At 45.9% G+C, this 72,089-nt stretch overlaps 1 protein-coding gene across 1 annotated transcript; it reads right to left on the bottom strand.

Moving 5' to 3' along the window:
- Positions 1 to 20,172: 20,172 nt before the first annotated feature.
- On the bottom strand, positions 20,173 to 65,234 carry UBE2QL1 (ubiquitin conjugating enzyme E2 QL1). Its single transcript, XM_081131665.1, has 2 exons — positions 64,062 to 65,234; positions 20,173 to 25,876 (listed from the first exon to the last, which is right to left on the bottom strand). Exons 1-2 carry the CDS (start codon positions 64,821 to 64,823, stop codon positions 25,745 to 25,747), a joined length of 894 nt encoding a protein of 297 aa, XP_080987791.1. The 5' UTR covers positions 64,824 to 65,234; the 3' UTR covers positions 20,173 to 25,744.
- Between the last annotated feature and the right edge of the window lie 6,855 nt (positions 65,235 to 72,089).

Raw genomic sequence — 72,089 nt, 5'->3', positions numbered from 1 at the left:
AGAGAGGTGCCAGGTGAGCCAGGAGCTGGTTCTTTCCTTAGGCATGGGGTTGGGGAAGGGGTGGGGGTGGGGGTGGGTGGATGCCTCACACCGCTTCTTGGGCAATGACTAGGGTGAACTCCTAGTGCCTGGGAAGGTGAGACACCGGGGTGGCGGGGACTGCATCCCCAGTTTAGGAAGCCATACAGAACACCTGCTCCTGTTTGGGGCTAACTCCAGTCACAGGCCACATGGCTCCCTGGTGTATGCTGAGTAACAGAGATCAGACCCCACAGGGGGTTGGTGTGCCCTCTGAACAAACCCTCCCCTTCTCCACATGTTGTCTCCACCCCCCTCCCCTTCCAGCCTGCCTTCCCATTTTCATCTTTGCCTGGTGGGAGCAGGGCCAGGGAGAATCACTAATGATGCCTCTCTCCAAGGTCTGACCTCCCCTGACCTGATTCATAGCAGCAGCTCCCCACGTGTGCAGTGGCTTTGCCCTCCCTTAACTGGAGCTGGGGCTCTGTGCTCACTCTCAGAGTCCTGGGCCCCCAGGGCTTACAGTGTGTGCAGAAGGTGATGTGGATCTACTTGAGATCATGGACCAGATGGTTAGAGAGCATGGCTCTTTGATTTGAAGGCATTAGGAAGTGAATTGTCCCCATTGGATGGGTAATGAATAACTGTTTTATAGATGAGGAAAGAAAAGCGTGTCAGCAAAGCAGCCACTTCCAACCCCAGTCTGGGGGCTTCTCTAAGACCAAAGTTAAGTACCAGGTTGGCTGGATTGCACTGAGCTGCCTGCCAGCAATCAGTATCCAAAAAGCTTCAAAGGCCACTGTCCCTCCATTCTTGCCCCCACATCCTGCACCCACCACTGGTGACTGGTCAGGTGCCCAGGTGTCTTCTGCTGGGTTCTCCTCCAGGGGTGGCACAGTGTGGCCCCTCCTCTCTAAGCTCTTAAGCCTGTATTGTTATCTGTGTCACTCTCCCAGGGTAACCCACAGCCAGAATGAACTTTCTCAAAAACTCGGCTTTTTAAAATTCTCCTGAAAAAGAATTGGCAGAAAAAGCATTTCTCTTCTTTGCTCCCTGGAATTGTATCTGTATCTCAAATTTCCTGCCAACTCCCACAATCTCAGGCATTGCATTATTTTAAAATCAATTGCGTTTCAACTAGAAGCTGTACGTGAAGAATATAAAGTGGAATCCACAGTTCAGCTCTTCTCCTCAGCTCCCCAGAGACTGCACGCATGGGGGTGATGTGGGACTGGGCAGAATTCAGAGGACAGAGGGTGGCTTCCCTGTGACCTGTGCTCACATAGCCACATGGCCAGCTAGCTGTGTGACATCAGGTGATAACAGTCACTTAAGGGGTCTCTGTGCTTTCACTGCTAAAACAAGAGGCTCCATATATTGATCTTTGATCTTCCTTCCAACTCAGAAGATAGGTAGTTCTGTGAGGGGATATTAAGCAATGTAACTGTCGAGTTACATTGAATACAGTGTGTGTGCACGTGTTATGTGTGTGTGTGTGTGGGGGGGGGATTTAAGTCAGCTAATTTTTACGGTCTTGGAGTGGGGAAGGCTTTTTAAAATACAACCCCAAATCCAGAAACATGAACGAAAAGATTCATAAATGCAGCTACATAAAAATCTCCTGTATAGAAAAGAACTCCAGTAAATCAGGACAATAGACAAATTGAAAGGCTTGTCAAATCAAAGGGCTCAGTTCTCTGATAAATACACTGTCTCCAAATCGAAAAGTAAAAGATTGACAGGCAGAGGAATGGGAAAGATATGCAAATGCTCATAGCCAATGAATGCGAAGGGCTCTCGGTCCCACAGGAGAATGCGAGTGTGGGCGCGAGGTGCAGTCCATTCTTTTCCCTGCAGCATGGTGTTGGCAAGGCTCCCTCGCACACTGCCCGTGGGCCCACGTGGATCACACTCTCTGGAGGCCAGCTTGCCAGCCCTGTCAAATTTCAAGTGCTCATATCCTTCACTTGGGAATTATACTTCCAGGAACGTACTCAACAAATATTGTGGCGAGTGGGAAAGGATGTGTGCAGAGTGAATCGCCTTAGTACGGCAAGAGCAAAGGATTGGAAACCACTGGCTAACAGAGGATTGAGGAAATAGATTACCATGGGTCCACAGTGGAACGAGACTATGCAGCTGCCAAAGGAATAAGGCGGCCTCTCTATTTTCTGATGTATCTCTTCAGTGTATACTGGTAAGTGCAAAAAAGCAAGGGAAAAATGGCCCAGATAGCCTGCCAACATCTCCCTTGTGACACGGATACCTCTGGAAGGAGAGATACCCAGAACTTGTCACTGTTCTTGTCTCTGGGAATTGGAGGGGAATGTGTTGTCTTTTGATTCATACATTTAATTTAGTTTTAACTTTTTTAAAAAATATGTTTTTATTGACTTCAGAGAGAGGAAGGGAGAGGGAGTGAGAGACATAGAAACCTCAATAATGAGAGATTTCAGCTGCCTCCTGCACACCCCCGACTGGGGATCGAGCCCACAACCTGGGCATGTGCCCTGACCGGGAATCAAACTGTGATTGCCTGGATCCTAGGTCGATGCTCAACCACTGAGCTATGCCGGCTGGGCTAATATTAACTTCTTATCATAAAATATTTCAAACATACAAAAGTGGGGAGAATGGTGCAATGAACCCTCCTCACACAACCATCACCCAGCTCCAATAACTAACACAGACTCTTCCCTGCCACACACACACTCCAGATGATTTTAAAGAAAACCCAAGCCATTCTATCATTTCATTCATAAATTTCTAGAAGAGATGCACTTCCTCTTAACACACCATGATCTGAGTTTCTCACCTATAAAGTGCAACACACAGAGCTGAATACTGTTGTGCTCCAGTTTAAAAAAAAAAAAAAAAGCCCAGGATCTTAGCAGCTTTAAGGGACACATCATGAGAATATTGCGTGTTCCCAGGGGGTGGGCAGCTCCACCAGGTCCTGTCAATCTTGTGCACAACTGGCTGTGTCTCTACAGCCTGCACTTAGGAAACTTCGTAAATCCTCATGGAATGACTGTGGGAATAACTGTGAATGTGCTAAAACAAGCCATTTCCTCCTCATTTGCAGGGAACCAATTTCTTTCCAGGCTGCACTCCCACCCCCTACAGGGCTTCACTTCTTGCTCTAATAAGCTAAATATCCCTGTAAGGAAATCAGCTAGAATCCTAATTTTTATCTTATTAGAAGTTGTTCCCCAGATGATTATCCAGCCTAGTGGTTCTCCACTCCGGCCACCCATCTGAATCCCCTGAGCAGCTTTGAGAACACCCTGGGGCTGCAGCCTAGAGAATCTGACTGGTCTGGGTGGGTGGGTGGGTCCCAGGCACTGGGGGTTCTCCAGGGTCCCCAGTGGTTCTAACAAGCAGCCTGTGTGAAGACCACTGTCCACCTACCGCCCAAGCACCAACAGCATCCAGAGCACAGACACAATGATCAGCGGAAATACTAACTGCTCCAGATTCTCAAAATCATTTGTTTGATCCATTTTTTTCCTTTCAAGTCTAGGCAACGGCTGCAGCCAGACTGAAGCCAGCAAGCACAGCTCATTGAAAACCCCAAGGGGCTGCCTTTCCCAGGGTGACGGAGTGGCTCGAAGTGGTCCTGCCGGTCACCTGTGTCTTGCCAATGGATGCTTCTGAGGTCTTCAAAGCAGGCTGGCCCCTTTGGGAGAGTAAAGACCAATTTTTATTCCCTTTCTCCCCCACAGAGAAACCTCTTTCCCAGGAGGCTCTACAAGCCAAGCAAGGAACTCAGTGGGCATCCCCAGGTTATTGCAGGTTAAATTCAATTTAGTGGGATTTGCTAACATACACAGGAAGGTGTAGTAGGCAGAATTCTAAAGTGACCAAATTCCCATCTCCTAGTGGGCATGCCCCTTATAATCCCTTCCCAGGATGGCTGGCAGAACCTGTCACTTTGATGGGATATCAAGCCCATGGGGAGGTTACGTCCATCCTGGTTTATGTCAAGGAATCCAACTGCTATGTCTCCTCGGGCTGTAAATCCAAGCTTGTGGTGACAGATCAGTTATGGCAAAGGTGGAGGCTTGGCCACTGACCTTCCCAGCCTCATGCTCAGGAAGGGCCCTGGGTCCTGGACCTTCCACATCCAGCTCCTCCGTCTGACTTCCAAGGAGCTCATCCTTCCAGCTGCCGCTTCCCCACTGAACTCCGCCCTCCCTGCTGGCTTCCCGGGATGGCTGACATAGGTCCCTACTGTTGTGCCCTCCCAGAGTGTCCATGTTCCCCTCCTCCCACTGGGAAATGCTGAGGTTTAACTGCACATCTTCAATGATTAATAATAATAAACATTTTACAGTGAACATTTGCTAAATGTTTTTGATGAAATAGGTACTTTGCTAGAAATTTCATTCTCAAGTATTTGAGGTTTTTCTATTATGTCCCTGTTTACAAATGACAAACTGAGTCTTGGGGCGATTTAGCAACTTGCCTAAAGGGGGAACACTGAATTAAAAGATCATGTGGTTATGACTCATGTCTGAGGCCCTCCATGGGAAACTACAGATTTGGTCCAGCTGGACTTCTGGGGAGACTGAGGCCGGACAGAGCAGGTCCTCAGAGAGACAGAGACAGGAGCCCAGAGAAGGGCTACATCTATTTCCAGGTCCTACCTTGATGCAAGTTTGACTTAATTCAGTTCTTGATATCTGTGCAAGTCCGAAGAAAACTCCCTGAACCTCCACATGTGGGAAGGAGACTTGACTTGGGGTGGTGAACACACAATACAATATACAGATGATGTATTATAAAATTGTACTTCTGAAACCTATATAATTTTATTAACCAATGTCACCTCAATAAATTCAATAAAAAAAGACTGTGTAGACTGTGTGATGCTGGGCTGTCTCTATGGGACAGCATAGAGAACCCAGCAACCGAACCACAGATGAATGACCAGTTGATAAGTGACAGAGGTGAGATGGAACATCATTAGTTGGAGGGGAGATTGTTTAATAAATAGAACTGGAAAAGCTGATCTTCCATTGCCCATAGAGAAGAAAGTAAAATGGAATCCCTATCTCACACAAAAGTCAAGTCTATGTTGGTTAGAAATCAAAACAAAACTTTGAAATTATTGGGAGAGAACATAGTTGATTATTTTTTCTGACCTTGGGATAAGAAAAGCTTTCTTAAACAATACACAAAAAGCCTGCACTGTAAAACAAGCTCGCGCCCGGCGTGGCGTGGCTCAGCGGTTAAGCATCGACCTAGGATCCAGGCGATCAGGGTTCGATTCCCGGTCAGGGAACATGCCCAGGTTGCGGGCTGCAGCTGATCAATGACTCTCTCATCATTGATGTTTCTATCTCTCTCTCTCCCTCTCCTTTCCTCTCTCTGAAATCAATAAAGATATATAAAAAAATAAATAAATAAATAAATAAATAAAACAAGCTCGCAAAAAGAAGGTATTAGCAGCACATGTAGCTAACAGAGACTGTATAAAACAAACTTCTACAAATTAATAAGAAAAAGACAACTGAATTTTTTTAAAGTAGGTAAAAATCATTAACAGACATTTTAAAGAAGAGAAAATACATAAGGCCGATAAGCTATGAGACGGTAAACCTTATTAGAAATCAGGAACACGCCTGCCACACAATGATAAATCATTGCACAGCCATGTGTGATTGGCAGAATAATGAAGTCTGATGGTGCTGGTATCGGAGAGCAAGTAGATCAAAAGTTTATTTTGTGCATTGCAGATGGGAGCATAAATTGTTATAACCACTTTGGAAATCAATCCTGTAAGTGTGAACATTAGCATATCCTACAATCTGGCCATTCCATTCCTCGGTACATAGTTAAGAGAAACACTTGCAAATGCATGTAAGAAATCTTGAACAAGAATGCTTATAGCAGTGCTGTTTCTAATAGCAAAACTGGAAAAACCCTAAATGGCTATAGAAACGAGACTACTCGCACAATAGACTACGGGACAAGGGTGAGAAGGAATGAGCCACATTGAAAATGGGGACACATTGTAGGAATAGACTGTTGTGTGAAAGCAAGACTCAAAAGCCTTCATGTAGCACAAGGTCTTTATAGTTTTAAAAATGCACAGCTAAACAAAATATGCTTAGACCTGCATATGTATGTCATAATGTGTGTGTGTGTGTGTGTGTGTGTGTGTGTGTGTGTGTGTATATATTTAAAAGCAAAGAAATGATGAGCCCCAAATTCAAGATTCTAGTTGCCTCTGGGGGAAGAGACAAAGTCACAATGGGAAAAGAGTGCTAATGAAGATATTAGTTATCTGCAGGGGTCTCATCCTTGGGTTGGCTGGTGAGCTGGAAAATATTCATTGTAAAATGTAGGCAGTTAGATGTATGTACCTAACAAAGAGGACCATGCACGCACCAGTGATGACATTGTAACCTGGATCTAGGATTATGCATAGACTCCAATTCTGTGCATACGGGGCTCATTTTCTTTTTTTTTTTAAATAGAGAAAATTAGAGAAGAAATGCTACCTTAGTTGAACTACCACATGTCGAGAAGTGTGGGAACAAATGCACTGTTTATAAACCTTGTGGGTTGGCCTAAGTTTCCAAATCTCTCTTCTAAGGCTGACAGGCACTCTAGATGAAAGGGGAGTATGGTGAAAGACAAAATGGTCTTGACATATGATGCCACCAGGTCTTTCAGACAATCCGGATTATCCTCACCCTGAGCAAATACACCTTTTTTCTGTGTGCTCTAGAATCTCGGTATAGAGTCTGCACTGGCGGTCATGCAGCTGTCACCACTTCCTTGAAACTTTTTTTGCTTTGTCTTTCTGGTCATAGGAAAGTAGCACTGTGTTCCCAAGAGCTTGTTGGAGATGAGGCCCAGAGTGTGTGCTCTGTGAACACTCTTTGCAGAAGTCCCTGCTAACAGGCAAAGAACTTCCTTCCCAGGCATTAAGCTGCCCCTTGCCTGCTGCTCTGGCTGACATGCTCTGGCCCTCTATATGAGGTGCCTGGCTTTTCTTGTCAAGCAAATACCAACCTGCTTGGCATTAGAAGAAGGTCTTTTTCACAGAGATGCTGTTAACCCAGTTCATTTTCATTTATGCATTTATCCTGTGTTGAGGGTTTCATTCATTGATTCACTAAGTCACTCAGTCGCTCACTGAGACCTCCAGAGCTGGCAGCAAGGGTGACCTTTCCAGGAGATTCTGGGAGCCTTTACCTTGGCTCAGCCTGGAGGGCAGTCAGCTGTGGTCCTGATGCTCCCTTCTGAATCTGGATCCTGGTCAGCTTCTCTTCGGCATCATCACCCATGTTCAGAGGTCAGAGATCCCCAGATTGACATGAAAAACCAGGAGACCATTGAGCAATCAGGCATCATGGTGGACATTTAGAGCAATGAGCCAAGCAGAAGGTAACAACCAATTCCTGATTCATTCAGTGTGACATGAGAGGCAGGACGTGCTGGCCTCCCAATGCTCCACTTGCTCTCTTGAAAAAATGAATGTTCCCAGTGCCCCTTGCAGCTAAGGTGGGAGGGGTACTGATCACTCCTGTACAGCCCCGTGGAGAGGGAGCAAGGCCCACTGGACTCTTCCCCCAAGGGCCATAGTATGTTTTTTGGGGGTGGGGCCAAGATCTCATGTGGCAGGGGCTTCAGCCCAAGGGCTTCCATGGAGACATCCTTGCTCATCCATCACACTAGGCACTTCACAGAGGGAGGGTGACTGGGGTCCCTGTAGGGGTTCTGTGACCTTTCAAGTTTCACCTCTTCAGTTTGTTGCCTGTGGATTGTCTGAGCCAAGGCACTGCTCCCAGAGCCACTGGGCATCCGCAAGGCTTTGCTGGAGGAAAACCCTGCAGGCAAGTTTCAGCATCATTACTCTTTAGAGAGTTATGGGCTGGCTGTGCCATGGGAAGGCCATTCTCTGTCACCTCTGCCAAGAATGCCACAAGCTTTTTTAGAAAAACAGCTTATCTTGGCCAGAGCCCTGGCGTCTAGATGGCCAGCTTGCCAAGATCCAGGGCCTGCATCAGGTGAAACTTGGGATGTGGCAGACAGGTTTGGACCACGGAGCTCTCGGTGCTGACTCACCCGAATCTTCCAGGCTGGGAAGTGAGGCATTCTGGAGGGCTGCCTCCTGTCCCAGAGAAGGGCACCCTCCATCCATGTCTGCTGGACACCAGCTCTCACTGGTGCGGGCTCACACTCCCTGTGTTAGCAGGAAGCCTTTGGACTCATGTCTCATTTGGGGTTCAGTGAGAACAGGTGTTCTCAGGAGCCCCCTCAGCCTGTGCTGGCTCCCCAAGGAAGAGGTGAAAGTGGGAAATGGTCATTCTGCAGCTTTGGGAAACTATATAGCAGAAGAAGCAAGAGTGGGAGCTGGGAGCTGGGACCTTGTCCACTCCCCAGTTCCCCTGGCTGCCCCATCCTGTGCTCAGCTGGGGCCTCACCTGAGCCCTGCACCATCCCCAGGGACAGTTCTGGTCCCTCCTAGCTGGCCCCAGTGGGAGGTTGCAGGCAGCTTCTTTGTAGCCTGCAGGGAAATGGGGAGGGCACCCCACTTTCTCCCTGGGGCTAACCTATTCCTAAGGGTTCCCACAGTGTCCTAGCAAGCCAAGACACAGAGCTACCTGGATGGGGCTGTTTGCAGTTTGGGGATTTGAGGCCTCATCGCTGTCACCCAAAGGCCACCCATTGGGAGAGAGTCAAGTCACAGCTGAGTCACAGCTGGAATAGCATGGGCCTCAGCCACATGGGTTTGTCCCTGTGATAGGGGCTGCTTGGTTTGCTGGGTACCAAAAATTCAGGGGGGACCCAGGAGATCCAGGGTAATACTTTTGTTTCCTTCAGATAAATACCCCAAAGTGGGATTGCTGGGTTACATGGTAGTTCTATTTTCAGTTTTTTGAGGAACCTCCCTACCGTTTTGCATAGTGGCTGCACCAATTTACATTTCCACCAACAGTGCGCAATTGTTCTCTTCTCCACACCTGCCCCTGCGTCCTTTCTTGCATCTTGCTTCTCTTTTGTTTTTATTTGTCAGATTGGAAATAGATGCGGTACAGGCCTGCCAGCGAGGCCTTGAGTACTCCCCATGTGCACGCCCTGGGCTAGCGGGCCGCTTTTCCTAGATATGTGGGGAGAAAACTACAGAGATAGATGAGGGTGTAGCTTCTCTGTTTCCTGTGGAGTCTCTGTCTCTAGCGGTGCTGGTGGCAGGGGGTTTGAAGATGCTCATTACTGCCCGGCCCCTCCACTGCACCAGCGTCAAAGGAAGATCCAGAAGCAGCGAGAGAGCGTCGAAAGCAAGCTGTTTTCCCAGGAAGAAAGGCTCTTCATTTGATAACTAAGCTTTGTTCACAGCTGCATAGAAAAGAGAAATTTGCAATTTGGAAAATGCCGGGGGGGACATTACATGCCTGCTCATGTCCAGTTTTGTAAAAAGTTTTCTCTGCTGCTGTGCTGTAAAATGTATCACTAGGGAGGGGCCGCCATAACCTTGACGTAGCCATTTTATTAGCACTCAGCACTTTTCAAAGACTTGACAGATATAAATGCTCTACAATAACTTTTTTTATTGCATTTTAGCAGAAACAAGTTTCTGAAAACCTATGTCGTGACCTTCAGTGCACAGCTGAGGAGGATGGGGTGGAAGCTGGATGCTTGTTTCAGGTTGGACAGCAAACAGTGACCCGCCTGCACTGGGGCTCCATCCCCCTCAGGCGCATAAATCTACCTGCCACTTTGCCCAAATCTGGAAGACATCTCAGGCTAATGGAGGGACCTGGAGCCATGTACACTAACTACTCATAGGTGAGGACAACTTTCTTTTCTCACTCCAGCTTTCAAAATGCTGCAATTCTGCTCTCAAAGTCTTAGTGCTGCAATTACCTTTCGGCAGGTTCAGTATTATGTGTACCCCCAGCCGTGTTTGTGCTCTGGAGGGGCCTGGGCTGCCCCTCGTCTCTCTTCTCACCCTATGCACAATTATGTGATTTGGAGCTCAGGAGGCTGACAGGGCCCAGGAATGGAGGAGATTTTGACACAGAACAGGGCAAACTCCTACAACCGAGATGCTTCACCTGCATCCCAGTGGGATTTGTCTTCCGCCTTTGTCATTCCTGTAGCCAGTTGTTCACAAGACTGCCAAATGCTTCCAATGAAATGACGTTTTAAAACAGCTTTATTGAGATGTAATTCACGTATCATACAATTTACTATTTAAAGTGTAAAATTCAACGGTTTTAATATGTTCAGTTATGTGCAACCTCAGCAAATTTTAGAACATTTTATCACTTCAAAAAGAAGCCCATCCCCTCTAGCTATCACCTTCCTGCCCCTGGCCCCACCCTGAGCAACAGCAATCCTCTTTTGTCTCTATAGATTTCCCTATTCTGTGTGTCCTGCTCACCAATGTACCCCCAGCACCTGCACACCGCAGAGTCAAATACGCTCTGGGACAAATGAATGATTCTGTGAAGGAAGGAAGCCAGCCAGAGCGCTGCAGGGCCTGAAGGATTTGAATTCTTGGACGGAAGAGGGAGTGGAGCAGAAAAGGGAGGGGCTCCTGGCCACAGCTCACAGTCAAGGACACCTAGGTGCCAAGCACTGCTTTAAATACTTCACATGGATTAGATTATTTAACTTGGAATGTAGCCTTCAGCAGAACTCATCTCAGCCTCCTTTGACAAATAAAGAAACTAAGGCACAGAAAGGTGTAGAAGCTGCAGTAGGTCACACAGCAAGTGGCAGTGGACTCAGACACAAAGCCCAGTGGTCAGCCTTCCCATGCTTCCTCCTCCCCCCTTCACCTCTGCCACCTGCTTTCTTGTTCACACAATCAAAGAATAAAAAGTGGAAGGACTCGCCTTGGCTGGTTTGGCTCAGTGGTTAGAGTGTCGGCCCGTGGACTGTAGGGTCCCGGATTTGATTCCAGCCAAGGGCACGTACGTCGATTGCAGACTCGATCCCCAGCCCTTGTTGGGATGCGCTAGGGAGGCAACCAATTGACGTGCCTCTCTCACATCGATGTTTCTCTCTCTTTCCCTTCCATTCTCTCTGAAAAGCAATGGAAAAAATATCCTTGGGTGAGAATTTAAAAAAAAAAATGTGGAGGGACCCACGAAGCCATCCCTGATCTTCATTTTGGTCCCAGCCGACTCTGTGCAGTTGCATTTTGAGATACCTATGAGAACCTGTGCCCCTCTTCTGACCCAGGGGGCTGGGGTGGAGCCCAGAAAGGCCCAGAAGGCACTGAGGGAAGACAGCCCACATTAGGAAATCCATAGGACAGAGAAGTAATGACTGGTAGCCTGGGGGTGGGGAATTGGAGGCATGGCAGGGTGAGGTGTAAGGCACAGGGTTTCCTTTCGAGTTGATAAAAATGTCCTAAAATTGACTGCAATGATGGTTGCATTTATCTGTGAATATACCATGGAATTATACGTTGTAAATGGGGGTGTTATACAGTATGAGAATTATAGCTCAATAAATGTTATAAGAAAACAAAACAACCACCAATCTTAGGCATGCCAGAGTAGTCTCCATAGCTCGGTTGCATTTCTTAGGTTTCTGTCTACATGGCCAGACCACTGACTTCTTGTCTTCTTCCCCGAAACTCAGCTCCCGAACCTCCTCTGTCTTAAAGAATGCCTCTCAAACCCTGTGATTGGTTCCTGTGGGATAGGTGGGCAGGCCCTGGGAACATATGCTGGTTAATTTTAAATGTCAACTTTACTGGGCCATGGGGTACCAAAATATTTTGTCAAACATTATTTTGGGTGTACCTGTGAGGATGTTGTGGATAAAATTACATTTAAATCACTAGACTGATTAAGCAGATTGCTTTCCTTAATGTGGGTGGGCCTTATCCAGTCACTTGAAGGACTGAATAGAAAGATAGACCCTCACTTGAAGAGCAAGAATTCCTCCTGTTTGAGAGCCTTTGCACTGGAACATCAGCTTTTCCTTGCCTCCAGACTCAAACTGAAACATTGGCTCTTCCTGAGTCTGCAGCTTGCCAACACATTCTGCAGATCTGGGGGCTTGCCTGCCTTCATAATCATGGGAGCCAATTCCTTATTATCTATCATCTATCTATCTATCTATCTATCTATCTATCTATCTATCTATCTATCTACCTACCTATCTGTCTATCTATCATCTATCTATCTATCTCATCTATCTATCATCTATCTATCTATCATCTATCTATCTATCTATCTATCTATCTATCTATCTATCTATCTATCATCATCTATCTATCATCTATCTATCTATCTATCTATCTATCTATCTATCTATCTATCTATCTATCATCTATCTCTATCATCTATCTATTATCTATCTATCTATCTATCTATCTATCTATCTATCTATCTATCTGTCTATCTGTCTATCTGTCTATCTGTCTATATCTATCTATCTATCTATCTATCTATCTATCTATCTATCTATCTATCTATCTATCTCTATCATCTATTATCTATCTATCTATCTATCTATCTATCTATCTATCTATCTATCTATCTATCTATCATCTATCTATCTATCTATCTATCTATCTATCTATCTATCTATCTATATCTATCATCTATCTATCTATCTATCTATCTATCCATCTATCTATCATCTATCTAATCTATCATCTATTATCTATCTATCTATTATCTATCTATCATCTATCTATCATCTATCTATCTATCTATCTATCATCTATCTATCTATCTATCTATCTATCTATCTATCTATCTATCTATATCTATCTATCTATCTATCTATCTATCTATCTATCTATCATCTATCTATCTATCATCTATATCTATCTATCTATCTATCTATCTATCTATCTATCTATCTATCTATCTATCTATCATCTATCATCTATCTATCATCTATCATCATCTATCTATCACCCATTCATCCACCCATCCACATCCTCTTGGTTCTGTTTCTCTTGAGAACTCTGACTGATACAGAGCATCAGCAACTCCTCTGTTTAATGGCTTCAGAAAATCCCTGGTTTGGTTAGGACCTGCAAGTACTGGTGAGTTCACATTGACCTGTGAGAGTATCAGGCATGAAATCAGGACATGTGCATCTTTCCTGCTCTACCATCTCCTACTTCTTGATGGTCAAGTCACCTTTCTGGGCATCATTGTACACATCACTAACAGGAAGGGGTAAGATTAATAATCTTTCACATCTCTTCATTTATAACATTTTATCTAAGTCTCATGACTGCTGGATCCTAGCCTGTCATGCCCATTGCTTATTATCAAGTGCCTAGCATAATGTCTGGCACATAGCAGGTGCTCAGGGAAAAGTTGTTAGATGACAAATGGGTGGATGGGTGGATGGATGGATGATAAATGAGTGGATCATGGATGGACTTGAAGAGTTTTAGTCATCTTTAACTAAAAGTCTGGGGTAGAGGGAAACCCACTTTTCTTTTCTGTATGGAGGGGAGAGTTCTGGAAGCTCCCCCTCCAGTACACATGGGGCTATTTTCTATTTTTCAGCAGCATATTTCTGCAAGGTTCAGTGTGTTCCTTTCCCGAAGAAGATAAATAATACACACTGCGCAAGGAACAGAACAACTCACATTTATAACTTTCTATTAAGAATTCTGCTTGCCTAGAAATTAGACCTGCTAGCATTTAAAAAAACTTTTATTCAAGAGCAAGAAAATATTTGCCCCCTGGCAACTCAGTGGTGATTGTACATCCTCATTAAGCCAGCTCTAAATAGGAAGGTCGGAGAGCAGGGAAAGAGCAGAATGCTCACACTGTAGAATCGCCACCTGGTGATGCCAGCAGAGGCTCTGCCATCGCCTGGGGCCATTTGTCATTCTCGCGAAAGACTGAGTGATGGAACTGGTGCAGAGGCCCTGGATGACTTGAGGACTGAGAATCTCCACCCTCAGGCAGAGGGCACGAGCACAGCCATCCATAACCAGGTGTTGCTGGACACAGAGCTCTGTAGGAATAGATCCAGGATAAAGAAGACCCCTGGACTGGTCTTTGCCTCTTGATATCCTCCAAATGCCCATTCACTGTGGTGACAGCAACTCTAAGTTCAGACTGTCCCACAGAAAGGAGAATCTGTCATTTGGTGGATCCTGTTTCAACATGAGCAATGGCGAAATGGAGGTCCCAGGTGATTGGAGGTGGGACAAGGAGAGTGGGTCCCTGTGGCGGATGCATGAGGCACTGGGTAGACAGGTCTGGAGGAAAAGTAAATGCCTGAGATGTTAATAAGCACAGTGGACGTCTTCACGGAGGCTGGAACGCGGGGCCAGAAGCCCTGGGTTAGGAGACCCCATGGGGAGTAAAAACAGCCCAGGTTCTAACCCCCCAGGTTGTTGAAGGTCGTGCACTTGCAGAGTATCTGCCAGGCCAGTCCTCTCTGGATTCCCAGGGTGAGGAACTGTTTCCTCCTGATGATCAAAAAGCAGCTTCCGGTGGGAATGGAACAATTGGCTGTTCTAGACTTGTGGACACAGGAGAAAACAGAGAGGGCCAAGCTCTGCTCTGTCCCGGCCTATTCCAGTGTCCATTTTGGCCTCCTTCTTGGCCCTCTAAGTTCTTTCTGGCAAAGACCTGCCTGCCCACAGTGCTCCAAAGGGTGACCAACTCTAAGTTCAGACTGTTCTAGAGAAAGGAGAACCTCTCACTTGGTGGATCCTAGGGCATTTCAACATGAGCAGTGGAGGTCACCCATGACCAGAGGTGGGCTAGACCCGTTGGGAGCTAAGCACGTTGGGAGTTGTACGAGGCAGTGCTGTGGGGGAAGGTGAGATAAATGAAAAGCCCTGAGGTGGTTGAGTAGCAGCATGTGAATTGGAAGTGCCTGGTCAGAGCTGGGGCATGAGGAACGATGGACCAGATAGAAAACCACAACGGCAGCTAGGATGAGGTTCTTAAAAGGGAGGCAGGAGGCAGAGCTGGAGTGACCCAGACACTGATGGCCTTACCTGGCAAGAACCATGCAGCTCAGTGTGGTGCTGACAGTGCCATTGCGCTACTTGTTTATTTTTTAAATTTTTAAATTTTTAAAAATATATTTTATTGGTTTCAGAGAGAAGAAGGGAGAGGGAGAGAGAGAGAGAAAAACATCCATGATGAGAGAGTCATTGATCGGCTGCCTCCTGCAAGCTCCCTGCTGGGGACTGAGCCTGCAACCTGGGCATGTGCCTTGACTGGAAGTTGAACCAAGATCTCCTGGATCTTAGGTCGACACTAAACCACTAGGCCACTCCGGCAGGTCACTTGTTTATTTATCATTTGTCCTTTATTCACGCATCCATACTATCTTTATGTCTGTGGGTTCAACTGTGGTTTCTCTTTGATAATAAGTCCCCAAAGACAGAGTCTCTGAATTAAATTCAATCAGACACCCATGACAGTCAACCCAATTTCAAAACCCAATTTGACTGAATTTCTCACTTCCCAAAGGCCTCAATATGATCACCACATTCTTTTGATGACTCATCATTCATTTAAGAATTCAATAAATATTAATTGAACATCTTTGCACTTCACTTGGTACCATGGTGATAAAAAATAGGTCAAGCATGTATTCTGTCTTCTCTAAGGAGTCAGATACATGAATAACTTTAATATAAGATCAGTGTTTGCAAGTTATATGATCACTTTTCAAGAAAAGTCGGTAGACTCAACAAATGATTACAATAATAAGAAGGCTTGGGAATGTTGATGGATATCTTATTAAGTTAAAAAACCAACAGTGTTTTTTGATTCTAGAAATAATAGACTGGGAAATACAATAAAAAGTAAGATATTACTTTCAATGATAACAAAAACTATGAAGTGTGTAGGAATCATCTAAGACTATATGAAACTTCTGTGGCAACCACTTAAAACTCTAGTGATGACCCTAGAAACTGAGTAAATAGAATGCTCTAGGATGGGATGACAAGATCATAAAGAAGACTCTTCTCTCTAAATTAAGGCACACGTCCAAATGCAAGCCCAAACACAGTTATAGTTGACTTTTTTTTTTTGAGGGACTTGATAAACTTACTATAAAATTTATTTGGACTCTCTAAAGACTCTGAAAAAGAAGAGTAAGAGGGGGACTTGTCACGCTAGATATCAGGACATTCCGTAAAGATGTAGCAATGAGAACAGTATGATACTCTGAAGGAGAAAAAGAACCAATGCAACAGGAGACAGAGCTCAGAGAGAGACCCTACACACATGGGAATATTATAGGCAGTAAAGGTGGCATCTCCTTAAAGGAACAGATGATAGTGTAAATGGATATCTTTGTAACACAAAGGTGGCGAAGGACGCATTAAATAAAATCCCCGAAAACTGTAAGACAAAACAAACTATTAAGGAATTTAGTAGTACCATGGTAAAGATTTTTATTCATTCCTGGTTGGGAGAAAATATCTGTAATGCCTAAAACCAATAACTGAGAAATAAGTTATTCAAGGAAATGCTGAAATTAACAAGACAAACTCAAGAACCCCAGTAGAAAAATGAGCAAAGGGTACAAAGAGGCAGTTTACAGAAGCTTCAAAGAGTTGTTCTGGGTCAGGTCCTCCAAACTTCTGTGGTTATTTGTTTCTTCTGAGAATTTTCCATACTTCCCTGTGAGCTCAACTATTCATTTAAACATTTATATACGTATAACATACCCAGGTCTTTTAGGTGAGTTGGAATGGGAGGGTGTTCAGAATTTCACCTCTCCTGGATTTTGTCGAGAAGAGAAGCAGAGTCTGGAATTAAAATCAATCCACCTCATGTGGTCCCATCAACACAGTCGTGGCAACTGTACCACCCAAATCGGTGAGGACAAATGGAGAGGATGCATTGGTAGCAGCCAGGGTGTCATTCTCTTGGGTACCGGGTCCTCTCCTTCTCAGCCACTGTCCCTGTAATTCAAACCCAGGATTTTAGGTGTGTGTGGGTTAGACTTCGCCCTGCATGGTTTGGCCCAGAACTGCAGCTTCCTGAATTTGTCTCCAGGCCTTCATTCAGTGATGTGTGGAATGAGCTCTCTAGCCAAATGCCTGCCTTCTGCAAACCTCACTAGCATTCCAGCCACGGCTCACCTGGTCGCTGGGTGAGAGAACTGCAGGGATTATTCTCAGGGTGGGAGTTCCATTCACCCACCAGGTATCCTGATCTCATCCTGGCATTGAGGTGGAGATGCCCCTTGAAAGGAATAGGGGACTTTCTGGGAGACTGGAGGACTCTTTGTGTCAACATGATACAGGTAATCCAACACTCTTGGGATGGTTGTCCAGTGGGTTAACTCCACTGGATGATGCTACTCTCCACTCCTTAGTCCCTAATCCTGCCCACAGGTCATATGAGAGGCTGGGGAACTACATGCACTCTGCCTGCTTCTGCACCACCTCTGGACACAGCACAAAATGGGCAGAGGAGGGTTCTCCAGGTTGGTCTGAGCCTTCTGTTAGGGACTTCAGGAGACCTTCCCAGGTTAATCCCACATCCCTGCAAAGTGCACATGAAGAGCTGCTATACTCCTGCAGGAGCCACTGGGAAACTTGGAGAAATGATCTTGCTGGAATCTTCTGGAAACTTCCTTTATTCCTTTGTTTCCCTCTCCATCCCCCTATATCAGCCTCAACATAAATCTGGCATCTCCAATTCCCTATCCCCTTTTATTTGCCTGACACAGCAATAGCACCTTAAGTATTATAATTCCCCCCTCCAGCCCCCGCCCTCCCCATTGCTCACACAGACACTCTCTTGGAAGCTCATGACCATGCATTTTCCTTTTCTATTTTCTCACGATTCCCTCGTCACTTTTTTAAAGTAAAAATTACAGGAAATAGATATATTTTTCTCCTACTGAAATGGAAAAAATTAAAAAAGAGAACCCATACAAACAGAATGTTAGAAAGCTCAGGTGGGCTATTTGGGCCCATTCTATGAGAGTTCTGTGATTTTGGGGCCCACGCAGCCTGCTCCTAGCTGGGCCTCTTTGTTCTGATGGCCCCGCTGGGTCCCTGTGAAAGGCAGATCTCCACCAGGAGCCCAGAACAGGACAGGAACCCTTTATTGACGCATCTCTTACTTCTGTCCAATGCTCAGAATTGTAGGGAAGGAAAGGAAGCTTTTGAAAGAAAAAATATATAATTCTCCATATGAGAGGGAAAGTAAATTACAGGGTGAGCTCTAGACGGATATTTTCGCCCAGGTCCTGCTGGCGTGGCTGGCTCCTGTTCTGTTTGCTGTGGGGAAGGGCCGTCTCTGTGTTAGGCTGGGAAGCGGAAGGCATGTATCCCGTGGGCGGCTCTCAGCAGCAGCCCCCTACCCGGCCACCCCCCGAGCTCTGCGCAGCCTGGTCTCCAGGACCATCCTCCCGGTGGGAACCACCAGAACCAGGTCCAAGTGCAGAGGCACATTTGCCTCTCCTCATGCCCGTGGGAGAGCCCGATCCCACCGCAGCTGATTATCTCACACACCCCTCCGAGGCTCCGGTAGTCCTGGCCTGGATTAGTTTTGGGAAAGAAAGTAATTCAACTCTCCCAGAACCACCCACACGTTGGCACATGCCGTTCAGAAGCTGCCAGCCTTAGAAGAGGGCATGAGGCCGAGCCTCGCTCTTTCCTGGTCCTCAGTTCCTGTCTCCCTCTAATTAAAATGTTCTCTTTCCAGTTAACCCTTCACCAAGCCTTACAGCACCTACTATGCACAATCAGAGCAGAGCTGGGTGCAGGACAGAATCCTGGAGGACAGGTGGGAGAGGGCAGTGGCTGAGAGAATGACAAATATGGGGGCTGTTTAGTGTGGGGGGCAAATCCTGTATGGATTCGTTCTGGGAGCAGACTGAGCCTGCTGCTGGTGGAGAGAGAGGAGCAAGGACCCAAGGTGGCCAGGAGAGCCTGAGGAAGTGAGCAGCCTGCTCTCTAGGCTCGGAGGTCCCTCATGTGTTCAGGCCCTAGCGGTGGGCCTGCGGGGGCCGGAAGGGCAGTAAGCGGGGCAGCCACATGTCCTCGTGGTTGTTGGTGATGGATTTACAGGGCTGGCAGTTTCCTTTCCTGGAGAAGATTTACCTTTTTATACCAAAATTGATGTTCCTTTCTCTTTCTCCTGATGCTCTAATGGTCCCAGAAGATGTCTGCTCACAGCCAGGAGTGGCAGGCAGTGGAGGGCAATGAGTCAGGACCCTGAGGAGGCATCTGCAGGACCAAGTGGTAGGACTGGTGCCTGGGCTGGTGAGTCAGCACACATCTCCCCTCAGGTGTTCATTACACAGACTACCCAAGCCAGCGCAGTCAATGCTCCCAGCCAGCTAGGGTAGGAGGTGCTCTGGGGAGAGTGAGTGATTGGGCACTCATCCATCTCCATCGCCCAAGAGAAATTCAGAGCCAGTGCCTCATATTTTTAAAGATTTTTTAAAAAATTTAAAATTTTTATTTTTTTTTAAGAGAGAGGGGAAAGGAGAAGGAGAGAAAGAGAGAAACATTGATGTGAGAGTGAAACATGCCAGCACCCTGTTGATGGTGGATCTTCCATGTCTTCAACCAAAGAAAAGGGTGCAGATTCACGGGTCAGGACATGAATGAACTGAAGTAGAGCTTAACAGCCAACTCAAACTGTCATCTTGACCATGCCAGATCAATCTCATTGTTATTTCCAAAATCACTTGTTGAGTATCACTTACATGCCAGGCATGGGACTTCATGAGTCCCACACATTGCCTGTCTTAACACAGCAACCCCTCAACAGTAGGTATTAGCATTGTAAGTTGTTTGGAAAGTGAAAACTAAGTGTCTTGGAGCTTAAGTTCCTTATCCACAGGTGATAAGAGGCAAAGGGAATTCAAGGCTGTTTGATTTCAAAGCCTGTGTCTTCAATACAAAAATCATCACAGTCTCAGATTTTAAATGAAAAATGGGCTCTTGATTGGAAAAAAAATCTTAAATAGTGACACAATGGTGGAGAAATTCCTTTGATAAACAATTTCAAATAAAAACTGAAAGCCAACTTCTATATTCATGTAAAGTTAGTTGAGGTACCCTTTAGGTAGATTGAGTTCAAGGATGTGAAAGTTGTCACTTTGCAGAATTACTGCTCTATTACAGTTTCCAGAGAAGCATCTCTGTAAATCAGTATTAGTTTAGGCTGGAGTGTTGTGCTAAGCACACAGTTTCAATTACATTGAGAAACTTTAATGGGGATCTTTTGCAAACACATTAATAAATCTTTATAATGCAAATGGAAGCTGAAGGAGAAATCTTCTAAATCACACTGATGCTTAATTAGATTTGGTTCAGTTACATTTCATTGACTTTTATAGAGTATATCCATGACATTCTTTAAAACACTAATAAATCAAAGCGCAAAAGATTAGAGGACACCACCCACAATGATAGAAAGCCACCCACAATGGACCACAGAGGATAATGCATATGGAAACCATGAGAAATTCTGACAAATACTAAATATAGACCATGCAAGGACACAACAGTCATTCTATGGAAAGATGTTTATTGGTTTTAAAGTCTCGCTTTTGCGAATCCTTGTTTTTCCCCTATTAGGACAGTGCCCCTAGACTATTTGACTTGTACTTTCACCTTCTTCCAACAGTAAACATTTCTTTCCATCTATTTTATGGCATATGCAATTTCTGCCCTCTCCTTTTGAGGACCACAGAATAGGAAAACTTTGGGAAGGGTATACACCAAAGGAATTATGTGAATTGTGGTGATAGTCTGAAAGTTTACAGTAACCCATGGTGTATAGATCAGCATGCTACCATGGTCATATGGCAACAGTGTTAATGATGTAAAGTCACAACAGTTGAGGAGGCAAGCAGCAATGAAACCACGCACATCAGGTTATAGCAGTTCTATTTTACTCGGCGTCATCAGCAGTGGTCACCTGCAATCTACAGATGCAAAGTGATTTCGTGTCTATGAAGGAGGACAGCCACTTAGTTTGCCTCCAGTAGAGGAACAGGGCCGTGCCAGAGTTCATCAGCAGTGGGAAGCAGTGCAGGTATTTATTCCCTCACCACATAATGTCTTACTGGCCCAAGGGGATGACCTTGGAGGTTGACTCTCCCAGTTCATTCTATTTGTCTAGCTCTGTTATAACCTTGAAATAAAATCTTGCTTCCCTTTGGATCTACACTCTGTTCAACTACATTGCTTTGATTATGTCTCTTTGGCCAGCACACTTTGCTCCTGTGGTTCTTCTGGACTGAAGCTAAGCTTGCTTATTGCTTTCCTGGATGTCAATTGTGTTTATTTGGCCTTTCCAGTTCGTTGCCCACATCCTGCAGGTCAGATGGGCCCTGGGATTGAATGATATTCAATACTGTGTAAACTGAAGCCTGCCAAAATCAGAAAGATAAGGTAGAACCCAGCATAAAGCTAAGGAACAGGGCTGTATATTATTTTAATGACTTTGGAGGAAAAAACGAATACTGATTGTGATCACTTGGGCTGAGGTCTAAGTCCGTTGCCACAGCTTCCCCGAAGCAGTCAAGAGTGGAAACTCTGCCCTTTGCACCAACTTGCTTTTGACATATAATGGATCACTTTGGGTGTTTCCCAGCCAGCTTGGAAGACCTGTGGCTCCATCCAGCACTGGGCTAAGGATGTAGACCATGTGCCAAATGGTCCGTGGGTGGCATCACGGAGGATCAGACAGCAGGGCAGAGGCCCTGGCTTAGTTTCTCCAGTTGACTTGGAAAAGCCACTCAACATCCCTGCACCTGTTTCCTCCATTGTAAAGTGTATGAATTTAGACCGAGTGGCTTTCCAAATTTGATGGTTCTACCCTCCTCTGAACTAGCAAGCTAGTTCTGCTTCTCCAGAAGGCAAATTCTATTTAAATTTTGCATTCTGTTAGAAGGGTTCAGATAAAACACTGGAATGTAATTTTTAGGTAAGAGACCAGACCCACTGCTGTTAAGTTGTGAGGTTTGACTGCATCCTGCAGATCTATAGACAGGGTCCCTGCAGGTGAGAAGTGGTAAGGAGCTGCCCAGTTCTCCCTCCAGGGCCAGGATGGACAAACACTGTGCCCTTTACACAGGCGACTGAAGCCCTCCCGTTTCTACACCTCTCCTTCAGTCTTGCTCAGCTGTGGCTCAAGACTGACTTACTCCTTGAAAACCTCCCTGGTTATCAATTAGAAATCCTCTGCTTGCACAGTGTCTGCCCTGCTTTAGCATTTAGGTGTTTTTGGTCTTCTCTCACTTGTTGCTAGTTCCTGTGTGTTTTTCTTGTCTTATGAGTTCCTCTATGGAAGGAGACGTGTCTTACACTTCTGCATTCTCTACATCTGAAGTTTTGTTCATTGACTTTAAGAAGGGGATTGGAGACAGAAAGCCAGTATTTGACTACAAGGTAATTGAATCTGAACCATTGTAATTGTTCAATCTGAGCCTTTATCCAAGTGTGTTCTAGTTAAAGCCTGTTGCCATGTGAATTTCCAAGTAACAGTAAAAATGACATATAAAGTCCACTTGACAATTTTGGGTTTCCCTCATTGTGTAGTCAGTTCTCACACCCACCTTGTAGGAGTTTACAGTCGAGGCTCAAGTAGGTAAAGTGGGCATTTGACTTTCTATCCTGTCTTTTTCACTAGCCCATGGATTTCTCTCTAAAAATAAGGTCAAAATTTGATACATGAAGTGAACTTGAGAGCTGGAAAATTTAGGCCTAAACCCTGTTTTTTTCTGAGAAATTGATTGTAGAGATTGTGAATCTCTAGGAAATATGTGTGTGTGTGTGCGTGCATGCCTTGAGTGTGTACACGAAAGTGTGGACTGGGCAATAGCTTAGCTGCTTACATAGAACTTAAGCCATAAATGATCTTGATCTTCCCAAAAGCCAATAAACCAAGGGGAGGTCTCAACCACTTCCCTTGGCCTGCAGTGGGGTGTGGGAGGGGGCACCAGGGAACAAGGGCAGTCAGGCCAGGAAAACCACCAGATGGAAAAGGGTTTGGGGCTGATAAGAAGTGCACATGAGTTTGTATTTTTCCTTCTTTTGGCTCTGTGGCCTCTGAGTGGATTGGGGTTCCCACCAATAAGTGAGGGATGTGGAACTGGCAAGATGTGGACATCTGAACCCTGGTCTAATGATTCCCCTGCTTCTGTCTGTCTGAAGAAAGATGGATTTCTCGGCATGTGTGGGAACGTGCCCCAGCCACTTGCTTGGTCTGGGTCTATTCTGTCCCACACCCAGCCCAGCAGGCAGATGCCCACTTCAGAGGAGTGGAGCATGCCTAGCAGTAGGTACCACCCACCACAGGGTCATCAGGAACATTCAGGCTGGGCTGGCTATAAACACTGTCATGATTGCCCATGAACCTCCAGACAGCAGGAAGGGAGTTCTTGCTTCTGACTCAAGGTCAAGGCAATAGTCAAGCTTTCAATTATTCCTTACTGCTTTTAAGTTGAGAATGTCTTGCCAATTTAAGTGAAAATCGGCATTTCTTTCACTGAAGAATGTTTCGTCTATCACTTCCAGTTTCTAACAAACCTAATGAAAAGGCATAAAATTCAGGCTGTAAAGAGAGTAGAAACTGAGGCAGTATCTCTTGTTTTTGTTGGCAGTAGCTTAGCCCACCCTTAGGTTGCAGCCACCTTCCTGGCTGCTCCTTGCAGGTGGTGTCCCCTGAAACAACATGCAAAGCTCTTCCACCAGCTAATAGCACCGAGGCGACCCAGCTTTGGATTATAGAAATATCTCCAAATGCACATATAGTTCCTTAAAGGAAGTCACTTTTAATTTTACATTAAAGAGGAAACTACCTGGAAAGAAATGAACTCAGGCACTTCCCTGGTAAGCTGTTTCTGTCCTAGCTCTTTAATGTCCACAGTGTGGTTCCATTACAACAAATAGCCAAGGGTCCCAAACCGCCTGCTCAGTGTCTGTTTCCAGGATGGAGAATTCCTCTGCAAGGATCAGATGAATGAACGCTTTAAGTTCATTGTCATCGAATTTCGTGACTATTGTTACTCGGAGGGAACTTGAGCAGGAGGTCAGGTATTCTCAATACACTGTCGTTTTGGCTGAACAGAGCTGTATGTGTTTAGGGGGCACATAAAAAACTGGTTAAAAAAAAATAAATGTAGCAATAAAGGGCAGATTTGGTGAGTGGCCAGTCGTGTTGAGAGGACTGCCCTTTGAAGAGAGGTTAGATCTCTGACAACCTTGGACAGTGAGCAGGCAGTTCCCCGAGTAGACAAGGCTGCCTAAAGAATGTTTTGTAATCAGTATAGATTTCTCTTCCTTCAGAGGGGTAAAATATAATTGGCAACATTCAAGGTTAGCTAAATTACCTCTTTCTGTGCCAGTGTCTAGTTATCTCCCTAGTTGCTTCTGGGGAACCATTTGAATGCACTGGATTTTTGCAAAGACCACGGCTTCCTAAGACTCATCTCCTGTATCTCACTGCAGGTGGCTGTCATACTATTTGTGGTATTTGAACTATTAGAATTGTTACAATAGGTTAAATATTTGAAACAGAAGTGGAGCCCACAGTGACTGGATCCTTGAGGCAGCGTGTCAGGTATGCATGATTTTATTTAAAATGTGTCCAGTAAGATTTTCCACTTGGGGTGAACATTTTCCCTCTTCCCATGTATGATTATAAACAGTGTTTCTTCATTTCATGGAGTTTCTTAGAAAGCTCTAAGTAACTTAACAGAAGAGAGAAATGAAACTGTGGGGAGATTAAATAACAGGAAGTTTATATCACAGCGGGGTGCTCAGCATCCCAGCCTCAGGGGACACACAAGTGACTACAGGTGAAGAATTAAACCCGGTCATGCAAGTCGTTGTACGATCACTTGGTATCCTTTGGCAGTTCTGGCATTCCCTGTCACTAGCACACATGGTAAAATGAGTCAGATGACTTCAGTGAGTGGAAAATTGTCTTTTGTTTTTGGTGGTGGGTTGACCAGCAGAGAGAAAACAGGAACAGAAACTCGCTGTTGGAGGAGCAGCTCGGGATATTGGAAGAGACTGTCCACATGTCCTCACCCTTTGCTCTGAGCCCCAGGGAGCACGCACCTGGCATCTGCAGGGTCGTGTGCCCCACTGTGGCCACAGCAGCCCTGCCTTTCACCTAAGGCCGCTGGCTTCTCTGCGGACACCACCCCCCCAGCATAGAGAGCACATCTGAACCAAGAGGGCAGTTGTTTGGAATCACTAGAACCTGGCAATATTAAATTTTTGTTTTCATGAGCCAAAGGTCATAGCACAAATGAGGTCTACATGTTGTCACAGGGGCCACAGAAAGACATGTCTTTAAGTGATCTGCCCTGCCAGGGAGAGAAACAGAGATGGAGGGCACAGCAAACAGGTACCGGCAATGGGGGCGCTCCTATGCAATACGAGGCGCCACCGACACGGACGGGGTCAAGCAGTGGGAGTCGAGTTTCCTGCCTGCTCTTTGGAGCTGCTGTTATGGAAAGAAGCTAAGGGCAATGGGGCCGGGGTGGAGGGGCAGGTGGGCTGGGAAATGTCACCATCTCAACATTTGTTCTAAAGTGACTTAGAGATGATCATTCATTTATGATCGAAACTTAATCCCGAACAGCTTTTGCTCCCTCTTTCTCTCTGTAAACACATCTGTTCATAAATAACTTAAATGTCTCCTTGGCATTCAGGATTCAGTTCCGGCTGGAGTAAAAAAGAATGGAGGATGCTCAGCGTCGAGGAGGAGATGGCGGGTGTCTGTGTGTGCGGAGAGGCCCGGCGCAAACATCAGCCATCAGAGACGGGCGGGGTGACCCAGCCGTACTTTTCATGCGTCTTCACCAGACTCTTGAAGGTGGCTTCGGCTTCCTTGCGACTGAAGGACTTTTTTGATTTGCCTGCTTTTCTGCAGATCCGCCCCTGTGTGAGAGGGAAAAGAAACCAGGTTAGAACCCCGGCAGGAACCCGGTTTCCCACCATCTGTGTTCACACAGGCGAAGTTGTGGTCACTCCTAATGTCTGAATCGGTGTGACTTAAGGGGAGATAGGGAGCACTGGGGCTTTGGTCCAGTGGCTGGCAAGCTTCTAGGGGAGGGGGAGGCAGTGGCTTCTGTCTTCGCAAACCCACGGCTGGAAAGCAGCCTCGGCCAGTTCCCGAGAGGAGGGCCAGCTTTACCAAAAGCATCGAGGCAGAACCGGCGCGCCATCCCCAAGGCAGAGACCATTCTAACTTCCTTCCCTCCCACCAAAGCAGGCCTTTAATTATAACTCTCAGTTCCTCTTCAATAGCAGTAGAGTTTTCTATATTTATATATAGATGGGCATATTTATATATTCGCACATACATTTTAAAAATCTGACTTTTAAAATTCAGGCTTGGGAGCAATCAGTGGATTTCTTATGCATCATGTCACTGGGGAGCCATGGAGACGTTTTCATGGAAGGGAGGTCTGTCCTCAAGTCCCCAGTGAGGGGTAAAGCTGAGGGGCCACGGATTCTTCACGCAAGATCAGGAGATGGGTGGGCGCCCAGGGAGAGGATCACACCCCACCTACAGTGACCAGGAGTTTCTGATCTGAAAATGGAACATTTGGGTCTGCAGTGGAAAGAGGGTCAGGGTCATTTTAGGATGCACACAGGAGGCTCTAGCCGACAAGAGAGAAGGAGCCAGAAGACTGCTAGTGTGATGTGTCTCAGGTTATCATTACCTTTCCAGAGAGCCCTGTGAAATGAGGCTTATTTGGCCTCAGAGGGAACAAGCAGGCTGAAGACAGTGAGAAGTCGTGGCAGCACTGGACCCTCAAGCAGACAGAGGTTTTGTCACTCCCATTACTCCCACCTCAGCCATTCTTCATCACGCCTCTCTGTGGCAGAGCAACTGAAACTAGCTCTTAGACTCTCGGGCACATTTCCTTGCACTTGACTTCCCTTAGGCCCTCCCGCAAGACCTGCTGGTCTTTCTCAGTGTCCCATAAGTGGAAACACCCTAGAAAAACTTGGCTAAGTTTCCTCCACCAGCAAGCGCATGCAGAGTATTCCCAATGTTCTCCTGTTGTTTATAAACTTTTCCCAAGAATTCTCTCTGGATGGGCCCTCTGCATTCGGATACGTAACATTTTTGTTATAGCACACCTGTGGGCAGGTACTGTCTGTGTCTCATAGTGACCCGAATCAGAGCTGGGCCTCACCCGTTCCCTTGGACAGGCACAGAGGGCAGCCACCACTCAGGTTCTGTGTGATGGGCTAGTTCCACCGTATTAGCTTTCTCTGAAAACCCACTGGTAACTCCGGTGGGAAGAGCTGTACTGGCCTCATATTCCACGGGGAAAATAGCAGCCGATCACTAGAAACTGGGAATGGAAAAGTGCCCCACATACTTAAATTCAGTGCTTATGGTTCCTTTCAACAGTGGGTACTCGGACCAATGCCCCAGTGAAGAGTCAGAAATACAGAGGCACAGATATCCTCTGCACCCCCCTCCCCTGGAAATTCCTGGATGACCCTGTCCATTTGCAGATCAAGGGCAGCACTGCTTTTTCTAATTTCCTGCTTGGTTCACATCAAGTGATCTGCTTGATCACATCAATTGGCACTGCCACTTACTGAGTTCTAGAAACTTGCCCACCTCTCACTAGGACATGACTCTTAGTTTTAGTTTTATAATTTCCTCTGCTACTTATGTGGTATAGTTATACTTGATAAAAGAGGACCACCAAAAGCTAATACATTTATAATCATCATCATGGGCTGAGATCAAAGTCCAGAGTTACTTCATTAAACATATGCAAATGCACTGTGTGGAAATATCAGCATCAATTTCATCAAGAGTGAGAGCAAATATTAAGGGCTATGGGTGTGTGTGTTTTTTGCATAAAATGAAAATTCTAATCACGTATATGATTCTCTTCTATAATACCGAAAATGTATGGTATGATTTGAGAATTCTGAACTAAAAGCAGCCAAATACAGGTTTATGATAATCTTGGAGTATTCTGTCACTTTTGGCATGAACATTTACGTTGCCTGTTCTTTGTGAAAGTCCCAATTGTTACAAAAAACAACAGACAAAACCCCAATGAACAGACCACTCTTTGTAGCCTTTTCTTCTCGGGAAGAATTATGAACATAAAGTGCCAGCGCTCAGTCCATTCAGCAACCAGGAGACAGAGCCTGCTGTCAGCTCGTAGGAAGCCTCCACGCCTTCACTGTGCTCAGCTGTACACAAAGAACTCTGCTCTCCTCTCCTGTTTCCTACACCCCACTTTACAGTAAACAGATACCTTTTCATAGATTTCCTGCCCTCCACTGATTGACTATTTAAGCATTACCCAGTGACACACAGAGCTTGAAAACGGACACTTACATTTCCTGGCTTCGCCAGGGTGACTGAGCCTTTTGCTAAAATGCCCTCGAGGTGCCCACTGTGCCAGGAAGGGGAGGACTTCTCCATCCGTCCTGGATCCCTGACATCCCATGGCCATACTGCTGTTGAACTGGTTCCCATTCTCACTTCCAGGGCCCAGTCTCCTGGAGTCTGGGCTTTGAGGAAACCCTCAGCCTAACTACTCTGACTCTCTGTATTTTCCTCTATAAAGTGGGGAACAATACCCGCTTCACAGTATCACTGTGAATGTCAGATGAGATACTGAATTTAGAAATACTTTGAGAATTTTAAAGTATATACATTTATTTAAGAACTATTTTCTTTATTCTCATAACATACATATTTCTCCCTTGTCTGTTTCCATCTAACTAATAATCAAAGAGTCTATTCTGGGCATTTTCCTTAAAATAACTCTTATTTCTTCTAAAATACTTACTCATTTTTAATGCTGAAATACTTGAATGTGACAATTTACTCAACCCACTGTGATTGCTTTGTTGTTATTAGGAGGTTAGATAAGTAAACACTCTCCTGAGCCACAGACTGTAATGTAGAATTATGAACAACATAGGATTTTGCCCCAAGAATCTGAAAATCTCACCATAATACAGATGCAGAACAGTGCTAATGAGAAAACAGCTCTCTGGGGCTGCATGTGTCAAACAAAACCATTAATTGGTGCTTTGGTTTGACCTTTTTGGGGTTCCAATCACAATGGTCAACATGAAAACATTTCTACACAGCTAACAACTTTCCCCAAACTCAGGTCCTCAGTTCAGCCAACTGATCTTACAGGGTTTGCTTTACCCCAATGTGCACACTGAATCCCAGTCTGGCTCTGTCACTTCTGCATTTCTCTCATTCATTTATTCATCCATCCATCCATCCATCCATCCATCCATCCATCCATCCATCCATCCCTTCATCCATCATGTTGGGTGCTTAAAAGGCAAAGTGATTCAGGCCCCTGCCCTTGGGGTCTTAGAGTCCATCATGGGGAGATAATAGGGTATGTTGCAGCTGCTGGGACAGAAAGTGCAGATCCGGGTTGCTCAGCCTCAGTACTGCTGCTGTCATGGGCTGGAGAATTGTTTGTTGTTGGTGACGGGGCGGGCTGTCCTGTGCACTGTGAGATGCTTAGCAGTGCCCCTGGCCTCCATTCACTAGATGCTAGCAGCACTCCTTGAGTTATCACAACCAAATTGTCTCCAGACAGTGCCAAGTGTCACACTGGAGGTAAAATCACCCCTGAATGGGAACCATGGTGCATAGAATAAATATGGTCCAGAGCAAGGAGGAGTCAGCTCATTCTCTGTTTAACAAATAATTGCTACAAGTCTTCCCCATTAGGCACTGTGCTGGTTACTTGGACTACAGGACTGTCCAAGGTAGAATGATTCTGGTCCTCATACAGCTCAGAGTGGGGCATAAAGTCTCCTGTGGGGAGAGAAAAAGACAAAGGCAGAGAGAGGGGTAGGGCCAGTTGTCTGTGCATCCAGAATCATATCTATGTCTAGTGACACTTGAGCTGAGCCTTGAAATATGAATGGGTAGGTGTTTACCAGGCCATGGTGGTGCGGATAAGGGGTCCCAAAGCAGAGGCTGAAACAGTCAGCTATATTTAGAGAATGATGGGCACTTGGTAAAGCTGGGGCAGAGTATATGTGTGTGTGTGCATGTGCATGTGGTGTGTGTGTGTGTGTGTGTGTGTGTGTTGAGATGTGGGGTGCAGAATTCAACAGATCTGGCTTCAAATCCCTGCTCCAACACTTCCTGGCTGTGTGACCTTGGATGAATTACTTAACCTCTCTGAATCTCAATTTCCTCATCTGTAAAACAAGCATAATAATAGTATTATATAGCACTGGAGTTTTAAAAAGACTTAATATATTAAAGCATATGATATGCTTGGCACAGTGCCGGGCACAGGATGAACACAGTAAAAGGTACATTTTATTTTTTAAACTATCAGAGGGTCTAGGAAGCAAAGTTAGTTTCATTGTTTCCTCTTGAAAAAGAAAAAACATACACAAAAATTTCTTGCTTTATTGTGTATAGTATGACCTGGTTTATTTGGTCACAAAAATGTCTTTAGGCAAATCCTATATTTGGAATTTATGTGGTTAATTTCTTAGCATTTTCAATAATGTCTATTTTAACAAGTTGACACAAATGCATTCATTCTTTATTTCTCCCTTAATTAGATTTTTCTTCTTACTATTTTTTTCTTTGCAAAAATACCTTCACAGCATTTTCGTGTTTCATTTACTGATGAATCTTACAGGCTTCTGCTCCTTTAAAAATAAAATTTCCAGACAACTCATGTAAAGTTTTGAAGTTCTTTCATTCATTTCCTGGGCTGATTTACAGAACAGCTATTTGTTTTCTACGTCTTGGAAAGCGTAATTGTTAGTCTAACAGCATTCACAAACCCTAACCCCTGCAATGTCGGTTTTGAACACCTGTTGGGCTCCTTTCAGGCAGGGGAGACTTTCTGGAAGAGGCTGTTCTGGAGCTGGACTCAAAGGACAAGTGGAATAATCCAGCCAGAAAGCGGGAAGCCAGGAGAAGCTCTGGGGATTTGTACCCAGGTGCTCCTGGGAGGAGAGAGAGGGAGGAGGCAGGAATGGGAGGCACATTAGTTCCTGGGCTGCTGGAACAGTGTCATCGTGGGTGGCTTCAAACAACGAATATGTAGTCTCAGGGCTCTGGAGGCCAGAAGTCCAAAACCAAGGTGCGAGCAGCGCTGTTTCAAGAGGCTCTAGGGGAAGATTTGTTCCACGCCTCCCCCTAGCTTCTGGTGGTTTGCTGGCAATTGTCAATGTCCCTCGGCTTCCAGACAAGTCACCCTGACTTCTGCCTTCATGTTCCCATGCCTTCTCCCTGTGTGTCCCTCTCTGTCTCCATGTCAAATTTCCCCATTCCTACCAGGACACTAGTCATCGCATTAGGACCCATCCTAATCCCAGATAGCTTCATCTTAACTTTAGATCTGCAAAGACCCCATCCCAGCTCCCCTGTGGCAATGACTCTCATTGGGGCAAAGTACATGAATAACGTGTGAGATGCAAAGACACTTCACTCAAGAAGGAATGTTGCCTTCGTGGAATATTTTAGAATTTTCCACTGAGAAATATTATGTAACTGCAGACTCTCTATTAACATCTCTAAAATATTTTCTCAAGTATTAGGTAATAACCATCTTCAGATATTTGCTTTTAAATTTGTGAAAACTCTCAGGATGACAAAGCCAGCATTAGCTTTGTAAAAACTTGGATAATATTCCATATTATCATTAAAAAACCCTCAAGCCACTGGCAGCACCAAAGGCACAGTTCGTGGATATTTTTGATGCTTGCGAAACACAAGCATCTCTTCTCTCTACATTTTAAAGAAAGTTCTAGCAATTATTAATTCTGTTTTGAGACATACTGTATTTTCTTGGAAGAAGCAAGCAGAGAAAAAGGAACTTTTTGGCTAAAAAAATTAAATATCAGATAATCATTTCAAAAATATTTTTTGGAGATTCCACTCATACTTACACTCCTGCTTAAGCAGCCGGGTCCCAGCGGGTTTCATTAGCTGCACTGGAGCTCAGTAAGTGACAGCCAGACCTACTTATTAAAGGCGCTCACGGTGGCTCTGTCTAGCGCGTGCTGTGTGCCAGGATGGGGCTTGAACACACTCGTTAAAACCTCCTTGAAACCCTACCAAGTGGCTCTGCTATCATCCACCTTGATTTATGGATGAAGAAACAGACAGAGAGCTCAGTGACATGCTCCAAGTCACACAGGATTCCTGCGCAGGACGGGAGGCCATGCTCGGAACCCAAGGCGCAGCTGGCTCTCAGACACGTAGAGATGGGTCGCAGGAGTAAGAGAAGAAAAACGAGATGCTGACCATGCCCTCCACAAATGCTGCCCGGCCTGGTTCCCCCCAGTGGAGGATGAGTGGCGACCACTGAACCCCCTCCGGCCCTCCGCACCCTCCCCTCAGCGTGGCGCTCCTGGCCTCCATCCCATTCACCGCAGAGCTTGTCTAAGCCCTGAGCTGATCCGTGCGTTGAATGTGCCTCCACCCCAAGAGCCTGGTCCTCCCACCCCAGGCGGGTGGTTCCTCCGTGATGGGAACAGGTGGGCCTCCCTCCTGGGAAGCTCAGTCACTCACAGTCCTGCTCCCTGGGACAACTGGCAATCTGTGGTTCTGTTTTAGTTAGACGCAGAATGCAAGGGAAGCTGCTTGTGACAGGCCAAGCCAAGGACACCGTGTTCCATTTCCATGCCTAAAACACTTCTTTAGCACAAAGCAGCCACTCTTTCCATGTTTTCTATTTACAAGCTGATTCTAGCTGCCTCTGTGTGGGGTTTGGGAAAGCCACTCCCCCCCACCCCCCACCCCCCGCCTCTGCTAGCAGAGACTTCATGAGTTTGACAAAATGATGGGTTGTTCTAGGAAAATTGCATCAAGAAGTAACACAAGGAGGGCAAAGTGGGGTTGGGAAGGGAATGGGGGACATCTGTAATACTGTCAACAATAAAAATGTATTAAAAACAAAAAAGAAGTAACACGAGATTCTCACAGAGAACCAAGGTTGTTTTTACCCTCGAGATGGTTTCTAGTTTCAGGAAGCATGTCCGTCTGTCTGTGTGATTTATGGCAACATTTCATAGCTTCACTATCTTCTCCAAGTGGTGTGACTTGTAAGGACAGATAAAGTGGCCACCATGACACAGTTAACATAGGAATCTTAAAATGCGAAAGGAAACTCTGCAACATTGAGTAAATAAAGCTGATTGGATTTTGGAATCATTGGAAATCTTAAGATATATTTTCTGGAAAAATTCAAATGTAAAAATGTTATGATTTAGACACAAATACTCTAACATATATATCGCTTTTAAGAAGAGTCTATTTTGCTCTAAAAACACAGCAATAACAAAGACTCTACATGGATTATTTCCTTTCTTCACTACTTTTTTGATTCTTTACAAAGGAGCAATGCTCAAAGGATGTGAAATCTCACTTCTGGCCACTGGCAGTGCTTCACTCTTGCCTTTCCCGTTGTTTTAGTAGGACAGGTCTGAGGAGAGGCCAAGGTCTGTCTTTGGCTTGGTCTTCCTTCCTGAAGAGCTGAGCAAAGATGGAGCCCATTGTTATGAGAGCTTAGATGAAGCCTCCTAGAACAGCCCTGAACACCCAGTTTGTCTCCCAAGAACCACAGTCAGCAGTCCACTCCACTTTTGACTCACTCTGGAATTCTCACCATCAGCCTCTACCTCACTCCCAAATGTCAGTCCCCTTTCTACCAGTCACTTCCACCAGGCCAGCCACTGCTGCTTCTGCGTGGAGATTGTTAGGATAAAACTCTTTTACCCCAAAGTTTCTCTTTTGCCTCCCTATTTTGAACAAAGGTCATTCAACTTCCTACTCAACCATTTCTTCAAAGTCTGGAACATCACCAAGAGCCCCTCAGTCAAAGAGACCTGCTGGCAGGAACCAGTCTCTGGGATTTCGAAGGTGGGGGTGGTGGTGAGTGAGGAGGACTCCAGTCACACCTGTCCTGGAGGGGAGAAAGTGGGGCACTAGTCCCCCATCTAAGCCCATCACACTTGCAGCAAACCTCACAGCAGGCTGCCTCTGGTATGAGGGCTGGGTGCGGGTGCAATGCACCAGGAACCCTTGCCATGCTGAAACTGTGAGCTCCTAAGATGGCAGCTCCTCCTGCATCAGTTTGACTGGAGGGTCCACAGACTGGAACCAAGCTCTCTTTGTGAGGTTTGGTAGGTGCACAGAGGTTGGGTAGAGATGCACAGGAGGTGAGCAGATGCCCAACTAGTCTGAGGCAGAAGGCTGTGGAGGGTCTGCCCTGATGGCCCCGTCCCCCTAGGGAGTGGGACATCCTCATGTGACCATGGACCTTCAGCACTGACGTGAGCTGGTGGTCCCAGAGCTCAAGGGTTAGGCCACTCGGGTAAGGATGGGTGGAGGTGGGGATTTCTGAGTCCCTGGAGTTGGGGTGACCAGTTTTCGCTTTTCTCTAGCCCAAGAGGGGGCCACTCCTGCCCTGTGGTTTGGTTTTACAAATCCAAAGTATGCTTTCCTGCTGAGGAATCTAATTAGCAAATATGAAAAAACTGAAAAGAATCACCTGGAACAGGCTATGAGTTCACAGAGCATTTCTGCTTCCTGTATCTCTTTCATAGAAACTGTCCTAAGTTTTAGGGCTGATTTGGCACACTTAAGGAATGCTGTGTGTGACTCTTTCCTGGCTGCCCCCGGGGTTTCTGCTTCATGGGGCTTTCCATAATGAGTCACCGGGGCCCTGCACGAACTCCTCACTGCAGCAGTGCCAGCCAGCGGGGTTGGGACCAGCCCGGACAGTCTTCAGATGGGATGTTCCCCCTGTGGAGAAACTGGCCCCTCTATGTGCTGAAAACTTTGAATAACAAATACCTTGTAATAAACTTGACAGTGCCTGCTCCACTTGCCAGAGAACACACTTTTGGTTGTTTTGTGCACCAGCTGCTAATGAGGCGCTAATGAGGCGCCAGGGTGGTAGATGTGGGGGGAGGCACCGCTATGCACATCAGAGACCTCACCTCGGGCCACTAGACTGCACCTGCCGGGAAGACAGGAGCGTGAGCAGGACAGCACCCCTCTCCCCTGGGGACTGCCAGACACTCGCCCACACCGGAGCAGGCCCCACCCGTTCCATGTTCCGGGCCATTTCAGGGCTGTGATGGCTTACCCTAGCTCAACCAACCTTAATGCACCTTACTTTTAAAACTAAGTGCATCATAAAACAACTTTCTGGAGGATCTGTGGTGAAATTCAGCACCCATAACGGGCTGCTCGGGAAGCCAGCTCATTTCTGCTCCGTGGGCGTGTGTTGCAGCAGGGCAGCATTTCGCCTCCATGCCTGGAGTTACTGCTCCCTGGGTCACACCCTGTCTCCTCTGCCCCCTTGCTCCTACTCCTCCATCACCCCACACCCTGCCTTTCAATCCCCAACCCCCCCACCCTGCACCTACACTGTTTTCTTGTTAAATCAAGAGCTCTGAGCATGGAGAGCCCCCTGGCTGTGTGCCATGAATAACTGGATAAAGTGAAGGATCCCAACCATTGCACGGCTACACAGTGTCATCCCCCCTCCCAAATTTGCCAGTGTCATCCAGGTGATGGTTCCAGTGTAGATGGAACCCATTACATGCTTTTCCTGTTTGCAAGACAATGCAGGGCCAAGATATGGCATGAAATAGTTCACTCGGTGTTGAGAAACAAGGGGTGGGGATGTTTCTGAAAAAGGCTGTGTTCTGTTACCATAAAATAGAAAGGAAGTTGGTTCTAAATTCAAATTTGTTGTCTCTGACTGAAAAGCATAGAAACTGAGGGACTGATTTTGACTGACCTAATAAAAATTAAAAAGTGATTTTCTATAAGTAACTGGGATGGCTATTATTACTTTGAGGTCATTACTTTGGGGATGCTCTGATGTCAACTCTATTATTTGTATAAGTGTGTCCCTACAGAACCTTTTCTTTTTAAGAATTATAATAAATAGAGAAACAAACTCAGCCAGCGATTTTTATAAACATAACTGGGAATCTTCAAACAATACATACTTTATAATACAGTACAGGTCAAGTGTGTCCAGCCACTGTTCTGAGGACTTTACGTGTATAAGCGCACTCAGTCCTCACTAAGGAAGGACTGCCATAACCGAGCTCCTGATGAGGAAACTGAGGCACAGAATTAAAGTGTTCAAGGTCATGCAGCAGGTAGTTGGGGGAGCTGGAATCTGAACTCACAAAGTCGTTCCAGAGTCCCTGCCCATAACCACTCGGCTATACTAGACAAAGTAACAAATGATGAAAGTATAAATATTGGGGGGCCCACTGTAGTGGCCCACGCCCATATGTGCCTAGATTATCAATGTCGATGCAATTTTTAATTGAGTATTTCACAATTGTATTTAAATACTAAGTAGATTTGTAAGCAATATATCCAATTGGGGGGGGGAAGTCACTTCATTTATTTATATCAGACTACCAGATCATTTCTTAGACCCATCCTTTCTGCCCCACATTCCCTCCCAGTCAGGATTATATTTGATTCATTTCATCATTTCCTCAAATTAATTTTCCTCTTTTGTACAGGTCTTTGAGCCTTGGGGCCAGAGAGAGAAGTGCTTTCCCTTCTCCAGTGTCTTCTGTGATGATTCTGATTAGATGGGAGGAGCTTGTCTTTAATCAAAACACAGGTGAGGGCTGAAAACGGCAGCCACAGACCCCAAAAGGACATGGGTGTCACACATCCTTGCTGTGAATGAGTGTGTTAAAGCACCAATGCAGACAGAGAGTAGAGATGGAATTGCCAAGTTTACTCCTGCTCTACCTGTGCTTTCTCCCCTCCCCTCCCCTCCCCTCCCCTCCCCTCCCCTCCCCTCCCCTCCCCTCCCCTCCCCTCCCCTCCCCTCCCCTCCCCTCCCCTCCCCTCCCCTCCCCTCCCCTCCCTTCTCCTCTCCTCTTCTTCTCTTTCCTCACCCAAGGATATTTTGTATTGATTTTTTAGAGAGAGAGGAAGAGATAGAGAAATATCGATATGAAAGAGAAACATCAACTGATTGCCTCCCAATCGGGGATTGAAGCCGCAACCTAGGTATGTGCTCTGACCAGGAATTGAACCCACAACCTTTTGGTGTACAAGACAATGCTCCAACCAACTGAGCCACCTGGACAAGGCTCTACATCTTTTTCAAATCACCTTTCTCCTTTACATCTCACTCCTTAGTGTGGCAGGCAGAGCAACTATCATCTTCCCTGATACAGGAGCAGAAACTGATGCTGGCAGGTGACGAGTCAGGATTTGAACTGGAACACAATCACATTCCTTCCACGTTATCCAAGACACTAAGTAGTAGCTTCCTAGATTCTACCAAATCCCATAGATATTAGGAATTTAAAGAGTGGGACCAAAATTAACATCTAATTTATACATTATTGGTTACATAATCTCAATATCAAGACTGCAGAATGGATGGTTGAATACTTTAGTTTTCTTTATTAAGACCAGGTTGGGTAACTATTTGGTCAATATTATTGTACATAATAACAATTAATGTAGCCAAGCAAACTGATTTTTTTTAGGTACAGACGGCCAAATGGTTCCTCTACAAAGACATGGTCTTTAAGGAAAAATAAATTCTAGAGATGTTTGGACACACAATACAATTAACAGCATGTTTTGCTGATACAAAACTTTATTTAAATAACGAACTTGATATTAAGCCTAATAGAAACTATTAAATTTGAACACAAATATATTCTCAAAGTATCTAAATGTAATAAAAATTAAATGAAGCAATTTATATAAATAAGATTTTTGATTAAGTAATACCATACATTAAGCATTTCTAAGAATTCTTGGTTTCAAATTTCTGGGGAAATGAGAATGTTTAACTGGCTGTCAGTTCTATAAACAAAGGAAATTATATTTCAATTTTAGATACTTCATTTTAACTATAGAAATAATGGCTGGATCTACTCTATATGGCAAGTTCAGGTTGGCTATGATTATTTAGTTCCCAGTCATCTATTTTCATGTCTTTGAACGTAGGGCACAGCATAAGATGAACAAAAACACTTCTTATTATGTGTCATGATGAAAACTCAGGGCCATTTTGTCCTCACTTATCAAATCCTTATCTCAAGCATCACATAACCACATACCCAGCACACAGTGGGTGCTCAAGCCTCCCAAGGAATGAATAACAAATCTTGCAGAATTAGTGACACTGATATAAAGTATCCTTCATGTCCCAGATAGAATGTTCCAAAGAAAAGGTAGTATACATATATCACCATTTCCCAAAACGTGTCCCACGTGGTATTTCATATACGTTAGCTCATCTAATCCTCAGCCAAGAGGTAGACACACTTGTTGCAATTTTGCAAATGATCAAGTAAAGAATGAAAGGGCAAATCACTTTTTTGTGGCAGTGGCTAACGGTAGTGAATGGTACTGTCCCTTAACAACCCAAGCTTATCTGGAATTATAGTTGAAACCCTGTGATGCAAAATTTTGGGGAATGGTGCATTGTAGAACCTGTGTCTGAACATTCACAAGAAATACCAGCATGTCGTTGGCTCTAAGAATTTTTAATGACTTTGCGAAAAGCAGGATATCCCAGATTTATTTGATGATAGAATACCTTGCTCCCACCATGCCATCTTTGGCCTGCAGCAGTCAATAGTCACAGCCTAAAAATGAGTGTCCTCTTCTGGGGGGGAATCTCCATGAAGTCATAGATTATAGGGTTGGACAGTGCCTATTAGATTACATGTGCTCAGGCCAACATCATTTTAGCCCTGCTGGCTATACACTTCAACCAGCACTCAAGCTCTGATCTAGCTTCCTTTAATAAGGTGAACATGTTCAGAAAACTATTATTTCAAAGTAAAATCTTTCATTTTTACTGAAAATACCTCATGCAATGTATGTTGTTAAGTTTGTAGTCAATAATTTTCTGTAGGTCTATTGTGATGGGCACTAATTAGTTGTCAAGGGAGTTAAGAAGTAAATCATTAAAACTGCCTTTTCCCTAGAAATGGAAATGCTAATTCCAGGTATATTTTGCAGTGATAGTTTAAATATCATAAGAACAACTGTAGGTGTTAATTTTCTTGACTTTGTTATTTTACATTTGTGTTGGCTTAACATTAAGATTCAAATGTGCAAAAATTGAAGTTACTCAATCTTTATACTAGAGGTGGCAAAAGCAATAGTCTTGCTCTAGCTTTATTTTCCTGCCTCTCATGGTATTAACAATTTTTCTGAGCCACTAAAATGTGATATTCTGTTGATTTATTATTTATAGATGATAGAATTTCCTATATCAAAAATCTGAAAGGCTCACATATTTTTTTAAACCACTTTTATTGAGGTCCGATTTACATACAAAAAGCTGAGCATATTTCATGTGTGTAACCTGATGAGCTAAGCTGTGGCTATTTTTGAGAAACTTGACATGGTAGAGAGTGTTGGTTTAGTTAAGCGAGGCACTTCCTCACATATTCTGCCTTCCTCCCAATCAGATGTGGCCCTGGGGCTGGTTCCAGCCAGTGGGCTGTGAACTGAAGTGAAGCATGTTCATTCTGAGTGGGGACATTTATGAGCTGATGTGCTCGCTCATTTTTACCTCCTGTTGCTGTGGACTCGGAGGCCACATCCTCCAGATGGAGAAAGGCACCAAAATGCATCAGACTGTGTGCAGGAAAGAAACATTTATTGGGTTATACTGAGATTCCAGGGTATGCTCTGTTGTGGAAACTAGAGTTCACCACTATGAGCAAAATTCTTGACAAATAATTGCAAAATTTACATGGAACATTAATGATCTACAAAAAGATAAGACAATTTTAAAAGGACAAACAAAGAGGGAGGGCTTTCCCTATCTGATGTTCAACAGACTAGGAGGCCATATTCCTAAAGACAGTTATGTATAATATTTGTACAGAAGCAGGAGGATAGCTGAGTGGAACTGGAGAGAATCATATTAGTATGGGACTTGAACAGGATAAAAATGACAAAAAGTAAAAGGCAGCAGAAAAGGGCCAGGTGGCTCGGTAGACAGGGCTGAGGAGACTTGTTCACCACTTGGGGAGAATGAAGCTGGACTTCAGAGGAACGATGAAAATAGATTAAACTTAGAATGCAAAAAATGGAAGAAAAAGGAGCTTATCTTGTGACATAATGGGGAGGAGCTGGTCTTCACATATAAGAACTAGTTTAAAATTAGATTTTTTTTTCAATAAAAGACAGAGAGAGAGAGAGAAAGAAAACATATTTGGGAGAAAATATTTGTAATATCTAAAACCCACACAAAGAATTAATATTGAAAAACCAAAAGAATTCCTGAAAATTGACAAGAAAAAGCCAGACAACCAGAAAACCCAGAGAAAAGTAGAGAAATCATATGAATAGTCCATTCAAAGAAGAGAAAATGAATAGCTGACAAGTATATAGGGTGATGCCCAAATTTACCAGTAACCAGAGGACTACACATTAAAACAGCAGTACAATATCACTCAATACCTGTTGAGGGATGAAACTTAGGACAAAGGATTCATGCCAAGGGTTTGTGTGAAGTGGCCAGGGAAGCCATTCTGGAAAATTCTGGCAATACCTAGAAAATAAGGCAGTATACACAAGCCCTATGCCTTGGTGAGCTCACACCTGGGCACAAATCCCAGAGAAAATGCACATGTGCTCCTAAGAAGACCAGTATGAGGTGGTTCACGTGACACAGGAGGCAGGGGAATGCTGGGGTCTTCCCTGGGGAGTGGGTGAGTAAATGTGGTTGCATTGTGGAAGCAGTGTGAGTAACACAATACAGGAGTGGCAGGAACAAGCGAGGCACATAAAGAGCAACACTGATGGTTCACTAAGCAATGAAGCCTAGAGGACAGTCCCATCCGTGACAATTAAAAACACGTATGTACTCAGACAATGCTCCATGTTTTACAAGGATCCAAGCATATTTAAGAATGTCTTTTAAAACTGAGTGAGACCCTGTGAGCAAAAAAGGCCCCACACGGACTGGTGGGTGATGAACCCAATTCTCTCTGCCCTTGAGGCAAAAGAAAAAGTCACAATAAAAATGAGGCGTAAATTCATATGTATCTACATAAATATATTATGTATATATGAAAATTCGGTAATTTCCCTATGTATCAGCACTTGTTTAGAAAATGTAATGAGAACAAGACCTCATTGGCCCTATCAGCAAGGACTCTATGACTCCGGGGTGGGCAGCCTCTAACCTGGCCCCAGGCTCCTCCCGCCTGTTGTTCACGTTGCCATGCACTCCCCTCCCCTTCAGTGTGGGTGGGACCTGTCACTTGCTTCTAATAAACAGAATATGGCAGAAGTGATGGGATGTCACTTCTGAGATTAAGCCACAAAAAGACATGGCTCTGTCTGGGGCTCTGTCTCACTGGGTCCCTCCAAGGGAAGCAAGTGGCATGTTGTGAGCTGCCCCATGGAGAGGCCCATGTACCAGGAACCAGACAGGCCTCCAGTCCAACAGCCAGCAATGAACCCAATGCTGCCACCTCCGTGTTAGTGATCTTGGAAGCAGATCCTCCCCTCATCAAACCTTTAGACTCCTCAACTAATCTAAGCCTTAACCTCTAATGTGGCTGTATTTGGAAATGGGGCCTTTAAAGAGGTAATTAAGGTTAAGGAGATCATTGGGGTGGGGCCCTAATCCTATGGGTTTGATGTTTTTATAGAAAGAGGAGGTAAGGACTCAGACACTCAGAGGAAAGGCCATGTGAGGACACAGGGAGAACAGGGCCATCTGCAAGCCAAGGAGAGGCCTCAGAAGAAACCAACCCTGCTAGAATCTTGATCTGGGGCTTCCAGCCTCCAGAACTGTGGGAAATAAATTCCTGTTGTTTAAGCCATCAGTCTGTGGTTCTGTGTTATGGCAGCCCTAGGAAACTAATACAGATGCTATGCCTCAATAAAATAAGACATACATAAGTTTAAAAATAAGATATAAAAACGAGAACAACTGCATGATAATTTTAATTAGTATAAAGAAGCATTTTACAAAGTTCAAATCTAATTTTTTTACTGGTAAACTAGAAATAGGAGGAAACTTCCTTAACCTGGTAAAACTTGCTTCTATCAACATTATACTTAAAGAAGAAACTTTTTCATTAAAATGTTCCCTTTAAGTCAAGAATGCTTACTATCACTGATACTGTTTAATATAGTACTGAAAGTTATGACTTATTCAATGTATAAAAGAGAGATGTAAGGATGAAAAGAAGATCTTTTTTGTCAATGAGACTGGGCAGAACCAATTGGAGTAGTAGCTGGAGACGCCCGGGGAGGCGTCTAGGTCACGTTGCTGACAGGGGTGTAACCTGGCATAACCTTTGTGAAGGGCGATTTGACAACGTGTACCCGATCTATAGAGAGAGTTTCCACACCCTTGGATCCAGTAACCAACTTCTGGTGGTTTCCTTCATGGTCAGACAGGCACAAGTGAGAAAATCTGATGCACAGGGCGGCCCTCATAGGTTGTTCGTAAGAGAGAAGAACTGGGGGTGCTCGAGGGTCCTTTATGAGTGAGCTCGATGTAGATCAGCTGACCAGAAAGAGGGCCACAGAGCACTGGCGAGAAAAATTGTACAAACTCCTCATATCTTCATGAACAGCATGATCCTGTTACTGTGAAAATGGTTTCACCAGCACAGTGGTGTGTGTGTGTGTGTGTGTGTGTGTGTGTGTGCAGAAAAGCAGTTGTTACTTCTGGCAGGTGGAACCACAGAGCTTTGCATTCTCTACCTCCCACATTTTGGTACTGCAATGAATTCTGAACAATAAGCATGTACTTTCTATAGTCAGAAAAAACTCTTAAGAATTTTACAAGGTAGACAGAATAACATACGACATTAAAATTTTGTGCATGATCACAGATCTATGCTTTTTCAGAGGCCTTCATGAAATACTGAACCATGGATATTCGTGCAAGAATCTAAAAACAAAAATGATGATGATGATGATCATGATGATAAAAGCTACACTAACGTATAACTGGCTCACCGCAGGCGCCGATTTGAGTGGACCCACCGGAGACGGACGGACAAAGATGCATTACCAGACCTGCCTTCTGGGAAGGGCAGGTCTTCTGGGGGGGCCCGTCTTTCAGTTACAGGGCAAAGTCATCACACCTTGCTCTGTCTTTTAAGTGCCAAGTATTCGGACGCAGGGTTGATGCACAGAATCAGACCTGTGACTCGGTCCCTGACTGCAGCAGCTCACTTATCATTTGCTGTGATGGCCAGAGATCAACACAGGGTTTTGCCTGAGCCTCTATTCTGTAACGTCTCCTGTTTTCACTTTCATTGCAGAAGGACATCTGATTCAAACTCAATAATTGTTGTTAAATTAAATCGAATTAGAGCAATTTACTTCTCTATAAATCATTATCATCCCGAGGTCAGATCAAAGTCGGTAGTAACAGAGAAAATCCATTTGTTATTTTTCATTTAATTGGCTTTTTTGGGTTAAATGCATTCAGTGGAAGAAAAAACCCTATGGATCATTTTAATTATGATATTGTGAAAGTCAGGGATGTCATCCTGAAATTAAAATGCAAACATTTAAGTGTATCTGTTTGAATAAAAAATTATATAAATGCTTTAAATATTTATATTTATTTTATAAAAAGCCTTGGATCATATATATGTATACACACACACACACACACACACACACACACACACACATATATATTAATACCCAGTCTTATGACATTTTGTTAGACTCTGACATTTGTGAAATTTGTGGAAAATCCCCACTCATGAAACATCTGGGAACAGGAGGCCCCGGCAATCGGGCGTGGAAAAGTCACTGAGTGTCATCTGCTCAGCTTTTGTCTAGACACACAGACATAACGTAATTGTGATGGAGGAGATTCAGGGAGGGCTCAAAGAGCACTACTGCCGTCTTTTAGTTTTGATGATAAAACCAAGTCCTTGCTCCACAGAGTTCAAGGTTTCCAGAAGACAGGAAGCAGGAGGGAGGGTTAAGACGGACGGCAGCTGAACAAGAGGCATCCGGGGAGCGGGGAGGAGGAGACGGCTGTGCCCACACATTACGTTAGGTTCCTGCAGGAACTCACGCAGGGCGGTGCCAGCCTGTTCTCAGGTCTAGGCAGGAGACTGGTGGAGATACCTGGGGATATTTGAGTGGATTCCTCTACTGTTGAATAAAACAAGAACGCATGCAAAATGCAAATGGCTGGACAAAATTGTTCTCCAGAAATCTTGTGATGAATCTAATTTCTCACCCAAACTCTTGTTAAGTGCTTGCTTCGGTTTGATCAGTAAGATTACCAAATAAGACTTGTTTTCTGATGTAATGTAAATTAATGAGTAAAATTAGCATAAAGTGAAATGAAGAGCTTTCAGAAAGCATCCTACTTCTGGGTTTGGTAAGGGCATCTAAATTGATAAAAATAACCTTGGATTAAAAAGTGCATCAACTTGGGTGTATCAGCATAAAGACCAATTGGATTAAAACATATTCACAATAATTTCAACCTCAGTAAGTCCACTAGTGGGGCCTTCCAGGATCATCACCTCTCAAGCTGTTGTTTGAAATAAGCATCAACTAAGCAGCTCCTAGCCCTTTTGGTTCACCTGGAATGTCTACACTGCCTGCCCTAGGCCACTCCCTCTGGCCCTGGCTTTGCCCAAAGTCGTCTTTCTCTGCAGGCCTCCAGGCAAATGTACTGCGTGTCCCTTTTCTCAGTCACCTGCCCTCCCCTCGGGAGTGAGATAACTCTGAGGAGAGAAAATACTGAACCAGAGAGAAGCAACAGGAAAGGTGACTAGTCCGGCATGGACAGGTATATTTGAGACACTAATGGCTGGAAAGAAAGGAGAAAAGAGTATACTTGTGGCAACCTTGGACAAATTCAGAGGTGTGGCATGGGAGTAGGGCAAAGAATATAGAGGCCATGAGAAGGAAAAGTGGGACAAAATGTCATCAGGTACACAGGAATAAAAGGGCAAAATAGAGAGAATGCCAGAGAAGATGGAGGGAGCCATGCCCTTTAGTTTTGCTAAGAGCAAGGGGAGAAACCTGTGGCAAACAAAACCATGAGGAATCCTTTAGGCGGAAAGAAAAAGGAGAACATGAAAAAAAGGGCAATTATTATTATTAGGAAAAAGTAGAAAAGAAAGAAATTCTGGGAAAGCTAAGAAAAACAAAGCTAAGAAACAACAATTCTGGAAAACCTAAAGTTCATGAGGAGGAAGGCTGCAGTAGGGAAAAGGGGCTGAGGAAATGGAAAAAAGTCCAGTTACTAACACAAGAGACCTGGAGGCTGCAAGGACCAAGGGGCCAGGCCTCAAGACAACAGGAAGATGGGAATTTTAAGATCAAAGTCACAAGAGGAAAAGTAAATGGTCTAAATTAATATGTGCCTGGGGGAAAAAAACACTGTTTTTGGCTGAGTAGTGTCCCCTAGTTTTTATATGATGATGTCCTAATCTCCAGCACCTCTGAATGTGACACTGTATTTGAAGATGTCTTTACAAAGATCATTAAGGAAAAATGGTCATTGGGGTGGGTCCTAATCCAAATTGACTGGTGTCCTTATAAGAAGAGGAGATTAGGACACAGACAAGCAGAGGGAAGACCCCCTGAGGGCATAGGAGAAGATGACTGTCTACAAGCCAAGGAGAAATGCCTCAGAAGAAACCAACCCTGCTGACACCTTAATCTTGGACTTCCAGCCTTCAGAACTGTGAGAAAGTGAATTTCTGTTGTTTAAAGTACCCAGTCTGTATTACCTGGTGATCCTGGCAGCCTTCCAATAGTAGCACAGGCTAATACAGGCTCCAGTAAGGAAAGCCACGCTGGATGGAAGGAAAGAGAGAGGAAAGAGTGGAGAGAGGGAATGAGAGAGAGAGAGAGAGAGGGAGAGAGAGGGAGAGAGAGGAGAAAAGAGAAGAGGGGGAGGGAGAAAGGGAGGGAGACTGAGAACACAATGGCATAGAAACCTCCAATCAGGACAAGACCACAAAGAAACCAAAGAGAAGATGTTTACAGAAAAATTCTTTAAATAACACCCTTCACACTGAAATGACAAAATAAGCACCAAACCCAAAAGTGCTCATTGGTGACCTGGGGACAGGGAGCAGGGTCCTGCACTCACTATCTCTTGGACTCTGAACACAAGCTTCCACCCAGTGTCTGCATCGTTTATTTTCTGGCAAATAGTACAATGACATTTCCAGGGCACATGATTAAAAACCAAAACTCATGACACCAATTCTCATATTTACTAAACTATAATCAATAACTTCAGTGTTTAGATAAAAACAGAAAATTCAAATCACATGGGATGTTTATGGTGCTGGAGGTGAAATTATTTTGGCACTCAGTTTCAACCAGACAATGCCTTTTTGACCCAATGTCATTTTGTTTCTAAAAATGTCCACTTTCTTGACACTGCAATTACAGTGCATTCAACACCTGTAATTTTTCTTTGATGATTCATGACCTTGCGGTACCTGAATGTCATCAGCTCAATTTCATTCTACAATAGCTGTGAAGTGCTTGCTTGATGCAATAGCTGGGCTAGTCCCTGTAGGCCTCAAATGCCTGCCTGCCCAAAGTCCCAACAAATTGTTCCTCCTGTGGGGATGTAACAGGGAATAAAAACTTTATACTACTCTGACTATGAAATGGAATTAGAATAAAATGTACTAACAAACTGATAAAAGGAACTCACTGACAGTTTCCTTATAAGTGTATTGCAGGTATCATTAGTTCCAGTTCCTGTGTGTACAAGAAATGGTCTTGCCCGGCTGGGCATGGCTCAGCGGTTGAGCATCGACCTAGGATCTAGGCGATCGGGGTTCGATTCCCGGTCAGGGCACATGCCTGGGTTGCGGGCTCGATCCCCAGTCGGGGGCGTGCAGGAGGCAGCCAATCAATGACTCTCTCATCATTGATGTTTCTATCTCTCTCTCTCCCTCTCCTTTCCTCTCTCTGAAATCAATAAAGATATATATATATTTAAAAAATAAATAAATAAATAAAACCAACCACAAAAAAAAAAAAAAAAAAGGCCTTGACCATGACTTCAGTTGATGCACATTGCCCAACTTCAGGAATTTGGCTAGCCCTGATCTGTTCCAGCATGCTAACATTAAAGATCCATACTGGGACCAGTAAGGTCACTGCCTGCATGTCCACAGCCTCTCATTCTGATCTCTTTGTTCTGCTTTCCCTCTCCCTACCTATAAAACCCCTGCCTACACTGAGATGATAAGATGGGCTTTGTGACAGGAATCCCCCATCTTCTCCGGTTACCAGCACTTGAATAAACCTCTTTCATTTTTTCATCAACACCTGTCTCATGAGTTTGGATACGGTGGCAGCAGGCAATTGAACCTTGGTTTCAGTTACAGGGAGTTATTCCCCCTGTGAGGAACATCCAGCCCAGCTGTGTGGGGAGACATGGCATGGCTTCCAAGAGGAAGCACATGCCACAGCAAGCTGGAAGCAGAGTGCTCTGGGGGCTGTACAGGGAGCCTGGCAGAGGAAGGAACAGAGGCTACAAGGAGGACATGACCTGGAGATGGGCCTTGTGGGTGGGATTCCAACAGGGGATTTGGTCTTGGGGTGCTGAAGCAAAAGCTAAAATCTTCCCATGGCAGCTCACTAAATCCTCACCAGGTGGATAAACTCTTGTTTCAGTTTGCAGAAGAGGAAATGGGGAAAAGAGGGAATGGGCAGACCTGCTGCTAAGACATCAAGGGCTGATCTCCCTAATCACAGTCAGAGCGCTTACCACCTTCTGCTTCCCTGCTGTCCGAGGACCAGAGGCAGGTGGGGAGGGAGTTGGTGAGAGGTGGGGAGCAGAGGGGATGACCAAGAACAGACAGAATGTTGGGGGGCAGAGGGGGTGATGGGGAGCAGAAGGGAGGATGGGGGAGAAGAAGGAAAGCTACTTTAGGGCCTGAACAGCAGAGGGAGGCAGCTGGTAGTGAGCAGGAAGATGATAAACACATTCATAGAAAAGAAAAAGGTATCTTAGGTAAATGCTCTGCACAGAGCAAAAGGAAAGATTTGAAAATGTGGAGAAGAGGATCCAAGGTTCCACAGTCACGGAAGCTAAATACGGGTTAAAACGCAAGCGTGACTGTGGTTCATACCTTAGGCTGGGAGCTCGCGTTTGGAGACCAAGCTCTTAGGTTCCCACAGTGTCTCAAGCAGGAAATGGACTGGGGGGGTCCTCCAGGTGTGGCCTCCCCCTGACACTGAGCTGCTGTGTCCTGGGTCATGAGGGGCATGAGGAGCATCCCAGAGCACCCCACAAAGTGCCTGTTATAGGGACAATGCAGCGTCTCCCACGGGCTCCATTGTGTACTTCCAGAATAGTGGAAGCAAGTTGTGAGATAGCAACTTAGAGAGTTATATTTTGTTAATTTTCTGTTTTTCTGTAACAAACTTAAAGTATTCACTCTATGCTTACACAATTACATTATTGTCTGCTACTTCATTGTATCTAAGAAAACTGGAAAGGCAGTCATATTTAAAAAGTACCTGATTCTGGTCACCACCCCCATAGGCACATGAGGATGACATTATTAATCCATCAGAGGTGAGACTTGTCATCAGGGTACAGGGAAGGTGGCCCTTTAGAACTCTGAATGCTTCTGACTACACCTGCTTAAAATTCCCAGAGCAGAAAACAGCTGCACTCAAGTCAAAAGGAATCTCTATTTTCCAAACATCTTTAAGGCATTTAAAATCCAACTGGGGGCTACCTGAGGCAGGTGTGTGTGTACCTAGGGCTGTGCGCCCATAGGTGAAGTCAAGATAAAGGAGGCCTTTCCAGATCTGCCTGCAGGATGGCTCCAGCTCTGAGCCTCCCTGTTTGTTCTCTGAGCTCATAACTGTTCCAGTCCACCTCTAACTGAGAAGGGCAGCCAGAAGCGGCCAAGAACCCCCCTCACACACGCAACACTGAAATCAGCTGCTTCTGACAAAGACCTTCAGGACCTTACAAGCGAACAAACCAACTGAATGTGTGTGCTGAGAAGTTCCCCTGGAACGGACTGGGAGCTGGTTCCCTGTTCTTTTCCACTGATGAGATGACTCACCACCTTGACTTTGGAATTTCTGTCTCCTGTAGGACTTTAAATCTTTTGCAGATTCCTTACTCTTATGGCAGCATTTAAAACCACGATATATTGGAAAGAGAATTTATTCTGAATGGCAAGGGAACGCCAAATGTTATTGTGGCTCAATAAACACACGGAAGTCTGGGTTTACAGGCCAATGTGCTTACTATGTCTGCTTTTCCCAATTCTACTTAATTATGTGATTCTACAAAAATTAAAGAAAAAAGTTTAGAATATTCTGGAACAGAAATTCCAGTTTAAAATCACAACACAAATGTTAAAAGTAACTGGGTTTTGAGGGATTTCAGATCAAGACCCGACTCTTGGTTCTTTGTGATCTGACACGGTCCCAGGTCCACGGAGTGTGGAAGGAGGTAACGGTCACACACAAGACAACTTTTAGAGTCTATACCAGCGCGAAAAGTAGAGGATGTTCCATCCTAGGCCCTGCGCTGAGGAAACACTATGCGTCTCTTCATCTATCCAAGGGGCTCTTTCTTCCTCCCAGTCATTACCAAACCAGGATGCTCTTCCCAGGCTTTCTCTAGAATCATCATCGTATTGCAAATTTAACATGTGGTATATGTTCAAGGTTTCCAAGGAAAACATTTTAAAGGATTTACTCACCCGACCTCAGAGTGAAACCTTCTAGGATATCCTGAACTATTTTTTCAAATGCTACCTACCTGTCAGTATTATGACTTACTGACTTAGAAGATTAACTGAAAGCAGTGAAATGAACAAGGCTGGCAGGGGATGAAGAAAATGGAGATTGTGTACAAGGTACCACAGGCACTGTAATTATGGAGAGAAAAATAACATAAAATGGAAAATATTCAGTAGCAAATGATGGATGATTTAGAGATTCTAAAGGTAATCAATCTATGCTTGATTTATAAGGCTCGTTAATATCATTGCATTATTCTTCTTAAGACCAAACCAATGACAAAAGAGCAGTTTCACTGTAGGATGAGAAGCCAGAAATGTCAGAAGCATTGAAACTGACAGTCAGTAGTAAACGTTTTTAGGTCTTAGATTACTTGACTCTAGAGATACAGGTACAGGCTTCAACTAAATGTTTCAATTGCTTTGGTTGTTAAATGGCTTACAGTCAAAGACTGAGAAAGTCTGCGCTCATGTCCTGAAGGCCTGCCTGTAAACCAAGTTCCAGGAGAAATGTTTAAAAGTACACTCTGCTTGAGATAATAGAAAAATGCAGCCAGTTAAGCACAACGCAGTAATAGCTTAAACAATAACAGAGATCACAAGATGTTTAGTCTCTGCCTTTTGCTTTAAAGATAACATCACTGACGTTCAGTCAGGAGATGTTTTGCAGAATCTTGGTTCCTCAGCGCACTTAGATCACCGACCACAGTGATGAAGGCTCCAGACAAGATGATGTCAGCAACTGAATTAATCGGACTAAGGAAAACCACTGAAGCTTACACAAGAACTCACCGATCAGCATCACCTGCGAGCCCTAACCCCTAACCCTCAATCTTTGCCTTTAAAAACCCTTGATTAAAAACCATTGGGAGTTCAGATTTTAAGCGGTAGCTTCCTGTTCTCTGGCTTGACGCCCTGCCAACAAACTGCTTTAATTTCTCCACTGCAAAATTCCGTGTCCAGTGTTTGGCTCTGCTGAATGTAGGGTGGTCAGACCCTCTCCAGTTTGGTAGCATTCTTAACAATGTTTTTGGGGCAACTTAATTTAATCGTATAGTATGAAAGTTTCCATTGAATCTATGAGGAATATCCACAAGAATTTTGGATAAGGTGTATTCTGTCCTGAATGCAAGCTGAGCGAGGGCCATCTCTTACTTCCTGAGTCCTGTAACACGCTCATTCTACCCAGCCCTTCATGGTGGGCCATCTGTTCTCTACTTACTGGTCTCTCAGACTTGGATATTTGACAATTACTTGCTGATACTACAACATGAGACAACATAGAGGGAAGAAGATGCCCCTTGGAAATTCTCACTAAGTCCCTCGTTCCTGCTGGAGATATAATGGTCTGGTTCAATAACGTTACTGGTGGGAACTCGAGAAGCAGGTACTTGCCTCATCCCCCGTGTGCCATCAGCCTCGTTCCTCATGCTGGGATGCCTCCTTGTCTTGGGCCTCCATAAAGCTATGTGTATGGAAGTGCGTTGTGAAGGGTAAAGCTGAATGCAAGCTTTGCTCTGGGGTGTGGGGTCTGACGTGTTCTCACAAGCCTGCCTCACTCCTTTCTCCAAGCAGATGCAAGCCTCTTAGGTCTGCCTGCTGGTTGTGTCCTTCATATACTTCCTCCCACATTCGGGTTTTGGTCCTGGGCCTTGGGTGTCCTTCCTGGTTGGGTGCTGACCAAGGCCAAGTTCTGAGCTCCCTGAGGGTCTTCTGGCCACAGTGACTGGGTGGGGACATCTATTCTCTTTTCAATAGGTCTGAAAGGGTAAACGATGGTTATCTGCTCTTGTGTAGTCTACTGGCCCCTTAAGGGCAATAAAGTCAAGTGTTGACCTGCTGGGTTCATCCTTTCCAACCTAGCCCACTGACTTATTGAACAGGAGAACCAGCAGCTTCGGAGACTCCAAATGGTGTGTGGCTGGCACCAACCTGTAGATTAAGGGCCTTTAATATTTCTCTGTGGATAGGGCAACTGAAGTTATCTCAACCATAAGATTTGATGACAGCTGAGTAATTACCTTGCAGGAGAGAAAGAGAGACATACATGAATGTGAAAACAATCTGAGCAATGCTGGGTAGATCTGTTTCTATTTGCTGACTATGACGCTGAAACCATTACAAGCCTAAAGTGGTAGTTATGGCAACACCGCCCAGGCCCATACACGGATTTAGATATTGTTATAGACTCCCTTCCACATAGACAATAACACCCCTTCTTAGAATGATCTGCACAGCAGGCTGAGAAACACTGGGAACAGTATGCTTCATGCCTCAATGATCTCAGATGCTGGATTTCAGATTTCAATATTGCTAAACTATGGGAAAATCACTGAGTACAACAAAAACAGCACAAAAATCCTGGAGGATCAATGAGCTGCAAAGCATCCCCTCTGCTAGTAAGAATGCTGTTTACCCACCCGAGTCCACAGAGTTGGAAAAAATGCTGGATACATCTGACCAGTTTCCTACCAATGTAGGAAGCTTTACCCTACATGTGGAGTCAATGCCCAAAGCCCTAATTAGCTATGAAGAGAAGGGAGGCAGGCATCAGTGTTCCATTGTTGATTACCCTCCAACTGTCATAATATCATGTATAATATACCAGAGGTTTCTGAGAAAATTGAGTAATTTCTGTAGGTTGAACATTTCCACTAGATTTGTCACTAAAGGAAAGGCCTTTTCTTATGCATCAGAGGCAAAGGGTAACTGAGGCAAGAACTGTGATAACTGTTGTAGCTCACAGTATTTTACAAAATTTTAAGTTCAACCTCTGAACAAGCTTTGCATCTTGAAACAAAGTGGTAGCCACGAAGCTTTCAAGTGGACGTGGTATTCTGTAATAAAGACAGAATCTCAATAATATTTAATATCTACCAAAGACATTTGGTATAAACTTAGAGATAATAGAGGCAAATGCTTTAAACAATAATATTCTCCCATGTGGTTTTCTAACATAGCAGCAGCAAAGGAAATAAAGCTAATTTAAAGATACTATTAGCAAATAAAATTCTTGAGAAAACAGTGTTGTAAAGGTGAAAAGCAGCTATGAAACCTAGGGCCAGACAGTAACATGATCACCGTCCTCAGAAATCAACTCCTGACAGTGCAAAATGACTTGACCATGGAAAGACAGCGGAGGCAAGGACAAGAGTCCACAATGACAAGAGGATACAAAGGAGGCTATCCTGTAATTTTTGTGAATATTTGTAAAATTATGGTCAAGTATGAAAAAAAATGGAGCCAACTGGATGTCAATATTGCCCTAAATACTAACAGTTAACAAAAGCAAAAGCCTTTGTGTAATGGATGTTGAGTGGGCCTTATGTCATACTTTTCCTGTGTAATTATTTCAATAAACATTCTACTTCTGTAAAAGAAGGAACATCTACAGATCACCTCCTCTATGCCCGACACTTGCACACCATTTCTTTTGAGTATCAGGATTCACCTGTGAAGTGGGGTTTATGTTCCTCATTTTCAGGTGAGGTACCTGACACTTGGGGAGGTTTCTACCTGTCCAGCAAGAAAGCATCAGCCTCCAGGCCCAAGGCTTTATCCCAACCCCACCCAAGAATAACCGTGGGAAACTGAGCCCTATATTAGGCACCTAACCCTTGTTCCCAGTGAAGCTGGCAATGAGCATCACAATTAGCTTTAAGATCTTTCCCAAGACAACAATTAACACTTAGAGCCCTGCGCTATCTGGAGTTCCTAACCTGGGACCCACATACTGTAAAGGTATGTAAACCTGGGTGGGAAAATGCCTTTATTTTCACTAACTCCTAACTGCAATTTAGCACTGCATTTAATTTTGATGGAAAGTGAAAAACTACAGCAGTATCAGCAATGCCTTGACTTTATCACCAATAGAAATTCCAGATTTTAAAGAAATCACATTGCAGTTGCAGGTATCTTGAAATGTCATCAGTGTTTGTTACTACATCCAATTAGTGGAGTTGCTGGACCTGCCTCTAGATCTTGATATTGAGTTAATAAAGATGTGCTTTTTAATTTCATATTTTAGCTCATCACGTTTTTTAAAAAATATTATAACTGCATTTTAGTATACAGCAGTCCCCTTTATCCATGGGGAATATGTTCCAAGACCTGCAGTGGATGACTGAAACTGTGGATAGTACGGAACCCTAGACATGCTATGTTTTTCCTATACATACATACCTATGATGAAGTTTAATTTATAAATTAGGCACAGCAGAAGATTAACAACAATAACTAATGATAAAATAAAAAATTATAACAATATACTGAAATAAATGTTACGTGAATGTGGCCTGTCTCACAATATCTTACTCACCTTTTCATTTAAAGGAAGCACTTTATGGCACCTCTCTGGCATATCTGAATTGCCAGCATCACTACTCTTGCACTTTGGGGACATTATTTAGTATAGTAAGGGTGACTTGCACACAAGCACTGTGACACCGGGACAGTATCTATCTGATAATCAAGACGGCTACTAAGTGACTAACGGGCAGGAGAGTCCACAGTGTGGAGACTGAAGAGGAAAGGACAGCTCGCATTCCAGGTGTGACGGAGCAGGATGGAGCCTGTTCAGAATGGCGTGCAACTGAAAACTTATGAAGTGTGTACTTCTGGAATTTTCCATTTAATATTTTCAGACTGAGGTTGACTGTAACGTTGAATAAGGGTGAACTACATTTCCATTGAAATCCTATGAATTTTAGCTTAGGCACTTAAAAACATTATTCTGAGGAGTCTGGGGGGTCCCAGATCCTAGGGGCCACACAATCCTCCACATGGCCTTGTGGAGGCCAGAGGTGGCAGGAAGGGGTTCTGGGCTCTCCTGTTCCTCTCACTGACCTCTGAGAATAACCAAGAGGCTTCCTTCTCTCTTATCTATGAAAAGACAGATGCCAGGATCCTCTTTTAAGTAAAATTATTAAAAATAAATCACCCTAATTCAATCCAGCAGTGTTCAAAGTCACTTTTTTATTACATTAGTTTTACTTATGAATTAAAATTATTTCCTTAAACTGTATGTAACTGTACTGGTTGATTTCACAGTTAGAGAAACTGTCTTTTATGAGCTAAGATTTTCCACATATACATTATAAAACTGATCAAAGGAAAAACAGCAGGTCTGTGAGGGGTGGGATGGCAGCGGCCACCCTGGGCCGCTTATCTGCATTAGTTTCAGGCCGTCTTCATACTGGAAGCAGGTGCTTCTTTCCCCAGAGGGCCCTACATTTGTAGCTTTGCTGGCTCTGCCTCCCAGGCCGGGCTGGAGGGCGGCCCTGACCCCAGGGGAGAGCCTGCCCACACACGGCTGCAGAATAAGCTTCCATTATTATGAGAAACAGTCCCCTTGTCACAAAGAGAGACTAAGGAATTATGATTAACTTAGTGTTTTGTTGACTTTTTGAAAGTTACATTCAAAAGCTTATAACAGTCAACTAGCTATGGTTAATTTAAGCTTGTAACAAACTCGGCTGAAGTTTCCTCCACGATATTTCTACTTTTCCCTGGCTGGGAACAGAGTAGAGTAGGATATGTCATTAACCGTGAAAGACCTCAGCATAGATAAATCCTTGCAGCAATTTGTTTTTATTTTGTACAATTACATCCCATTTCTATGTGGTGTCTCCTGGGAAGCAAAATGGGTGCCTCGTCTGACACTCAAAAATCACCCTAATTCATGTGTATCGGTAAGGCAAAAATAATTGTTCTAACAATTATGTTCGACTTTATGGAACAGTAATAGCTGCTTTCTATTATAACCAATATGTAATCAATTCTGTAACTCCATATTCCGATTTTTGGAAATGTCTTTCCAAAGATAAAAAAAGGGTAAGCATCCCCTTAACAACATTTGTCTGCAATTTTTTCCTTCAATTCCCAAGTGAGCTGAATACATTTCAACTGTAAGTGTAATCTGATCCATTGTAAGATAGTTTTTTCTTATCTTTCTCATCAAAGGACTCCTAATAAAAAAAAAAATATTGAGAATGCTTGCCAAATATTGTGACAGAGAATTAGTATTTATTTTACAGAAATTATTTTTAAAGGAGTAATTTCTTCAATCAGTGGTTTCCACAAATGTAGCCATTATGTTCAAAATTCATTTCTTTCTCAAGTTATTTTCATAATCTTTAAAATGCTGTTCCCTTTTGTGTATTGAAGAAATAAAGCAGCGATAATTATCTTTCTCCTACAGTTTGAAAGAATTAAAGCATTCTTGCATTTCACACAATAGGTACAACAGCTTCTGCTGAGTTTGGACCATTTTAGTTGTCCAACTTTGCTGCTAATTCAGTACTGTGTGTTATATTTGATGGATGCATTATCTCTTTCCTTGTGGGTGTTGCAGCAAAACCAAGAATATCATTGCCAAGCCTCCCCTAAGGTGCATAGGGGCCCCTGGGAATGACCAAGCTGCATGTGCTACTTGGTGAGGTGGTTTCCACTTGCCAGTCCCACAGCTCAGAGAACCAGGTAGCTCAGGCAATGGACTGCCTCATGGTGGCTTGGCTCTGCTCTTTACTAGCCACATGCTTTGGGCACAGGCTTGACCGCAGCATGCCTCAGTTTTCTCCTAAGACGGAAATAACACTCATCTCATAGGTTGTTGCAAGGATTTAACCAAATGACCCATAAAGAATTTTGCACAGCACCTGATACATGTTCACAATCTGATGTCACTCTGCAAGAGGGGTCAAAACTAAGGGATGCGGTGTCTGCACAGACCAGCAATCTCGAGACAAACACATTTATTCGGCACACATGATGTGTTGGACATTGAGGGGAAGGGGAAGTACCATTTAATGTAAATGTAATCCAGCAGGATAAGCATAGAGGTGAACGTCTTCCAGAAAATGCAGAGGTGGTTCAGAGGAGGGAGCCATTGCTCTATCGCAGGAGTGGTGAGGGGCTGTTTGCAGAGGGGTTGGAGCATCTCGGCAGGTTTTTGAAGGATGGTCAGGGGCTCCCCTGGCGTATGGGGAGAAACGGCTTTCCAGGTGGGGGCACATCTGTAAGCTAAGCGGGGATGGACACAACCAGCTAGTGTGGGTGTTTTATGACTAGAAGTGGCCGGTGGGAGAGGGATGTCCGTGGGACCATGGAGGTGGGTGAGTGCCACCATGGGCGGGCAGTGTCGGGGGCTTGGGCTTTATGCTGTAAGGGTCTCCATCAAGGCTGTGAGAATGCCTAGCCTGCATTTTAGAGGAAGCAGGAAGGTGGCAGCAGGGAGGATGGATGGGGACAGAGTGCCTGGAGACAGAGTGCCTGGATGGGGGCAGTGCCGGAATCCAAGCAGGAGCTCACAAGCACCGACTGAAGGAGGAGAGGGTGGACAGGAAAAGCAGGGCTTGACAAACACAGAAGAAAGCACCCCAGGTAATCCCCCTGCCTGACCACACCTAGACCTGCGGGGTAGGGACGACCTCTCTTGGTTCCCATGTCCTGCTTTCAGTCCTTTGCCACATGATTGGTCCCACTCTGCTTTGCCCCCCGACTTTCTCCATCTGGGGTCTTTGGACCTCCAGCTCAGCTCAGCTTGCATCCTCCTGGCCTCCCCAAGTACCCAGTCTGGGAGATGGCCAAGAGAAGGGTGAAATGACACACAGAATGGGGAGGGGTCACCCCGGGAATTCCAAGAGTGACGTGGCTACAGCACCCAAGTCATGGCAGACCCTCAGCAAATGGGTGCTGAATGAATGAATGAATGAAATGTGTGACAATGAGGAAAAACTACCAAAACCTCATCTTAGTTTGCCCGCTCCCTGGTAGGAAAGTGTAGACATTGCTAGAAACATTACTGCTGTTTCAACTGCTTTGTGTATTTTGAGAAATGCCTGATCTTTCCATTTATTAGTGATGAAACAATGACCAGAAAATGGTTTAGCCCTTGACGTTATAGTCAAGTCTCACCCACTTGTGAGTAAAGTGTTCCTCTGGGAAAGTCATACGGAAGTTTGAAGATGCTGCTGACTCCAGGACACCACCTTTCCTAAGCCCCCAGTGCATGCACAACCCACATATATTCAACAATGGGCACTTACCCAAATACCAAGCAAAATATAACTTCGAAGCTGCCAAAGACATACGCGAATGGGTTTGCCTTAACCCCACTGGATATTCAGTTCTCCATGTCAGGCATTTTATGCATCTCTGTTTACCCCTGTGTGCCCAGCAAGTGCCTGATACATGGCAGGCACCCCATACCCGTGCCGTGTGAATTAGCTGACTACGCACAGTTCTGGGTGGTCTGTACTCGAGTCCTCCCAGCTGTGTCTAATGAAGAGAGAGTGACCTGTCTTGAGCACATGTCCTTTTGCAGGGTTCACACCCATCTTGGTCTACGAATGCTGTCCAGGGAGGCAGAACTTGGTTTTATGATGGCAGGGCTTTGAGGGGTCCCCATCAGGGTTGACAGAGGACACTGAGTTCAGTCAAGGTGGAGAGGGGAAGGTTAGGGGGTTGGGTCATACCCACCACCACCCGAGGCTCCCCGCCGTGGCGCCGTGGCTACTCTGGGAGGATGCATCTCAGATGGATGGACCTGAAAACGATGAATTACTGGTCCAGGGTGGCTTTTTCCACCCTTGCTGCCCAGTGGAATCACAGAGGAGCTTTTCCAACCAGCCTCTACCAGGACCTGCTCCTAGACCCAGGAAGTCTGAATCTCTGAGGGTAGGGCCCTGGCACTGGGATAATTCAAACACTCCCCAGGGCATCTGATTTACCACCAGGAAAGAAACACTGACAGAGAGGAAAGGAGTTATACCTGTCACCCATCCTTCTTCTGCCTCACTCCGTTATGAACACAGCAAAAAGCTAGGATTCAGATTGGAAATTTGGCTCCAAGCAGTCACTGTCAGTGGCTGCTTTAAAAAAAATAAAATTAGCCATCCCCCAAATGGAGGCTGCGTTACTGAATTCACACACACCTGTTCCTGGGGGTGAGAAAGGCCATGCTGGGTTGTGGCTCTCAGACTTCAAGTTGAACTTCAACTGACAGTCCATATTGGCACTTTCCACTAAACAAGCATAATTCCCCAAACTGTGCTGTTCCTTGAAAAGAAAAACCAACTTCTCATATGCCCAATATAAATCAGAAAAGCAAACACAAATGCATTTACTTCCTCTTCTTGCAAGTTTAGATTCTCAGAAGTCGACAACTCAGGGCAAAGCAAGTCACTACTATTATTAACTGTCCCACCAGCCCGGGAGGAGTGCAGCACCAGGGAGCAGAGCTGTGGAGCCGCCAAGTTGGTGTGAGACTATTTTTAGGAAGCAGAGTCCTGTCTTCATTCTCCTGCCTGTCCTACTTGATAGCAGAATGAGCTATTTTTTCCTCTGAACAGTCAAGCACCTGGATACCTCAAGCTGCAGAGTCATCCTGGTGGGTAAGTCTCTCCATCACAGAACAAACCAGTGACTCATAGAACTCCCTGCAAGTCCACTCTCCTTGGGTGAGAGCACGGGTCATCCAGCCCAGGTTATCACTGTTTACGCTCTAGGTGCTCCAGTCTCCCTCTAAAGGGGACACGATCTATCTGTCCCAAGCTGCACTCCAGGTTGGCCCTCCAGACCCTCCTCAGCGTGGCCCTGTGTTCACACGACTGCCTTCATTTTCTTTACTTTGCAAACCAGCACAGCCTCTAGAGAAAGGGGGTTAGGCTGGTTAAGGAGTTCCTGTTTGGGCTCCTTTGGGGCTGCTCTGGGTGCTAACAAAATTCATGTTGGAGTTTTGAAGATGGCTGTGTGTGTGTGTGCACACGCATGCATGATTCCCAGTGACGCCCATGGCACAGACCCCTTTAAGGCCTAAAGTTAACCGCAGAAACACATGGTGTGACCAAAGTTAACCTGCAGAGCCGTTTACCTCCTCATTACATTCTGATAAGTGGCCACATCTGCCAGTATACTTCATTCAAAAGCTCCAGAAACTAGTGGTGTCAAGCAAACATAACCGTCCTGGCTCTGCTTACCAATTTTTAATTTGAACACTAAGATCTGAGGATGTTTCAGTCCTGTTGTTCTCAGTCTTCTGCTGACAGCTGGCTGCACATCTATTTTCTGTGGACACAAAGGCTCATCGTGCAGGTCACAATTCAGAGGACTGCCTGGAGAGTGCAGGTGCTTAGGCAGGCGGTCTCGACTCTGCCATTCCTGACAGCTTTTGCTGGTGTGGTTGATTTTCACAGCCTTGCCACTCACTGCTGATATTAGAACTTGAAATTGTATTAACGTGACCTGTGTGGAGCTGTGGTTTCCTCACCTGTACAGTAACCGTCGAAACAGTAGAACCAAGTGAGGTGAAATAGCCTAAGTACTTAGCTGGCCCAGAACGTGGCCCAGACAGAGCATGCAGTAGATGTTAGTGGCTGCCACTATTATTATGATCAATACCATCTTCATGGTGGGTCCATTCAGTCCTGTGGTTGGCTCTGAGGGGGTAGAGGAGTGAGGAACTGTCTTTCAAGTGCCATCTGGTCCCCTGCCCCTGGCCACGTCTAGCTAATTAAAAAAGGGACACTCAGGAGGTGAGCAGATGTGAAAACAGAATCCTGAGTTAGTGCTCCCTCAAGTGGCTCTTGGGGAACCTTATGCTGACACAACTGCAAGAAGAGGGTCTCTGTCCAGTCCTCCAGTTATCCCAGACTCCACACCTGGAGAACAAGACAGTGAGCCTGGGGCACTTCTGGGCAGGACGCTCCAATGTCGGGTTCACAGGGCCTGTTCACTGTTGTTTCTACCTTAGGCTGCTCGCTAGGTGCAAGCACTGTGCTGACAATTCACCTGACTTTAGTTTCAAAGCCAACTTCGGCCCGGCCAGGCGTGGCTCAGTGGTTAAGCGTCGACCTAGGATCCAGGCGATCGAGGTTCGATTCCCTCGGGCACATGCCCCGGTTGCGGGCTGCAGCCGATCAATGACTCTCTCATCATTGATGTTTCTATCTCTCTCTCTCCCTCTCCTTTCCTCTCTCTGAAATCAATAAAGATATATTTAAAACAACAACAACAAACAAACAAAAAAAACCACACCAACTTCATACAGCTTTGAACGTCAAAAATCATGTACAGGAGCTGTGGACTGTTTCCTTTAGGTTCAGTAAATGATTAAGGATATAAACTTTGTACACTGTCACCAGTTCATTTTAAAAGTACAAGGATTTTCAGCCAATTATAGAAAAGCAAAAGAGCTACCTAAAATGTCTCTACTAGTCAAAAGAGGCTTTGTCCTGGACAGCAGATGAATAGGCCTGCAGGTATGTCGCTGTCTCCACACAGAATACAGCATAGAAGGAATTCATGTTGATTTAACTGAAAGCAACCACCATCCACATAGCAGCACACCAGAGATTTTGAGAACAGGAGCCAAAGAGTCAGGTAGAGGCCTTGCGAAATAACTGAATTGATCATATCGTGTAATAACCCCCAACTTTTTTTTGTCCACAAAAAAGTTAAGTTGATCTTTTCATATTACCCATGAAACCCTTCATATTAGTTTACGATTTCTCTATAGGTATGAAACAAAATCAACTTGGTGTATCCTCAATTCAGAAAGTTAAGCTTAGCAATTATGAAACAGGAAAGGGAAGCTTTTCCGACTTTATCACATAAGAAAAAAAAAAAAAGAATCCTAAAAAGAAATGCCAACTGATGGAGGAATGTACCAGAATGAATGATTCGTTCTTTTGAAGTGATTACAGGTTTGGTAGCAGTCCTGGCTCTCTTGGAATGCCTAATCAGGTACTTTGGGTGCTTTCCCAAAGCCGATTAACTTTTACTATGGAAATAATTTGGTAGCTACAGCGCTGCAGCGAGCAATCTGTAGGGAGGGGATTCAGAAAGGTAGGAAAGGTGCAATAATGCTCAGCTTCCTGAAACGATTTTGTGCACAGAATCCTGAAACATTAACGACTTCATTTCTCCTATTCTTACACTGCATTTCGGACAGTTTATGTATAGCCTACATTCCTCTCTTTTGGATGTTGAAGTCAGCATGGAAAAAGCAAAGAAAGTAAATTGGTATTTTAATAACTGGCTGAGTTCTCACCTTCATTTCAGATATTGTATGCATGAGAATTTAGAATAGGTAATATAACACAATATGCTAGGTGGAGGACCTGGAGTTCAATTAGGTAAGATTTTGAAATTAATAAATAAAATTTCATTGATAATTTCTTTCAACACTGAGGTCTCTAACTTGCAAGCTGTATGAAAGACTCTCCCAATATTTATTACAATGAAAAGGAATATAGACATGAGGGTGTGCCTATTTTAATAGAAGTACATGGGCACCGACAAGACTATTTTCACAGCATTAACATAAACACGGAGAGCACTTAACTAAGACTTATCTCTTTTTAAAAACACTTCCTTAGTTCTCATTTGAGATCTTTACTTTCCTGCATCTTTTAAAATGCAGGCCACAGTCCAAGTGACCTCTAGGATCTCTTCTAGGTCTACGATGTGATTCTGTGGTTCTACAAAACAAAATGGCATTCCTTTTCCCCAGGTCCCCAAAGTCATCTTCACTGTGAAGGATGGAAAAACAGGGAAGAGACTGCTCCAGAGGGTTCTGATCAGCAATGATTTCAGGAACAAATAACAAAGGCATTTCTGAAAAATGTTCTTCCACGTCATTTGTATAAATTCTGCTTGAAACATAAACTGAGACCCCCTCCCACCCCTGTGGCTTGTCTGAATTCGCAGGCACCTTACATCAGAGCCAGCACTGAACTCCAGGATTCAAAATGAACATCTGACGTTAAAGAGTTAAACCTCTCTCAGAGATGTCTTTCCAGACCTGTCACATCCGTCCTATTCCTAACTCAAGAAATAAGTGGAACCTAAACCCCAGAAAAGATACACGAGCAGGACAGTTACTTGGTAACAACAGACCTCAGTCAAGAATTGAGTGCCCTTCTCCACTGGAGTCGGGATGCTATTTGCTTGGTATCCCAGGGGCGCCAGCTCTAGTGAAAGTGGCAGAACAAGCATTATTTGATTAGTGTGAAAGATCCTGCAGTGAATGAGACAGAGGCAAGTGACAAGGGACAGATCGCTTCTGATATGCTGGCTGTAGAAAGACCAAATAGAGGTCATTCACAGTCTTCTAAACAAAACGATCATCCTTCGTAAATCTAAAAGATGCCCATATGAAAATATGATTTTATTAAGTAGTGTTTAATATTGATTCGGGAAAACATAAACCAACTTGAATATGATCAAAAGCACATAAAAGATAAAACCCTCGTGCGCCTGTCTGCAGCCAGGTGGAAACATACTTCAGGAGATTCATTCAATTCTCCCCTCTTAAGTCCTCTGGGGTTTCTTTTCGGTAAAGCTGCCATCTGGTGCAATAGGAGAGGAGACTGAGGCATCAAACTTGCCCCTTACTTCAATATTCAGTAAAATACCATTAGCCCCGCTAAAGGATTTAGCCACCGGGCACGAGGAGACCAAGGGCAGAAACAGGTCTGAGAGAGACCCAGACCTTGAACAACTACCCCAGAGGTGACGGTCCTGGGAGGGACAGGTACCAGGCATTTCCTTGACAGAGTCTGGCCTTGCCGCGTAAGGAGACACACCACACCTCTGCCTCTCTAGTGAAATTTCTCAAGAGCAAAATGTTCACCTTTACACTAGCTGCTGCTCAGGAAAAGCAAGCAGAGCCCGGGAGAAGATTCGCCAGAGGGCATCTGGGCCTCTGCAGCGCACCGCACGGCAGAGCGCACACCTGCAGAGCCCCCCACCTGCAGAGCCCCCCACCTGCAGAGCCCCCCACCTGAGAAGTTGGGGAAGAAGCCTTTGCGCGTGTGTGTGCGTGTGTGTGGCGGTAAACTAGGCTGGACATCTGGATCCTGAGTTACACAAAGTTGCACCGTTAGGGACCTATGGGGACAGGGGACAGGAGAAGCAGGTGGGGGGTGGAATGGGAGAGCGAGGGGAGAGGAGAGGAGAGTGGGGGAGACCGGGGGGAGAGGAGGAAAGGCAGAGAGGGGGCGGTGAGGGCAGGGGATGGAGGGCTGTTAGGAGGGCAGGCGGAGGGGTGGGAAAGCGGACAAAGGACGCGGGCGAGGGGGTCGAGCCGGGGGCGGTGGGGGAGGGGGTGAGAGGGAGCCGAGGCGGGGGAGAAAAAGCGGGGGGGGGCGGGAGGAAGCGGGAGCGCGGATTCTGAGCAGCGGAGACGCGGTGGGAGCGCGGCCGCGACGGGGCGGAAAGTGGGGAAGGACGGCAGCGCCCTGGGGAGAGCAGCGGAGGCTCCGGGAAGTCCCCGAGTCTCCCGGTCGGGCCCGCGCGCCACGGCAGCCGGGCGCGGGGCGCCCTCCGCGCTTACCTGGCCCTTGACCAGGCTGGCGGCGAACTGGCGCATGACGGCCTCCACCGTGTAGGCGCTGGACCAGCCGCGCGGCGTGAGCAGCTCCATGCAGATGGCGCCGCCGTCCAGCACGTAGCCGTTCTCCAGGCGCGGGCTGAGCACCCGCATGAAGGGCGGCGAGAAGGGGAAGTTGTCGGGGAAGGTGAGGTTGAGCAGGATGAACTCGGTGTTGGTCTCCTTCATGTCCTGCCACAGCACGGAGTCCTTGTCCACCTGGTGCAGCTTCACGTTCCAGTCGAAGAGGCTCTCGTCCACCAGCTCCACGGAGATGAAGCGGTCGCTGAGGCGCGCGATGTCCTGCAGCTCCTTCATGAGGCGCCGGCTGCGCACCTGCGTGCAGTGCTGCTGGCGCGCCGCGGGCACCAGGCTGCCGCCCGCCGCCGCCGCCCCCGCCGGGCCCGGCCCCGCCCTGGCGCCCGCCGCCTGCTCCCGGGGGCCTCCGGCGCCCGGCGCCCCCGCCACCCCCGCCGGCTGCGGCTTGTCGCGCGGGGCCGGCTCCGGCGCGCGCTTGCCCTTGCCCTTGCCCGGCCCGGGGCTGGCGTCGCCCGAGCCCCCGGGGGGGTGCTGCTGCTGCTTGTGGCCGCCGCTCTTGGCGCCGCCCTTGCCTCGCAGCGACGCGCTCTGCTGGCCGCCGCCGCGGTGGTTGTGGTGGTGCTTGGGGTCCTCGGTGTCCCGGTTGTGCAGGCGGATGAGCCCGATTTTGCGGAGCAGCGTGGCCATTTTAGGCTCGGCGCCGGCTGGGGGCTTTCCTGGGCTCCTGCCCCCGGAGCCCGAGAGCTGGGGCGCTGGGCGGCGGCGACGGCCGACCACTCAGCGGGGCGCGGCTCCGGCCACCCCGGGCACCGGCAGCCGTGGCGCAGCGGAGCCGGCAGCAGGCGCGCTCGCCGGCCGCGGTGTCGCCGCTGTCATAGGACGGGGCCCGCTGTGGCTCGGGCTCCGGCCGCCCGGGGAGCGGAGGCGAGCAGAAGGCGCGGCGTGGCCGGCTGTCCCCGGGCCGGTCCCTGGGCGCAGACCCGGAGCCCGGTGTCCGCGGTCCTTTGTGCGCGGCCGCAGCCCTGCTGGCCTGAGGTCCGAGCGCCGCGCCGGGGCGCGCAGAGTCGCCCGCAGCGCCCCGAGGCAGCGAGGTGGCTGCGGGCTCGCGCCGTGCGCTCCCGCCGGGCCGTGCCGCGCTGGCGGCTACCGCGGGGCCCCGGCCGCTGCCGCTCGCGTCGCTGCCGCCGCTGCGGCTGCTGACATTGCAGAGGCGGCTGCTCCGTCTGAGCGGCGCGCGGCGCGGAGGGGCGGCCCTGCCGGCCGGGAGGGGGCGCGGGGCGGAGCCGCGGGCTGGGCTGCGCCGCGCCGCCCGCCGCCCGCCCACCGCCCGTCTCCCGCGGCGACGCGCTCGGCCGCTGGGGGGAGACAGCGGCGCGCCGGCGGGCGGGGTGTGGGCCCAGGGGTCGCCCCGCGCGAGGCCGACCTGTGGCAGACGCCCGGCGAGGCTGGGGACTAGCGGGCGAAGGGGCGTGTGAGCGCGCTAATGGGGCTGTCACGGACGCCGGGCCCTCTGCCCGGTGTCCGAGCTCGCTGCGCCCCGGTGTCCGCGCCTCCGACCTCACTTAACCTCGTTAGAACAATCCGAAGGGGAAGAGGTGCAGGGGCGCGTGGACAGCCGCCTGATTCCTGATTGCCTGGGGCCAGATGGAGCCCGATGTCCCCCACAGCCGCCCCGAGCCTGCAGGGACCAGGGCTAGGGGACCAGCGGCGGAGACGCTCTCATAAGCGCTGGTCGAAGAGCCCTGACGGGCCGGGGGACGTGGGCATCCTGCGCGCCGCCAGCCTCCCGAGGTGGCCCGAGCCAGCCTTAAAGGGTTAACGTCGTACGAATCTGCCCCCCTGCCCCAGCGAGCGGGCTCCTCTCTGGTCCCCCAAGTAGGAAGGTCTGGGCGCCCTGGAAAGGGGTCCCCAGACGCGGGGACCGCCGGGCACTGGCTTTTGACTCCTTTCCACACGGCTGCGGGGAAACGCGTCCAGCGCTGGCGCCCGCGGGTGCTCCGCCGGGGTGTGGGGGCGGGGGCGGGTCACTCTGCGACCCCGGAGTCCTGGGACCACCCGCGTAAGAGGAGGGAGGCTTCTTCAGCCTTCCTCCCCCTTCTTTCTGTCTTTAACCCTTGAAACTTATTTTTATCTGTGAAAATTTCGGGTAAAATGCATGTTCAGAGCCTCAGAAACTGGACCGGCCTGGGGACTGGTGAAGCCCCAGTGCCGCAGGAAGCGCGCTGCTACGCGTGGTCTAGAGCGACCGGTCAAGCCCGCGCTGCTGAGCGGTAGGGGTCACCTATGAAATAAAGGAAAAAATGACCCGTAAACGGAAATGGCTAACGACTGTAAACTTCACTGCTGTTCCTGGTTGGATTTCAGCATGGGGAGTGTCTAAGTTCATCAGTGGAGTGAGTTCTGATGCCACTATGATTTTTTAAAACTGCCTTCATCATTTTCACTTCTTCCAAATTATTAAACATTTTCACTGTGAAAAATAATTCTTTAGGCCACTGTGGACGCTGGTATGGGTCTGGGGTTTGGTTTTCTGGGGTTGTCTACCGGGAGAGCCAGGTGGCAGCACAGTCCTCACAAGTTGTGGCCGGTGAGCAGGAGGTGGCTGCACCCTGGAGTGCTGTTCCCTGGAGAGGTGAGGACACACGAAGGTGCCTTTCCAGGAGGCTGTTTTCAAGCGGGTGGAACTGGGCAGTGCCGTCGCCCAGGCAAGACAAGTGGCTGGTGATGGAATCTCAACTGCCATCTCCTGAAGGTCTATTTGTCTGGGTCTCATGGATTTTTTTGGCGGCTCTTTTTTAAAGATAGGTTGAGAAGAAAGATGAAAATGTCTGTCTCTTAAGTGCTGTGAGTTCATTTAGCCTGAGGGAAGAAGGGATATGAAAAAGTCCCATTTTATTGGTGAAGAAACTGAGTTTTGAAGAGGCTCAGCAGCTAACCCAGCTCAGCCAAGTGCTTCCACCTACACCCGGGTCCTTGTGCCTCCAGGCCCTGTGCTGGAGGTTGTTCAGCTGCCTCAAGCAGCACACTGGATTACCAGATCTATGGTCTGTGAGGGCTATCAGCCCCAGTCCCCAAGGTGGAGGTGAAAAAGCCCCTACAAGCGTGATTATCATTGCCACAGAACCAGCAGACCTTGGGTGAGCCTCAGGGATGTTATCTGGTGTGGTTTGGGAACGGTTTAACTGAAATCCCAAGAAACTGTTTGTAAGGCCTTTATTATTTAATGAAATTATTACTAGAGTGATAATATAATTTATTGTCTGAATACAGATTTTTTTTTTTTGAGAGTGAAAGGATCACAATTAATACTGATGCTGGGACAAGAGGCCAAAGCAGGACTGACCCACACATGAGATGGCAGTCCTCTTATTATCTACCTGTCACACAGCATCTCTGACCAAATCTAAAACCATATGTGAGTTAAACACTGGAAACAACCTAAGTTACAACCAGAGGGGAAGTGTTAAGTAAATTATACCTAATATACTTGAGAATATATTATACAGCAATAACTTTATAGTTATAACAATTATATAGCAAGTGAAAATATTTATGAGTTACATAATTTTAAGTGAGAAGGCAGAGTGCAAAATTACACTGACACTGTAGCTGCGACTACATAAAACTGTGTGTAGGAAAAAAGACTCCAGGCCCTGTGGAAAAAAATTAAAATGGTAACAAGTATGATGTTAGTACAGGTAAGTATTCTAGGCTTTCTCCCTCCTCGTCCTTCAGTCCAGCAGTTTTCAACTGTTGTGCTATGGCAGGCACACTAGGGTGTCACAATAATTTTTAAAACATGCAATACCTGACTAATGCAGGGTTGAGTATGGAATGTTTCTTTGTCTCTTCAAGCTCTTTCCTGTAGTGACTGCTAGAGCATCTTTCTATGGAGGGTTCAGAGGGTGATAAGTATGTCCTCCCGAGAACCTCAGCTCCAGGAGGGTGGGATTTCCTTCACTGCTGTCTCCACAGTGACTGCATGCAGTTGGTGCTCACAGAGGAATGGTTATAGCACCATCTGGAACCAAAGATGTCTGGTTTGGAATCCAGGCTCTGCGGACTCTCTGTGCCTTGGTTCACTCATATATAAAGTAGAGGTAAACATGGCACCTACTTAATTAGAGGACACAAAGAACCATTCCATACTCAACCCCGCATTTGTTCAAGACACACAATGGACACACACATTTTTTGTTGTTTAACTGAATAATCAGTCTTTCACTTTACAGCACAGACATCTGAATTCACTGCAATCAAATCTTGCCCAAAGTCACACAAGAGGTGGTGAGAGAGGGAGCCCAGACCCGATGCCTTGTCTAAGGCTATCGTATCCTCATGGTGCCACATTGCACAGGTGATGAGCAGGAGGGAAGGAAGAGAGCAAGGAAAGGAAGGCCAGACAAGACAGAAGGGCAGAAGGGTGGAGCAGGAGGCAAGCACTGCTGATCTTAAGTAGGTGGTAAAGGGCTTCCATCATGCTTTTTGCCCACTAGCACTTTAGCATGCCCTTCCTATGTTTGGAGGATTTCCCTCCTGTGGTAGATTGGATTTCCCAAAGCTGGCAGTGCTGATGTATTGGGCCCAGCCCACATGTTCTTCTTGCTACTGTCACTCTCACTCTTCACACTGGAAGATGCGCTCTGTGTCCCATCCTGCTGAGTCTGGACAGGTGAGGGCTGCGAGTGCTCTGATAAATACAGTAAGAGCATGCAATGAAGCCATGTCACTTCCGAGGCTGGGTTATAAAAAAGAGGCAGGCTCTGACTGCTTTCCCTAGGATGTTTGCCTAGGGAACCCAGCCACCATGTTGTGTGGAAGCCCAAGCTGCATGAAGAGGCCAGATGAAGCCTGTCTAGCCTTCAGCCCAGCTAAGGTTTTTGTAGACAGCTAGCAGCACCCACTAGACATATGAACTTATCTTCAGATGATTCTGTCTCCAGCCTCTGAGGCTTCCAGCTGAGGCCCCAGACATTGGGGAGCAAAAATAAGCCATCCCTACTATGTCCTGACTGAATTCCCCACCCGAAGGAACTGAGAGATAAGAAAGAAGATTATTCATGTAGGTCTCACGTTTTGGGACAACTTGTTATGCCACAATAGATAACCAATACAGCTCCTGGGGATTCTTGCCTCCTTGAAGCCAGAAGCTTGCTTTCCCAGATTCCCTTGCAGCCAGGCACAAGCCTGTGATTTAGTCTCAGCCAATCCAATTCAATGAACCAGAGTGGAACTTTAGGTTACAAGATAGAGGCCCAATGAAGTTTGGATCCTGGTGAGTGGACCTGGTGATCCAGCTTTCTGAGGCAGCAGCGACTCCTCGTGGGGCTTTGGAGCTCAGAGTGGATGGCTCAACCTATATGCTAATACCCTGGCTGGAATAGTAAGGTCTCCCTTGGGGTGATTCAGTTGTACAATTCAGGGTGTGTAGCCTCCAAATCAAATTTCTGACCATCCTGGAGATTCTTCAAATGACATCTCTATTTTCCTTTTGGTGGATGGATGTTTCCTTGTAAGCAAGAACTCTGACGTGTGCAACTTCTATCTGATTGAGATTGCTCCTGCTGGAAATATTGCCTGCACAGGCTCTGAGGCATCTTTCATTTTGGACTATCCACCACTCCCTGACTCACAGGGCCCTCCTGCTGCTCTTAGTTCTCAAAGCCTTCACTTTAGTGACCACTTCAGTTTGCTGTTTTTCATACAAACCTAACTCAGGATGGCAGGTGGGTTTTATCTCCTTGCCAACTCGGATCAAGTAGTAGAAGTTGCCAGTGGTGTTCGGAAGGATAAGTGTTGGGCTGAGAAAAGAATGCGGTCATTGATTGAGGACGTCTGCTCTAAGTGCTGGGTGAGCCGCATTCCACATATCACGCTATCTCTGACTTAACTTCAAGGATTCTGGAAGAACACACCTTGGTTAAACTAATTCATATGAAATTTTAAGTAATGCATAGTTCCCTAGGAGTATTTATATTTTAAAATAATACATCTTGGGTTAGTTATAGCACTAGTGAGTTTGCTTTAAAAAAGTAATCTAGAGGCTCAACTAAGTGTGATTCTCTTGTATATAACGGGACCAGGCCCTTACCACGTGGTGGCCATGGCAGCTTCAGTTGCTGCCTTTTGCTGATTCTGGAAGTGAGTGTAATTCAATGCTCTGGAAGTTACATACACCACCCTTACTCATATCCCATTCCATACCCAGCTCTGAAGCAGTCTGGGAGATGTAGCTTTTGCTGGAAAGCAGGTGCCAGCTTAAATTCACGAGGAAGGAACAGAGTATGGACAATGGGGTCAGTTAGAAGTCTTTGCCACATACACTTTCCTCAGTGGATTTTTAACAGTTCAATGTAGGGGAGTAAAGCTGTAAAATGAAGGATTTCAGACCTCGCACACAGGCAGTCTTTATTAGGTGCGCCCTCTAGTCTTCACCTGAGCAATTTCCACTCTGCCCTTCAGTTTGGGACACAGGTTTCTACCAGCATAATAACACTGTCTTGCAATTCCTTTGTAGTATAAACTTTCTTCTATTGGGTCAAACATGGCATTTGTTTTCCTGGGGTGAACTGGGCTCTGGTTTGGTAGCAATAAGGAGTGGTGGGTGAGTGTTGAGGAGAGCAGGTCTTCCCTGAAAGGCAGCTTCCTTGGGTCAGATAGTATGGGGTCTTCAGGCAAAGGAAGGCTGGTGTTCTCACTCAGGTGACGAGAAACTACTTCTGCAGGCAGGGGATGCTCAGGGGTTTTAGGGTGGTAGTTTTCTCAAAGCTTTCTGAGTCAACCCAAATGGACTCATTTCAGTGTCAGGGGGTTACTTCTTTACCATTGATGCCCTAACTCCCCAGAGGGTTGGCATAGCTGTGAATTCAATGTACTCTACAATTTGTCAGCCTCAAGCGCCACATTTTGGGACTGATTTTCAGCTGTATCAGTCCTGCAGCTTTAAGAGTTATGACGGTCTTCAGGTCCACCATGGAGTGTTCTGCCTGCTCTGACTCTTCTTGAGCCTAGCGTTTCACTCTCTGAGCTTCCCATTTTTCTTCTGCAAGCGTCCACTGCCCTCAGAAGCAGCCGTCCTGCGCTTTGCCGCTATCATCATTCCCACTGTGATGGTCAAGGGAAGCAGCTACTTCCTCTGCCAGCTACTTGCTCTGGGTATGTCCTGCCTCGCAGGGGACCACAGGTGCTGCTAATCACAGAACCGGGATGCCTCTGCTTTATGCTAACTGCCAGTTTCCCATTTTGCCTGGCTTTGAGGCCATTACCATGCTCAAAGTCAGAGATGATCATTCCAGTCTTTAAACCTACTCCTGATGCCAGGCCCTGTACCAGTCAGAGTCCAGGGAGGAACACAAATATGCTAAGTGTCTCAACGGAAGAGATTTAATCCAGATAATTGGTTACAAAGGTACTGAAGTATTTGAGAAATAAAAGAAACAAGGGTGCTGAAGAAGCCAAAGGAGGATTATGAGCCTCACCTCCCGGAGCTGGAGTGCAGGAACCTGAACCTGAAGCTGCTGTTGCTGCTGGGATGGCCGCGGAGGTACCGTCCCCAGGGGCTGCCCCTGTCCACAGCCACTGTCAGGAGCTAGCATGACATCATAGCTCCTTTGTTAACTTATGACCTCCAAAGTCAGGCGGTCCGATTCAACCTTGGGTCAGCATGTGGACTACCTGGAGGACCTGTGTGAGCCATCACCATGACAGTCTCTGAAGGGTTCCTCTTGGGCTATCCTCAGCTTTTTGAGCAGAGAAGATGGGACCTGAGATGGCTCTTGTAATTATGGAATATAGATTTTCTCTGGCAGTTGAAGGAGTGCTTGAGTGATGAGATGAGTCATGCATTCTTTTCTGAAGAAGAAACTGTTTGGTCCTAAAGAGATTTCCAGAGATAATAATCTCATTTCCCCTGTCCTTTTCATCTTTGCTTGAGGCAAAGGCAGTTACTTTCTG

This window comes from Miniopterus schreibersii (assembly GCF_964146895.1).
Source record: "Miniopterus schreibersii genome assembly, chromosome: 3".
NCBI classification, from domain to species: domain Eukaryota; kingdom Metazoa; phylum Chordata; class Mammalia; order Chiroptera; family Miniopteridae; genus Miniopterus; species Miniopterus schreibersii.
Note: the sequence above shows the minus strand (reverse complement) of the source record. Positions and strands in the feature narration are given on the sequence as shown.

Coding starts and splice junctions, on each gene's coding strand:
- UBE2QL1 (XM_081131665.1), bottom strand. CDS start 64,823: ATGGCCACGCTGCTCCGCAAAATCGGGCTCATCCGCCTGCACAACCGG. Junction 25,877..64,061: donor CCAGCCTGGTCAAGGGCCAG/GTAAGCGCGGAG, acceptor CCTCTCACACAG/GGGCGGATCTGCAGAAAAGC.